The 72,089-nt window shown below is 37.9% G+C and overlaps 1 protein-coding gene across 2 annotated transcripts; it reads left to right on the plus strand.

Moving 5' to 3' along the window:
- The first annotated feature begins 20,736 nt into the window (after nucleotides 1–20,736).
- P2RY1 (purinergic receptor P2Y1) lies at nucleotides 20,737–56,472 on the plus strand. 2 transcript variants are annotated; one of them, XM_032225978.1, is made up of 4 exons: nucleotides 20,737–21,108; nucleotides 24,200–25,280; nucleotides 51,644–51,687; nucleotides 56,384–56,472. In XM_032225978.1, the coding sequence occupies exons 2-4, from the start codon at nucleotides 24,257–24,259 to the stop codon at nucleotides 56,402–56,404; spliced, it is 1,089 nt and encodes a 362-aa protein (XP_032081869.1). In that variant the 5' UTR covers nucleotides 20,737–21,108; nucleotides 24,200–24,256; the 3' UTR covers nucleotides 56,405–56,472. The 2 variants fall into 2 exon arrangements, with proteins under 2 accessions (XP_032081869.1, XP_032081870.1); XM_032225979.1 differs by lacking the exons at nucleotides 51,644–51,687; nucleotides 56,384–56,472 and having other exon boundaries at nucleotides 24,200–30,790.
- Nucleotides 56,473–72,089: the final 15,617 nt, after the last annotated feature.

Consider the following 72,089-nt stretch of genomic DNA (forward strand, 5'->3'; position numbering starts at 1 on the left):
CTGTGCGGATCTGGATAGGGAGGAACAGGCTCAAGCTCAATCCCTCCAAGACTGAGTGGCTGTGGTTTCTGTCATCCCGATTTGTGCATCTTGTTCCATCTTTGATGATAGAGGGAGAAACTTTACATCCCTGGATACGTGGCTTAGTTTAGAAGAACACCTGACGGCCGTGACCAAAGACGGCTTTTACCAGGTTCACCTGCTACATCAGTTGCGCCCCTTTCAGGATCGGGATGCTCTGTGCACAGTCACTCATGCCCTTGTCCTTTCTCACCTGGACTACTGCAACACTCTCTACATGGGTCTGCCCTTGAAGAGCACCCGGAGGCTTCAGCTGGTCCAGAATGCAGCTGTGTGGGTTATCATGGGGATATCTAGATGCTCCCATGTTACACCCCTTTTAGGCGGCCTGCACTGGTTGCCGGTTGTCTTCCGGGTGCAATTCAAGGTACTAATTATGACCTTTAAAGCGCTCCATGGCTTAGGCCCAGAGTACCTGCAAGACCACCTATGGCACCAGTAGCCTCCCACCGTCCAGTGTGATCCCACAGAGTTGGCCTCCTTAGGGTGCTGTCGGCCAGACAGTGTCGGCTAGTGACCCCCAGGGGGAGAGCCTTCTCTGTGGGAGCGCCTTCCCTCTGGAATGAGCTGCCCCCGGAGCTTCGCATAATCCCCAAACTCCGGTCCTTCTGACACCCTCTAAAAAGTTGGCTTTTCCAGCAAGCCGGCCTGGCCTGAATAGAATAAAATATAGGATTAATTTGGTTGTTAATTTTAATTTAATTTTAAAGATTTCATTGTAAATATCAATTGGGTTTTTTTGGATACTTTATTTAATGTCCCTTTTAATTTTTGTAATATGTCTTTTCTTTTATGTTGTATGCCGCCCCGAGTCCTTGGGAGAAGGGCGGCATATAAATCCAATAAACCAAAACCAACCAACCTATAACAATTAGAAAATTGGATCCCAACCCATATAGCTGCTCAAAAGTATATTATGATCAACACTACTGAAAGCTGTTCAGAGAACAGTGAGCAGAAGGATGGATATACCACCAACATCCCCACTCTGCCACATGTTAACAAGTGCAACCAAAGCTACTAAATCATATTCTGAAACCAGAATGAAATAAATCTGGATAATCTGTTTCTTCCAGGATTCTTTTTAGCTGCAGATGGACCACTTTCTCAAAAATCATCAAAAACTGTTGATTCCAAGGACAGTCACTTGAGGAGGCTGTATGCCGCTACCTCTTTCAAGATTGGGAGCATCACCTTTTTGTCTATGAACACAGCATTGCTGCAGGGACCCAAACAAGGGACATCTCCCTGAGCATTTCAAAACTCAAGATAAACCTGTTCAAGAAACAGGTGGCCAAGCTGAGAGATCCATTTATCTCTTATTCAGGAGCCAGATTCATCCCAGATTTATCATCAGACTATCCTTTCATTATTTCAGCTGGCTCTGCACAGTCTGAGTACAAGAGAGAGTAAATCTGAACAACTGTATCCACTAGATAACCTGACTGATCTTCAGGATGATGGCCCAGCAGATATTGTGGGTGGCTCTCCCAAACCAATAAGAAATATTATGAATCATGCCCTTTAGTCATGCAGTGCTGTTGACAGATTCTACTTATCAAGGAACATAGATGGGTGTGGAATGTTGCAAGTACTCTAGACAGGAAGAAAAAGGGGCATTAGAATAAGATAAAGGATAGCAAAGAAGATGCACTGAAGCTAGTACACTATGAAGGCTTATTGAATACTGGAGAAACTGGAATCTTGTCAGTGGCTAAGAGCAGGAAACTTGAAGGAAGAGATTGTGGGGGGTTCTGGGCGCACAAAGATCAACCTTCAGTAACAAGTGATACAAAGCCAGAATTGAGACCACACAACAGCCATCTGTCCATAAAAGCTAAATAAATGGTGAACTACTTAGTTAGCTGCTACAAGAAGATCACACAGAATGCAAACAATGACATGATAAAGTACCAATAATGGTGCACTGGAATAGCTACAAGAAATATCATTTTTTTCCTGCAAGCAAGAACTAGTGAGACCACAAAATAGACAACATAATAGAAACTGAAAAAAATTAAAGTGCTCTGGGACTTTACAATTAGAACAGAGAAGCACCTGCAACATAACATAACTTAACAACTGTTGGAAAAAAATCTGGATAGTGGATATTGCAGCACTCAGACACAGCAGAAAAGAAGACAAATAACTCACTAAATGCAAAGAAAAAGAAGTAGAAAATAAAAGATAGTACCAATTACAAATAGTAATAGGTGCCTTGTAGATTTGTAGAAAGGGGAAAGGGGGTACAAAGACAAAAAGCCTTGGGTACAATTCCAAAACATCTGGATCACCACTTGAATATCATTGGCATTGATAAGATTACCATCATCTGTCAAGCCCAAGAACCAAAAAGAACATGTAATGATACAGCTAAACAGGATTTTCTTTTACAGTTCCACACCTATTGACATAATTTTGCAAAACTAAAGCAGTCTGATATCTACAAACTGATATTCAGAAAGCTATTGGAAAGGGGCTATCTTCACCCTCTTTCTCTCACAGAAATTATTGGGACTGAGTTGTCTCTTACGCCTCTGGAATGCATCCCCTCCCTCCTGGCAATCCAACCTATTACGTCACATCACTATTAAAAAAGGTAGTTTGACTTGGAGGAGTTTAACCACACAGATATCTTTAACACTATCAAAGAAAAACATCTGCCTACCTCTGGTCCCTCGGAAGAATTCAATAAGTGGCTAAAAATGCCAAATCCAATTTAAACATCTGGCTGACTGTGCAACCAACACCAAGAAGGATAAAAATAATGGCAATATATTTTTAAACATCCTAAAAGTGGATGATTGACAGATTTAAGTTTCCTAAGGAATTATCAAACTAGTACACATTTATTAAGGAGATCCTAATCTAGCTAAATGGGACGTGGTGGCCCAGTTGCAAAGACACTGAGCTTGTCAATCAAAAAGGTTGGGTGGTTCAGCGGTTCAAATCCTTAGCACCACGTAACAGAGTGTTACTTGTCCCAGCTTCTGCCAACTGAGTAATTTGAAAGCATGTAAAAATGCAAGTAGAAAAATAGGAATCACCTTTGGCGAGAAGATAATCGGATTCCGTGCACCTTTAACATTTAGTCATGCAAGCCACATGATCACAGAGACGTCTTCAGACAGAGCTGGCTCTTCGGCTTTGAAACGGAGATAAGCTCCCCCCCATAGAGTCAGGAACGAATAGCACATATATGCAAGGGGAACCTTTACCTTTCATCTAGCTAAAATGGAATTAAATATACTAAAAAAGAAGGGTTAATTGTCAGAAAAGATATACAGGATACTTCTTTTCAATGGGAGGAAGAATTCCTTCCAGTTCTAAGACCTTTAGACTTGTTTTGCCTTGAGAAGGAAGAGTTTTTTTAGTGTCTACAAAAATAAATGGACAGCTGACACCCCATTGTAATTCTCCCTTCAGTTGTCAGATGCTAAATCAGGAGAACAGGAGCAGATCTACCTTCCTAGGTAAAAGAGAGCAAGGCATCTCCTATGGTTGCTGCCATTGGAAACTGAGATCTGTTTTGAGCTCATCCTCAGCATAAAGAACTGTCCCCATTAATGTAGCAAAGTCTTGCAGAGATTGCAAAAGTACAACATTTGAACATATTTATGAATGCATCAATTTTGCTTATTATTTATTGAAATATTTATAACCAATTACTTTCTTATGATTGCAGGGTATGAAATTTGTTAGGTAAGGTCCCTGTTGGGAGAGCGAGTGCGTTCAGAGAAGCGTTGTGAGAGTTGTGTTGGAGAACACACAAACCAGCATACAGAGACACTGCAATTTAAATAGGCTTTTACTTTCGTGGAAATAGAGGTGTCAGAGTCCATCAAACAGTCCAAGTCATACACGGATAAGACAGTCAGTCATCAATGTCTTTCAGTTAAGAGATAATCCAAATAACATAATCCAGTATCATATAATCAGTTCAGTACTCAAAGTTTGCTAGCAGTTGCAAAACACTCAGATCAGATCAGCCCAGCATCTAACAAACAGAGAGCTAACAGTCATTCTGGCGCCCTCTTATGGCCGATTGAGGAAACAGCAACCAATCACATTTTACAGTATGATTTAAAGAAACAGGTACAGCATTGCTATATGATTTATATATTGCCAACCTAACTGTTAGATCATATTCCTAACAAAATTAAAAGAATAAAATGAAATATAAATACATTTTTAACAGCTCATTTCAGTTCATTGTGTGATTAGCTTGATTTAGAACAACTTTGTTCATCCAATTCACCAGATACATTTTTTAAAAAAAGTATGAGAGAGAGAGAGAGAGAGAGAGAGAGAGGGAGAGAGAGAGAGAGAGAGAGAGAGAGAGAGAGAGAGAGAGAGAGAGATAGAGAGTGTTTCCCTGTGAATGCTTCTTTTTTCCCCCCTCTCCTTGGTTTTTTTTTGTGCTGCTTCATTTCTTTGATGTGAATTTAATGGTGACATTTAATAAGCTTTTGAAAAGTTTGCTTTATATCTTCAGTTAACTTAAGCAATATAGTGAGAACTGAATATACATTGCTTTAATAAATAATATATTTTAATAAAGAATGAAGTGTATTCCAGTGCTTATTTTTTCTATATTTGTGTTAGATAGAAGCAATTAAAAGTAGATGTGTTTGACCAAATGCATACCTTTAAATTATCCAATAGTCTGCAGCAATATTCATAGCCTTGAAGTTAGTTCAATTGGGTATGGCTGTCTTTGATTTTTCCTTCAACAGCTGCTATGAATCAATCTAATTTCATTAAAAAGAAAATATCAGAATGTTCTTTTTAACACAGTAAGCACTGAATTTAACTAGCAATTTGCAGAAAAGCCCAGTATTGCTATAGTGGAAGCAATGTGTAGCTGTCATTGGCTAAATGTACACAACCATGTGCATCTTATATGTAGGAAATTACATCCATTGGGGAAATAGCTATGAGAATTTAATCTGCTCACCAAGGCTGCTAATCACATGGTCAGCTATGTTTAGAAATGTGCAGCTCTGTCTGTCTCTCTCCTTATACAACATTTATTCAAGAAAGTTTAGTTGCAATTTCTATTCCTGTCACTGGCATATCAGACAAATGTGGTGTCATTAGCCTTGACAATGGGATTGAATGTTTAAAAAATGGCATTCTCTGTCAAATCATTGTCAGAAGTAATATGCAACATACACAGACATGCATAAAAGCATGAGATTTTAGTGTCATGGTAAATAGACATTTCCCCCCCTTTCACCTATGATCATACTTGTCTTTCTTCTCCTATTCTGCTTGCATCCCTTCCATCTTTCTGATATAGCATTTTTTCAAAAAAAAAAATCAAGAATATATACAGTTTTGCATAATGGCTCACAAAAGAAATGAGAAGCTAAGATTTCATTTGGATGAGTTGGTGCCCCTATTTCCTAAATCTGATTTGAGAATGCATTGACTATTGTATCTATTTGATGGTCTTATTTAAAAAAGTGTGGTGTAATTTTAAAAAGATAGGAGAAAGTGTAAAGTCTGTAGTTTAAAAAATATCACTGCATACATTTTGGTGGTGAAATTAAAAACTGCACCTCCTATTTATCAATGAAGCAGGGTTATCCTTATTCTAGGAAGTTGTATTTCATGGGATTGAAAATTTCAGCAATCTGAATCTAAATAAGGTTGATAAAACACAGAATCATCAGCCCCTTCTGATGACATGTAATCTCTTAAATGGAGGAATTAAAGTAAAAGAAGAGAAGTTTACTAAATGCCTTTTTGGGACTGATATAGCATAGAGGTAGGAATTTTCAGGCTTTCAGGTATTGCTGAGTTACAATTTCCAAGTCTTCTCGTGGGATGGATGGATGGCACTTTTAGATATGAAAAAAGTGCCACTTTATTTCTCAGGCAAAGATATCACCTACAACAAATTTGTAACAATTGTATACTTATTTCAATTTAGAAAGGGGGATAGGAAGGATCCCAAAAACCACAACCTTAAAAATAGCTGCCATTTACCAATTTTAGCATACTCTTCAAGAGCTAACAAGAGCAACTTACTAAAGGGTTGTAAAAATAACAGTTCAATCATGAAAGCAGTGGATAATTTAAAGAAGAGGTGATATTTCATGTCTTCTTGCTCTCCTGCTTGTGGATAAATTGGTTGCACCAGCCATTAGTTAAAGAAAAAGGCTTAACCCTAGAAGCATCAACACACGAGAAAAATAGCAGTTTGGATGCTTTCAGTTTTTCTCTATCTTTCCATGCTGGGTGTGCGTCTTTTGTGTATTACTATTCACAAGCATGTGTGCATTTTGCTTATGGGATAAGGTCAGAGCTGGCATTTGGCAGGTTCTGACCAGTTCTGGAGAACTGATAGCGGAAATTTTGAGTAGTTTGGAGAACCAGTAAATATAATCTCTGACTGGGCCCACCCTCTTCTATTCTCTGCCTCCCAAGTCCCAGCTGATCGGGAGGGAATAGGGATTTTGCAGTAACCTTCCTGTGGAGTGGAGACGGAATGGAGATTTTATGGTATCCTTCCCTTGCCATTCCCACCAAGCCATGCCCACCATGCCATGCCCACCATGCCATGCCCACAGAACTCGTAGTAAAAAAAAATTGAATCCCACCACCAGATAAGGTTTCTTTAAGGTGTCTGCTCATGCAAGATATTTCTTTCTTTTTCAGGCTATATCATTTTTGCATGCAATCAGGTTCTCTAATATCATTATTTCACTGCACAAACTCTTGCACAAGAAGGAAAATAGAGTAAAATGTACATATTGCAATATTTTTCCTATGTGGGGTATGGCACAGTCATTTCCTGAGTAAAAGATATCCTCAGCATGCTAAAACGAACTTTTTAGAAAAAATATCATGCTTTCTTTTCTTTCTTTCTTTCTTTCTTTCTTCCTTCCTTCCTTCCTTCCTTCCTTCCTTCCTTTCTTTCTTTCTTTCCTTCTTTCTTTCTTTTTGAGGAGCAGAAAAGCAAACAAAACATTTTGACTCAAATAATGAACTTAGACTTAGTGGATCTGGTCTTTCAATACTTTAAATACAGGGGCTTTAATTTTTTGGTTCCAAACTCTGAACTTCAACTCTGAAACATGTTGAGATAGCCAGCATGGTTTGAGTGTTTCCTTTTGCTTGCAGTTTAACACAAGTAGGATCAGAGAGCCAGGCTTTCAAGTACAAGAATAAAACTGTGGTTTCCAGGCACCGACTTAACTCAAAAACTCTGCTCTGCAAAAGAAATCCAGAATACTTCAGTGATGTATTAATCATCATGCAGACTAAGCACATGCTTAGGGCACCAGGCCCGAAAGGGCACCATGAAGTTGAGAAAGAAAAAGAAAACCAATGAAGATTTGTGCAGTATGTACAAAGGAGAGGGGCATCAAGATTTGTCAGTGCTTAGGGCACCAGTGAGCCTTAATCTGCCACTGCAATACTTAAAGGCAGATGTAGAGAAATTAAAACAAAATAGGTAACCATTGACTGAAAGAATCAGTACTCTGTACAATCTAGACCGAATTCTAAAAATTGTAGCGATGCTCATGGTTCAAAAAACTATATTTGTATTGGAATGTATAGTTCATAATGCTAAAATTACAATTTTGGTTTTCTGAGGAATTGGATTATTTATCCAGAGCCTGCTGTCATCATAAATGTCCTGTGAATTATTGTTATACACGTTTCATGAATATCCACGACTTGCTATATCTTAAAATTCAAACAATAGAAACCACCTTGGTCCCATAATCCTATTACATTTTTGTCAAATAGTGAACATTGCCGAAAATTCATTTCTGGAATTTCTTTGGCTCATAAGTACCATATTTTTCAGAGTATAAGATGCACCAAGATTTTGAAGAAGTAAATTTTTTAAAAAAGTTTTTGCACTCCGCAATCCTTGCAAACCCTCTGCACACCTCAATTTTTGGGAAAAACAAGGCATGCAGAGAGTTTGAGAAGTCTGTAAAGTGCTTCTGCAAACTGGATAGGCCAAAAACAAGCAAAAACGGTCCATTGCTTGTTCGTTTTGCCCTCCCCAGCCTCCAGGAGCACTTTGCAGGCCTCCCAAACCCTCTGCACACCCATTATTGTCAAGGGGGCGGGGTTTTGGGAGGCCAAAAATGCTGTATTCAGTGTATAAGATGCACCCAGATTTTCAACCTCTTTTTGGGGGGAAAAGGTGAGTCTTATACTCCAAAATATGGTATTTACAAACTATGGGTTGTAAAGTCTTTGAGGAAGAGAGTTGAATCAATGAAGGAAGACCAGCCTCTTTTGGAGCCTCTGAAAAATAATTTGCTTAAGAATAATGCCATAAAACATCCAATAAAAATATTCTCGTGACTTAGCAGGGACTCTGTACAGCAGGACTTGGCAGCCTTAAGCTTCAGCACTGTAGCTGTTCTTCACATATAACATATAATTGCTGTAAAGTGAAAAAAATACAGTTTCCTCCACTTTAAGGAGAGAAACAGAAAAACCCTGCTGTAAGCCTTGTCTGAAACGCGTCAATTTTATGAAACAAAGCGTTCCTCAAAACTTCTCCCAAACGAATGTTATGCATTTCTGTGACGTCCCCACCCTGACTTTGTGGCCTTCAGCTCTCAAGAAATGATAAGTGCATCCTTGGCCACAAGGACTTCCCTCCTCCCATCCTCTGATTGTCCCCCTGAAGCTCTGCAAAGCTGGATGCAAAGAATTCATCTGTCCCACGTCTTTAATTTTGGTACCCTGCAGGCTTGTTCTGCATATTAGTATTGGCAGACTTCAGGATTGCAAGAATGTTTGTGCTTACTCAAACCCTGCTGAATTTATTTTGTTTGCTATTAGAATCCTGCTATGCATCACCAAGAGACAGATGCCAGATAGTGGCTCAGGGGCAAACACACGCTTGGAATTAAAGAACAAGGTGCCCTTGAGCAGATGCGAATATTTGATTTTAAGAGGGCACAACTCACATTCTTTTCATACGAAGTTGCACTCTGGGTTTCCTTCCAATCTAATTGAGAGAATGGAATAATTTGGTTATTTGTTATTCCTCTTGTTGAATCACAAGGAATGAACTTGCTGATCAGCTGAAGATCACCTACTGCTCTGCCAGCTGATCAGAAAGCCACCCTTTGCCATTTCTGGTTTCCCTTTTCCTTGATGATCCCCATTCTAAAAGTACAAGCAGAAAGCCTAGAAATCACTGCATCAGAAATGTCTTGGGGAGATATATGCCTTCTGTCTAGGATATGAGATCAGTGATGGCACATTAAGTACAGAAGTTATCCAGGGATGAGCTTTCCTTTGTAAAATACCTCTGTGAAATTGAGATTTCCTTCATAGCAGCAAAGGGGTAAAGGACAGCAAAGCCTCCCTCCTTCCAGAACTGATTTTGAATATTATTAACAAGAGACTCAGTTGGTCAGATGTGACCATAGTTATTCGTTTTGATAACATCAAAATAACAGCAGGCTGAACAACAATAAGAACACTCTACATGGCTGCCATTAAAGAATACCAGAATCTTCAATTGATCCCAGTTGCAAAGGAATCTTGATTGGGACTGGCAGGAGGTTGCCTAATAATCCTTCTAATTGTGAATCCAGGTGGTAAGTGCTGACAGATATAGAACCAAAATTAGGCCACTGAAAGGAAGGAAGATGTTTCATATTTGGACTGCAACACTCTGTACAGAAATAAAGAAATAATTAAAACTCTGATTTGTTCTACTTTCTAGTGGTTACCTGCATATTTGCAGTCCAGAAATGGTAGATCTATTATTATTATTCCTCCTCCTCCTCCTCCTCCTCCTCCTCCTCCTCCTCCTCCTCCTCCTCCTCCTCCTCCTCCTCCTCCTCCTCCTCCTCCTCCTTCTCATCCTGCTTCCCCTTCCCTTTCTCCTTCCTCCTCCTCTTCCTCCTCTCATGTTTGTACTTGGAATGCATATTCAGAATATGACTTTGTTACTCAGAATATGACTTTGTTATCACTGTAACAGATTGTAAAAAATTTGTAATTTTATTGTATGTTATATGTTGATGCTGCATTTACTGTAATTACTTGTTTGATATTGTATTTAATTGGGTGCCAGCTATTGTTTTAAATTTTATTCCCCAGTCCATCACTAAAACCATATAATTATTATCTTTTTAGCACATAAATGTTTGAATTTATTAAATAAACCCTTCAGGGAAAAATTGCCATGACATCTTCTATACTACGGGAGACCTAGAAATTGACTTTGAAATAAGTGGGAGGGACAGGGGAAGCAATCTGCTATGTACTTCCAAACAGTTGCCTTGATGCCCACTTTACTTCCTAACCCATTACACTTTACCTTTTTTTTAAATTCAATTCAAAATTAAATTTGAAGCCAATGTGATGAAAAGCTGTTTGATCTTATCTCATGTCTTTAATTTATTCTGCTATTCCTTACTCTGCTTCTGTACTTTTTATAACACTGATTATTTTGAAAGGGAACAACATGCTGTATATACAGATATTAAAAAGCAAAGTCATAACCAGAAGCCAACATGGGTTTGTCAAAAACAGATCATGCCAGACAAATATAATTGCATTCTTTGACAATGTGACAAAACTAATGAACTAGCAAGATGCTGTCAATATAATTTACTTGGACTTCAGTAAGACTTTGATAAAGTAAACCACAGTCTACTACTTGATAAGATAGAAAAATGTGGGTTATATGACATAACTTCTAGAGGCATTTGTAATTGGCTGACCAACCACGTTCAATGTGCAGTCCTTAATGGAACTACATCTACATGGATGAAGTATGTAGAGGGGTATATAAAGGCTCTGTCTTAGACTCAGTATTATTCAATATCTTCATCTAGATATTTATTTAGACAAAGGGGTAGAAGGAAATTCATTAAATTTGCATATGACACCAAGCTGGCAGGAATAGCCAATATTCCAGAAGATAGGCTTAAGATACTAAAGGATCTTGATAGACTTGAACACTGGGCCCAGGGAAATTCAATAGTCAGAAAAGTAAGGTTCTAGGTTTAGGCAAAAAAAAAAAAAACCAAATGCATAAATATAGAATAGGTGGCACCTGGCTCAATAATAGTAAATCAAAGAAGGATCTTGGAGTCCCAGAAGACAACCACTTAAATATGAGCCAGCAATGTACTGCAGCTGCCAAAAAACTAATGCAGTCCTAGGTTGCATTAACAGAGGGATAGAATCAAGATCATATAAGTCTAAGTACTACTTAATAATGCCTTGGTACTTCTACAATCTTATTGGGATCACTGAAGGACTTCTGGTTCAAAGGATTTAATGATGACATCACTGTTGCCCAGGGGCATCTAATTGGGGGTTCCTTTCACATCTCTGTTAATTTGTCCACCAAAGTGGTTCCCATCTTCTCATGGTCATCCATTTTCAAAACTGCTGGGTTGGCAGGAACTGGAGCATCTGACAGGAGCTTATCCCATCCCACAGCTGCAACCAGGCCTTCAACACAAGCCTGCTAATCATCAACCCAATATCCTAACCTTGTGAGCCACTATGCTCCTATATAATGCATTGGTAGGATCTTACTTGAAATATTGCATGCAATTTTGGTCACCTTGATATAAAAAAATATATTGAGACTCCAGATGGAGTGCAGAAAAGATGCTTAGGGGATTAGAGCATAAAACATATGAAGAACAGTTGCAGGAATCTAGTTTAATGAAAATAAGTAGTAAGCTTGACATGATAGCAGTATTCCAATCTCTAAGGGCTGCCACGAAGAAGAGGAGGTCAGTTTATTCTCCAAAGCACCTGAAGGCAGAACAATAGCAGTAGACTTATATACCGCTTCATAGGCCTTTCAGGCCTCTCTAAGCGGTTTACAGAGAGTCAGCATATTGCCCCCAACAATCTGGGTCCTCATTTTACCCACCTCGGAAGGATGGAAGGCTGAGTCAACCCTGAGCCGGTGAGATTTGAACCGCTGACCTGCTGATCTAGCAGTAGCCTGCAGTGCTGCATTTAACCACTGCGCCACCTTGGCTCTTAAGAACAACAAGCAATGCATGGAAATTAATCTAGGGGAGAAGCAACCTAGAACTAAGGAGAAATTTCCTGACAAAGAGAACAATTAATCAGTGGAATGACTTGCCTCTAGAAGTTTTAGGTGCTCCAGCACTAGAGGTTTTTAAAGAAGAGATTGGACATCTATTTGTCTGGATTGCTATTGGTTTTCCTGCTTGTGCAGGGCATTGGACTAGAAGACCCCCAAGCTCCCTTCCAAGTCTGTTACTCTGTTGTATACAACCTTCCAGCTTCTAACATTATATTTACTTACCGAAATATCCTGAGTTCCACTGGGACAGAGGAAACCATTCTGAGGAACCACATAGCTCACATTCTGTAGCTCATCTTCACATTTACATAGCATGTGCATTTAAATTATGCACCTTCTGGTGCAAATGTTGCCTACTTCTATTGGCTATAATTCCTTGGCGTATTTATCCCTTGCCAAAACTATTCCTACCTGAAACAATCGTTGAGAACTCATATTATCCTTTTGAAGAGCTCCTAGATGTGCTTACATATTTGTTTTGGTCCAGTTTTGGTTGTCAGTTTCTGAACCTTAAAAAACTGTTATTTAAAAAAAGTTTCTGTTAGTATTTTTATGCTTATCTAGCCATCATAAACTATTCCTTGGGATATGTGGTGATTTGGTATGCACAAATGTGTTGTCATTGTTTACCCTAAGATAAAAGAACAAGTTGTGTAATGTAACTGCTTGGGGTTTTTTTTGGAACTGACAGAAAAAAAAACTTAAAAGAAAAAGAAAGCAGAAGCGTTATGTTTATGTAATAAAGACTCAGTAAACTGGGTATGGAGCACTTCTGTATTCTAATAGCCTGCTTTAAACAAATTAAAACCTTCACCAAGACCACCAGATAGATTTGTAACTGGCTGACAAACCGAAGTCAATGAGTTGTCCTTGATGGTGCTACATCTACATAGAGAGAAGTAAGCAGTGGGGCACTGCAAGACTTTGTTTTAGGCCCAGTACTCTTCAATATCTTCGTAAATGACTTAGATGAGGGAATAAAAGGGGAACTCATCAAATTTGCACCTGACATTAAGCTGACAGGAATAGCCAACGCCTTGGAAAACAAGCTCACGGTCCAAAAAGATCTTGATAGAGTTGAACAATGGGCCCAATCCAACAAAATGAAATTTAATATGGAAAAAGGGTTTCACACCTGGGCAGGTAAAAACAAAGGTACAAGTACACATTAGACAAAACCTGCCTCAAAAACAGTAACTGTGAGAGGGATCTTGGAGTCCTAGTGTGTGATCACTTAAACATGAGTCAGCAGTATGTGGCACCAGCCAGAAAAGCTAATACAATCCATGGTTGTATAAAGAGAGGCACAGAATCAAAATCATGTGAAGTATTACTATTGCTTTATAAAACCTTACTAAGGCCACACCTGCAATACTGCATCCAGTTTTGGTCGCCATATTACAAAAAAAAGATGTTGAGACTTTGGAAATGTGCAAGGCCTAGCAACTAAAACATATGAAAAATGGTTGCAGGATTTGGGTTTGGCTAGTCTAGAGAAAAGAAGGACTAGTGGGGGACATGATAGCAGTATTCCAGTATTTGAGAGGCTACCACAAAGAGGGGGTCAATTTGTTTTCCAAAGCACCAGAGGGCCGGACAAGAAAGAATAGACAGGAACTAATCCAGGAGAAAAGCAAATTGGAATTAAAGAGAAACTTCCTACTGGTGATGACAATTAACCAGTGGAACAGTTTGCTTTCAGAAGTTGTGGATGCTTCATCACTGGAGATTAAGAAGAAACTGGACGGTCACTTGTTTGAAATAGTATAGGGCCGTGATGGCAAATCAATGGCATGCGTGCCACACGTGGCACATAGAACTCTCTCTGCAGGCATGCGAGCTATCACCCCAGCTCAGCTCTACCATGCATGCTCATGCGCACGCGTCTCCTACTGGCCAACTAATTTGGGGGTCTCTGCTGCACATGCATGGAGTCCATGCGGAAGACACATGGAGTGGGGATCATGCTCACATGTGCAGGGTCACATACACAAATGCGGGAAGTAGGGAGAGCGTGGGGGATCACGCACACATATGCAGGGGGTTGTGACACATAGGGAGGGGGTCATGTACACATTGCATTATGAGTGCGGGCATGAGGCACGCTGTCACATGCATGCACACGTACCTTTGGCATGCAGTGACAAAAAGGTTAGCCATCACAGGTATAGGGTCTCCTGGTTGAACAGGTGGCTAGACCTCCAAGGTCCCTTCCCGCTCTATTCTGATTGTATATTTTGCCAAGCTTCACTATTTATGCTTGGTTTGACAAAACTTGCAGTTTCATTCAGAATCTTTTGCAAGGGCTGTGGGGATGATGCTGAAGAGGAATATACAAAATAGGTCCAGATGATGAACAAATCTGACAATTTCACACTTTCCATATTTATTTTTCTACTGTGTTCATGGAAAGTTATTCTTCATTAAAAAAAAACCCAACCAAACTAAATAAAACTGCAGTGGCTTCTGATTTAGATGAGTTCACTTCTGTACAATAAAATAAAAGAAAGGTCCTTGGGTATAAGTTCCATGCCTGTAAGGGAAGGTAATTTTAGTCTAGTGGTTAAGACACCAAGAAGGCTGTAATTTCTACCTCAGCCTTAGGCATGAAGGCCCATCTGGGTGACTTTGGACAATTCACATTCTTGTCAGCCCATGTTGCCAGGTTCAAACAACAAGCCAGTTAGTCAATTGCTGTTGTAACCAATGAATCAATACTTGGTTGATCGAAAATAGTGGATCCTGCACTTGTGGGAAAACATTAGAACTAAAATAAAGATTATATGAGTGAAAACCAAAGTCATTTTCATTTTATGTTTGGGATAAATACATTGAATAGATGTGTTGTAAGCTGTAAGATTAAAGATATTTGCCTTTTTCTTGGTTCACAGAATTCCATGACCATTAAACCTACAATGAAAATGATCGACCTACTTAAGTTGTTTTCTCTCCCAAGTTGAATATAGAAGACAACATTCAAGCTTACTCCTTCTCACATTTTTTCCTCACTAGCTAATTTTATTGGAACCCAACCTTGCTGAGAGGATTTAGCTATATAAATTTGACAAATAAACAAGCAAGCAAACAAACAAACAATTTTTGAGCCAGCATAATAATATGATGAAAGCAGATTCAAGTTACCACATTTTATTTTGTTTTACCACTTGCTAACCAAATAGGTTTCACAAGACTGATATAATTTCATCTCCCACCCATGATCGTATCAGCATCATATGGAATTACCAATGGAAATTAAGGCTGGTCTGATTACACAAATCTATCTTTCTGTAGAAAGAGAACTACAGTTTTTGCTACTGTGATTGGGACAGTTGTAGTACCAGGAGTGAGGATCAAATGTTTTCCATTGCACAAAGTAGTAGAATAACAAGCTTTAAATGATGACTGGAATGAGACAGTATTAATATAATGTCAGCAATGGATAAAAATGGGGTTGCTTGTCAATGATGCTATAAGAAAATACTGAGGAATGCTTCTTAGAATAGAAATGACAATCTCTGTATTTATAATTAACAGCTGTACAAACAGATTATAATAAACAAAAGCTGTACAAACTAAATACCTACGTTTTCAACTAGGGATAACAATATTCTCCATTGTAATTTTTTCTAAACAACTAAGGTTAGATTTTATCTTGAATTGGGGAGGGGGGAGGTATTTTAAACAGAAGCTGAGCAGCTGTTCGCTGGAGAATATTGCAACTGTTTTCTGCCTGTATTCCCAACACCGTTCAGAGCCCGGAAGCCTTCTGAAGCCCTTTCAATTCTGCATATGCCAACATTTCCTCTGTGTTTCACATACTGTATGTTTTATCTGCCTAAAAAATAGGCTTCTTTTCACAACCTTATTCTCAAGGTTTTTGTGAGTTTCTTTTTAATGTACTTTGACAATGTATTTTAAACTTGTTATATTTTCACAGGTGGCAGGTGGTCAACTCCCAGTGTTCATCTTTATATGATTTATGTTCACATGCCTCGGAAGCTTTCTTGGTGGTGTACATTTCCAATCTGAAAATAGTCAATGGGAGGATGCCATTTGGGAGATCTGCAAATCATGGAAAGCTAGACACGCTGGTGCAAGATTGATGTAACAAGAAAAACAGGACTTTCACAAAGAGACACTCCTTGACCTCCATGTGGATCACCATACATGAACATGCCAGCCCACCAAACCTCTCTTCTTTGAAATCATTTTTCAAAAACTAGTAAAAAGGATACAAAAGAACTTGACTAGAAGAAGTTCTTCGGGATCTTTAGGATAACCAATTTCATTGTATTTAAGTACAATGACAATAAAGATTATACTTATCGGAGACTTGGACCTTTTTTAACTTCACTTGAACAATCATGGATTTTCTACCCTGTCCCTGGATAATAAACCAAATTGGGCTTTTGAGCGCATGCACTAAAATAAACCCTCCCCTGAAAATAAGCCCTCCCCTAAAATATTTAAACACATGAGTAGCCGGTCCCCACCATTTCGTGGGAGGAGTAAAGGGGGAAACATGCCCCACGTGCCCCACATGCACCTGCCATCCACGTAGAACAGCCCCACGGATACCACTCCCACAAACCTTAGCTACAGCGTCCCTTCTCTTAGTGGCGGCTGTGGTGCTAGAGCTGGCAAGAGTGTGCCAGAAACAGAGACAGAACTTCTAGCCCTCTCTGGATCAGCTCATCCATGGGCTGCAGGTCAAGGTCCTGTACCTCAAAAATAATAAGACATTCCCAAAAATAAGGCCAAGCATTTATTTTGGGGGTCACCATCAGGGAAATATGGTATGTACAAACCACATATGTAATACATATATAACTACTACAGTCTCTTAAATTCTAGTGCAAATGTATTACATGGATAATTTCAGCAATCTTTAAAACATCTATCAGTCATATTATCAGGAGAATGATAATGTTGTTCTTGATGCTGATGATTTGGACATTATAGATAATGATGAGGGCAATTGCGGTTGAAATAAGAATGCTAAAGTCTATCTCATCCTTTCACAGAAGAGAAAGGTTCAAACCAGAGGCTTATTAATCCACAGCTCTTTCACTTATCTACTAGCTTCCCTGGTACCGCATGCTAATAATGTAGCAGATAAACAGTAGCTTTCATTTGCTTACAGGAGAGGCCGTGAGCTCAGTGGCAGAGAATGTGTCTTGCATGCAGAAGTTGTACATTCAGTGCTTGCCCTTTCCAATTAAAAAAATCTCGAGGAACAAAATTTGCAGGGGACAGGAATGGAGTTGCAAAGTATCTTAGAGGCTTCCTGTCAGTCAGAATAAGCAGTGCGAGGGCTACTAGATCTGGGAATAGGAGCAGAAGCCGTTCAGAAATCAAAATGACACAAGGTAGTGGTTAGGGGGTTAAATATTCCTAATCCCATAAATATTTATGAAAATTGTAGTTAGTATAATAAATGTTTAGCCCTTTTGGAAGGGCTAAGCTTCTGAAATGAAATATTTCATGTTCTGCTTTCTTTTTCTTTTAAGTTTTATTTCACTTTTTAAAGCATTCAACGCAGCGGTAATTGAAAGTATGACTGCTGCTACTAGGAAAGATTCAAATCGAAAGCAACGGCTTCAGGAATTAAGCAAACATGAACAGTGGATGAAATAATAAAGTACCTCGTGGATAAAATCTGGATTTATTTTGTGTACACAGGCTTGTTTTTGACACAAACAATTGCATTCTAACAAGTGTCATTATGCAAGGGTAGAATATTTGCTCTCATACACATGCTCTCATGTGTATCATAGAGTTTTGAAAAAAAAAAGGTTCCAGATCAGAGTGCTCACAACTACTGTCCTTCTAGAAATGTTTGCCTGCTATATTAAAATCTATGCTGTTTAAAAGAATCCCTGCCAGGTTGAGCTTGATTTCTGAACTTGTCTATGGCATTTTCCTGGCAAAAATATGGAAAGGAGAGTGGGAAGAGAAGGGATGGGAAGGAAAGGGAAGTGAAGGAGAGGGAAAGGGAATGGGAAAGGGAAAGAGAAGGGATGGGAAGAGAAGGGAAAAGAATGGGATGGGAAGGGAAGGGATGGGACTGGACCGGACAGAAAGGAAAAGGAAGGGGAGGGGGAAAAGGGGGACAGGAGGGGAAAGGAAGGGGAGAGAAACAGGGAAGGAAAGAAGGAAGAGAGGGAGGGAGGGACGGAGGGAGGGAAGAAGGAAGGAAGGAAGGAAATAAATTGTGACATTTTCATGGCTTCATCTATGCAGTTTTTTGGTATAATAAGAACATGAAGAGATGCATGGAAATATTGTAACCAACTGACACACTTTCTACAATTTGTAATGGAAGATGGTTTTTTATGTTTGTTTGTCTTTGTCTAAAAATAAATAAAAATTATTTAAAAAAAATGAACATGTCTTGCAACATTCTTTTTTTCAAGATACCTTTTCAAATTCCCAGAGACCCAGTTTGGTGTAGGCTTTATGGCATCAGGCTATAAACCAGGAGAACATGAGTTTTATGGCAATCTTAAACCCAAAGTCAGCTGGATAGCTTTGGGCCAATTACTCTTTCTCAGCCCTAGGAAGCAAGCAATGGCAAACCACTTTGTCAAGTGCAGAGATTAGTCTAGTCAGTGACCAGGAGTCCAAATCTGATTCAAAGGTATTCATCCCACAAAGAAAACCGAACAAAAACATCCCGAGGTATTTCCCTACCCAAATATTAATCAGGATGACCCTTTTTGAATGAAGCAAGTATGCCTAGGTGCTATACCTGGCTAACATATACAGAAGGATACCAGCTTTTAAGGAATGTCCCCATGTCTAACTTTCAGCATTTAGTTAAAAGGGATACTATGCTTTTTTCTTCATCTGTAGGAAAACATACTGTTTCTTTGGATTATCATCTGATTTAGGTCTTTTTGTGCATATATATAGTATGTATACATATTTATGTGGGGATTCCAGAGAGGGAGATTATATAAATTTAAATACTTTGTATCGTAGCATGTATCATTCCAAAACAAACATTTTTTTATTCATAGGAAGGAAACACCACTTCAGAATATTTTTCTCTCTCTTCAGTGTTTAAGATTTTCAACAGACATTTATTCCCAAAATGCTTTTTCAAGAGGTGACTGGATCTTCTGTTTTTTTTTCCTTTAAGACATTTCACTTCTCATCCCAGAAGCTTCTTCAGCTCCTTTGGGACAGCCATGACCTGGATGACTGAGACTCTCCATAGATAACAGACATTTAGAACCTGTAGTCCAAATTAATGAAGAGCAGCATCTAATTTATCAACCTGTTTTAAGCAATTAATCCACCAATTAAAACATTCCTATGAGCCAATGAACTGATGAAACTCTGCACTGTGAATTTGAATACAAAGACAAGCATAATATGGAAATATTTTCTGAGGAACTCTGTTTGCTCTCTGACCAATTGTTGCTGTACAGTTGCTAATTTATACTGTAATCAAGACTAGTGCAAAAGGACATTTTAAGTTTTCACAGCAAGCCAGACCCAAGCAAAGCTGCTTTCTCAAAGACATCAGAATGTCTTTAGTTAAGATAACTGTGACAGATTCAGACAGTTTTTGTTCCATATAGCATCAACCTTGTGAACTCTCAAGTTTCCCCTTTCCGCTATGTATTAGGGGACTGGAGGCTAAAACATATGAAGAACGGTTGCAGGAACTGAGTATGTCTAGTTTAATAAAAAGAAGGCCTAAGGGAAACATGGTAGCAGTGTTCCAATATCTCAGGGATTGCCACAAAGAAGAGGGAGTCAAGCTATTATCCAAAGCACCTGAGAGTAGGACAAAAAGCAATGGGTGGAAACTAATCAAGAAGAGAAGCAATTTAGAACTGAGGAGAAATTTCCTGACAGTTAGAACAGTTAATCAGTGGAACAGCTTGCCTCCAAAAGTTGTGAATGCCCCAACACTGGAAGTGTTTAAGATGTTGGATAGACATTTGTCTGAAGTGGTGTAGGGTTTCCTGCCTAAGCAGGGGGTGGGACTAGAAGACCTCCAAGATACCTTCCAACTTTGTTGTTCTATTCTGTTCTATTCTTATTCCAAATGGAAAGTGATTATTAGTGTGTGTGTGTGTGTGTGTGTGTGTGTGAGAGAGAGAGAGAGAGAGAGAGAGACAGACAGACAGACAGACAGACAGACAGACAGAGACAGATGTACATGTATAGGTTAATATATACATTCTTTTGAAAGCAAGAAACTGAATTTCATTTTTAATGTGAGTCACTGTGGTCGCAGTTTTTTAAAAAAGGCAATAAAGGTTATCATCTCTTAATGTGTCCATCAATGCACATCTGGATAAAAAGTCAGATGTCCACGAACGTATGAATCCTCTTGATTTGATATTATTTGCTCCTTGGGAGCGACCTGAACTGACTCTCAAATCCCAGATCGTTGAGCCGTAACAATCGCCAATTGGTTTATTTTTGGCAGCCCTTCCACGGCAGGGGGAAAAAAAAGTGGATCTGCCTGTGCCCACGCGGGGGGAAGAGCTTCGGGGGGCGGGAACCAACCTTTAGCTGAAGGCGGCTTCTTCCCTGCCGCTTTCAGCCGCCGCTGCCGCTCCCCGCCTCCTTGCGCTCCCTCTCGCGGCTCGCCTGCACTTCCTCGCCTGCCTGCCTGCCTGCCGGAGCCGCGCGCGTCAGCAGCGCGCTCTTCGCTCGCCTCGCCACTGTGGGAATGTGGCGGCGATTGCCGCGAGGAGCCCGAAGCTCGGGGCTCTGACGGGGCACATGCTTGGCGCCGCCGGCTCCCTGCTGCTTCTCCCGTCTCGCCCGGGAGCCGCGAAGAAGGAACCGCGGCATGAAGGAGAAGGAGGCGACGGAGGGCGCGGGGGCAGCAGCACCACCACCGCCACCAACAGCCGCGCTAAGAGAGCCGGCAAGGCACCGCGTTGCCCGCTCGGATCGAGCGTGTTGAGGCGTTCCAGGAGGTAAGTCCTCTAAACCGCGGGCGAAACTTTCCCTCTCGGAGGCTAAATAAATAAATCTAGGAACGGCGGGAACATCGCTTTCCTAAAGCGCCCCTTTGTAAGGTCTAAAGTCTAAATAAAGTCTTTGCCCAAGCCAAGAGATCTACGGCTTCGTTTTCTCTGCCGCGGCGCCTGTCATTTTTTTTTTGGGGGGGGGGGGGGTGGGGGAGTCGAAGAGTTTGCTCGACAAAGTAACTGAGATGCGAAGAGGCGCCGAGCTCTGTCCGTGGGGGCATCCTCGTGTTCACCCCCCCCTTCCTGGCACGCGTGTTTCAGTCACAAGGGGGTAACACAACAGCCCCCCCCCCTCCTCTCCCGTAATACCGGTTGAAAAAATAGGGCATGGAGCTAAAAGCGATGGTTGAGGGTCTTGGGGTTTTTTCTTTCGCTGACACTCCTGCGCTGAATTCTTAAGTCGGAAGTTAAAAAAAAAATGCCGATTGGAGTTGATGTGCCGAAGTGAGACCTCAGAGGAGCCCAGTCAAGCCGAGATGGAAAAGAAAAGACGGCGGAAGAAAGGCGGAAAGGCGCGTTCTGTACATGTCCCGGAGCTGCTTGACTTGCAATCCGGGGGCTGAGCTTTTACTCTGGAGATTGAACCCATTTTGTTGACTGGAGACTTCCGTGTTGTGTGTGCATTTAGGGCGGAGGGAGGAGCTGCCGTGCAAGGATAAAGGGTGGTGAAGGCTCTGTGTGTGTGTGTGTGTGTGTGTGTGTGTGTGTGTGTGTGTGTGAGAGAGAGAGAGAGAGAGAGAGAGAGAGAGAGAGAGAGAGAGAGAGAGAGAGAGAGAGAGAGATGGGCATAGAAGCAAGAAAAGTTAAGACACCTTAAGGTGTTACTTTTTGTTGCTCTTAAACAGATCTCCTATGTGACCCCATGGAGGTTGATATCACTGCTAACCCCACAAGTCATGACTGAAAATGATGGCCCCCACAGATATCATTATGCCTTGGCATGTTGTATGAACACAGACATTGTGATTTGTTATAGGGCCACTTGATCGTTCAATATATGTATGGATAAAGCTATGGTTTCATAGTTTTTGAGGCGCTGGAGTGCCTATGTCCCGTCCCTGGAGTTCTAAGGATGCACAGCTAAGTTTTCTTCATTTCAGTAGTCTTGCTACAGCTATCTCGTTGTCTGATACTCCGTTCATTTCTATGCAGTTTAACATTTACTGTTGCTCCCTGCAGTTTTCCTGTCCACCTGCTCCAGCTTTTTGGACTGTGTGTAATCCTTCTCATGGAATACCAATAATTATTTTCTTGGGGGGAGGAGGAGGAGGTATCTGGATTATGTCTCCTTTTCTGCCACCATCCATATAATTTTCAGAAACTTTCCCACTATCTTCAGTCATTTATGATCTCTTTAACTCGAATTTAAGAAACCAAGCTACTTTTCTGGGGGTGGGGAAGCCATTCATAATCTGCCTGAATAACCATTTCTTATTCCTCCTTCCCTCTGTCTTCAGTAACCAAAAATTATTGAACTGAAATATTTACTTAGGATAGTTCTAGCTCACATTTAATTTGCAGATTGCGTGGAGGCCACCTGTAGCTGTGATTTCTATCATCCATGGCTCTGAAAAGGAATTAAACCAGATTGTGGCAGCTGTGTTTGTCAACAGCTTCTTATTAGAATGGTTCTAGGCTATTTTCAGGTACAGAATGCCATTTGCAGAGGAAAAAGTAGAACACCGAGAGATTGCTGCTATGTCATATATTAAAGGAGGGTCCTCTGATGTTGTTAAAAAGAAAAATATAATGAAAATATGTTTAGGACGGGTATCTAAACAAATATAGAAATTTATTTGGATATTATTTAAAGACTTTAATCTCTGCACTGTACATTCCATTTATTTTTCTTTGAAAGAGTAGCGATTGAAAACTCTTCTATGATTAATCTGTATAGAGAAAGAATCTCCTAGGTTACTTCATTAAACAATACATATTTAGAATGGGGAAAATGTATGCAGAGAGAGAGAAGTGCCAATAACCATATGGCAATTCTGATCAGTAAATGTCAGGGGAAATGGTTACGTTATTTCAGTAATGCCAAGTTTACACTTTTTAAAAACAGTCTTCCTGACCTGCATCCATTCCACCAGTTTTTGGTCTTTTGTTAAGCACTAGGTTTTGGCAGCTTGCTAGTGATCAGATAGATTTAATGAATGGTGCAAGGGCTGGGGGTGGGGGGTGGTCTTAATAAAGAAGTTAAGTCAAGATCGATTAAGATCTTTTACACTATAGGATCTCTCAGTGGCTGTTTTTTCAGTAAGTTCATTAGTTTCCATCTGCCTTCCTGGTATATGACATCCCAGCGTATAAAATGCAGGGTTTTTCCAGTTTTTTGTCCACTTTTAATACCAGTCAAAAAAATATGGCAGAGGTCTTCTGCCTTTTTCTCCTTAAATAGATTTACTCCCCTCTTAAGAGAAGGCATCAGTGGTGCTAGGCAGAGAGGAAGATTGCTACAAATGGAGATTGAGCAAAATTTTGCAAAATTCCATGGATGAGTCAGGGTGATTGGATGAATAACAGCCTTATCTGGTAATGTCCATAAGATGCTTTAGCAAAAACTGATACTTCACCGAGTTTTACAGTTTGTAAGGACTAGTTCCTTGGGTTACTTTTTGTGGCAAGTGGTAGGGCATATGGGGAAATAGCTCACACGTTCAAGCTATCATATTCTAGAAAGAATACAATATTGGCATTCAAATATGGGCAGTAAATTAAAGCATCTCAACTGGTCTGCAGGAACATATGCCTGCCAAAAAAGCAAATGTAATACTTATGGCCCTGTCAATTAACCAACTTGTAGTGATTTTTATTGTTATTTAGTTATTTAAATTCTAAGTTTGAAGATACTGTGAATGTTTTAATATTTTTCTTTTCTCAAGTGAGCTACCAAAAGTCACCAGATTGTAACAGGATATAAATAAATACACGGCTTCTAGAGCTGCTGAAAATTGAATATGATTTTTCTCCTGCCTGTTTTGCTGCATCGTTTCTTTTATTGACATAGCTTAGATACTTTCTTTCTTTTCTCTAGGGACACTTGCTGATTCTAGATCTTGAAAGCCACTGATGTGAACTCATTGTTGTCACCATGACTGAAGCCCTCATTTCGGCTGTCCTGAATTTGACTGAAACCAATGCACTGGCCAACAATGTGACCAGCAATGCCACTAACAAGTGTTCCTTGACCAAAACCGGTTTTCAGTTCTATTACTTGCCAGCTGTCTATATCGTAGTCTTCATCACTGGATTCCTAGGCAACAGCGTGGCCATCTGGATGTTTGTCTTCCACATGAGGCCATGGAGTGGCATCTCAGTTTACATGTTCAATTTAGCCCTAGCAGACTTCTTGTACGTCCTGACGCTCCCTGCCCTAATATTCTACTACTTCAATCAAACGGACTGGATCTTTGGAGATTTCATGTGCAAGCTGCAGAGATTTATCTTTCATGTCAATCTATATGGAAGCATTTTGTTCCTCACATGTATCAGTGTGCACAGATACACTGGGGTGGTGCATCCTTTGAAATCATTAGGGAGACTGAAAAAAAAGAATGCTGTTTACATCAGCGCCCTGGTCTGGGTTATCGTGGTGGTGGCAATCTCTCCCATCTTCTTTTACTCTGGAACTGAAGTAAGGAAAGTCAAAACCATGGCGTGCTATGACACAACAGTAGACAATTACCTGCGTAGCTACTTTATTTACAGCATGTGCACCACTGTCTTCTTGTTTTGCATCCCGTTCATTCTGATCCTCGGTTGCTATGGATTAATCGTGAAAGCACTGATTTACAAAGATTTAGACAATTCTCCGCTTAGGAGGAAATCAATTTACTTGGTTATTATAGTGTTGGCAGTATTTGCTGTGTCTTATCTTCCTTTCCACGTGATGAAAAACTTGAATCTACGCGCCCGGCTGGATTTTCAGACTCCGGAAATGTGTGCATTTAACAACAGGGTTTATGCTACCTACCAAGTAACTCGAGGGCTAGCGAGTCTCAACAGCTGCGTGGATCCTATTTTATATTTTTTGGCTGGAGACACTTTTCGGAGAAAGCTCTCAAGGGCAACTCGGAAAGCCTCAAGACGGAGTGAGCTCAACGTGCAATCCAAAAGTGAGGATATGACTCTGAGTATTTTATCTGAGTGCAAACAAAATGGAGACACAAGCTTATGAATGGTTCCTTGTCCCTTCCTTTTCCTTCCCTTCCTTCCCCTGCTTTTTTCTTCTTCGCAAACACTCTCTATCCTTTGCCATCCTAACTTTTAATTCTTATAATACTGATTTTGTGCATTAAAAAAGCCCAAATCATAACCAGTGAAGAACATGTGTGCATATGTTTGTGTGTGTGTATGTGTGTTAAACCATCTTTTAGTTGCCTAAAAGACTTTGAGGAAATGAAGTGAAATTGAAATTCTTTTAAAGGAAAAAATGAGAAAAGTGTTTAAAATGTTAATGTAATGGAAACCATGGTGGCATGTACAATTTAAAGAGAGAAGAGATTAGGAGTCTCTCCCTATATACAACCATATCCTTGACTTAAAAAAACCTGAGAAATCAAATAGTTGTGTAAGATCCAAGTCTACTCTTCTATGTCCAAATCTCTTCCTTGTTCATTGCTGTGGTCATAGGAAGTGAAGGATGATCTATGAATGCCAGACCCATTATGGGCTAATACAAAATCCTCAAGAATATTATAGCTCATTACATTCATTTAAAAGAACAAAAGCCCTTCCAGCAGTTGGCCATACTTTACTCAGTTAATCAATAAGAAGCCTGCTCTTACTTCTTTATTTTATTATAGTTGATTTTGGTTTCATAATTAACTCAATGCATATTAGCCAGTTTGAATTTATTACTTTTTATATTGATTTGGGGTACTTTCCCGGTGTACTTGTAAGTTCCCTTATTGTAGCAATTTTGGATGGAGAATTAAATTTCTGTGCACTTTATCATTTTGGATTCTTACTGAGAATCCATTATCATTTATTTTGTGATTTGTTCTAGCCGACCTATCAAAGCAGATAATGTTCCCTCCCAAGTCTGGATCAATGTAGAAAGTAGAACTTTGCAGCACTTTGGATTTGATTCCAAGAAGGTATTTCAAAACAAGTTCCTACGAATGCGCTGACTACTTTTAAGACTTGCAAATTAGAGCTATGGTTGGGTTCTGCACATTCAAACCATCTTTATGGAACTGAACCTGAATCATTGCATAATCCTATCAAATAGTCATCCCCAATCTGGTGTCTTTAGCAGCTACCCCAAGAATGATTACCTAATACATCTGGAAGCCTCCATAATAGCACAGGTTGATGTGAATGTAAATAGTATATACCATAGGATAATAGACTATCATTCACTTACTCATTATTCATTTACCCATGCAGGATTCGGGATTTAGCATATGCTGGAAAATGTGAGTTAATGGTTCTACCTGTATAGAATAAAATATAATTTTTTTGCTTTGGTTGATAATACCAATAATAATAATATTGATATGGCTAGGACTGGGGCAATCCAGTTGAGCTCTTGATATGCCTTTCCTACATGCCTTGATATTTATTTGCTGGTGGAAATGTTCATATGAATATAAATTCTGTTAGCAACACAAAAATTGGATATAACTACTTTTCTGTTGTTTAGCTCATTGTGTTTGTTATTTTCAGAAGACACGTCCTCAAAGCCTTTAAAAATCTCTCACCGTAGCAAATATAACATATCTCCTCCACTTAAGTGATGTGATTCCTATTCGGCAATTTAGATCATTGCCTAATTTTCGAGTTGGTCTCAGTTTTTCACTGGATAAAATAATGAAGCTTATCTAACAGGCTATATTTTTGACAGCATAAAGACAGGGATTTGATTTATTTTTAGGTTTAATTTGTTTGTGTTAAACTAAAGCACTTTGCATGACAACAGCTTTTTTCAGGCAAATTGTTTACTTCTCTAATATATGCTTTAGTTCTCCCCCGTCTCCCAGAACAAGCAAAAACTGACATTGCTTTTGATTACTGGAAAAAAATACGCACATCAGAAAGACCTTGGTGCCCAACTCCACATTTGAGGAATTTAGGAATTCATGCAGTCCGAGGGAGAAATGGTTTATTTATTTGAAATTGGGAAAACCAGTTCAGTTAGGCTGCCTACATGGCTCTGCCTCATCTGATTTAGATCTATAGAGAGGACTTTCAGGCTTTTCCAACCAATGCATGAAAAGTGATAGGGCAACAAGGCAGTATGTCAGCTGAGGAATTCTGGGAGTTGAGTTCCACACATCTTTGTTGCTGAGATCGAAAACACTGGGTTAAATGCTTGAATAGGGCTCTCCCATACCCTCATATGTGTACGTGTTTGAATTAGTTCTTTATCATCCCTTCATTTCCAACTTATGTGGGTTTTAAACTCTTAAGGACATGCTTGAATTTGTTTATGTTCGATTTTTCACCATTAAACAGCATAGATTTTAAAACAGATAGGATGTTAATCTCTGTATGAGCTGTCAACATCTAAGACACACTTTGACAGAACCATTTTAGTGGTAATATCTAATTACTGGAAATCATTATTGTGGGAGTTCCACTGACTATCTTTTTCATTAGTTTCAAGTTGATAGGTGAAGATCTTTGGGTTTACATAGATTTTTTTTATGTAACCTTTATGTCTACATAGTTTTTAACCCATATGATCTCTGCAGTTAGTTTTCATTCTATTATGTTGGCTGCTGCTTTTTAATTTGTTCATATTTTCAGCATGCTTGTTGTTTTCTTACATTTTTGTGATGTGCTCAATTTAGACTTATAAAACTGGGCTACCAGACTTGAACTGCAAAGCTCCGGACATGCATGAAATAACAAGAAATAGACCCATAAAACTATTTATTTGCTACAAACTAGTGGTTGTCCTGATGTTTGCTGTTATAAATACAGCATTTAATCAATTTTCATCCTGTTCAAGGAAACATTTATTCATATCAAGCTGTGATGTATATATCAAATAGGGCAGAATATAATTGTGGAAAAGAAGAATATAAAGGAAAAACCATCTAAATTAGGTCAAGAGCAACATATCATGTTGCATTTACATTTAACAAGCACATACTTAAAATGGGAACTTGAAAAACAGACAATTTTAACCACTTATATTTACATATATTAATATTCTAAAATATATCTGAAAACTTTTGCTCTAGGAACCAATGTTTTAAATTGGTTTATTTAAATTTTTTTGTGTATCAAATGAACAAGCTGTATAATCCTGTAAATGGTTTTAGCAAGTCCTGACAGAAATCCATAATTTACAGGAAGAATATAAAGAATCTATTTTCATCTTGCTTATTCATACTCAGTAGTTTGCATATGAACAAGAATTGCTCTAAAAGTCTCTTGGCAAAGCTTCAAAACATCTCAAAGATAAATGAAATTCTATGGAATCTGCAAAATCTATTTATTTTACATATTAACAGGAGAAAGAAATATGTTGTGTTATGGATTTTGGAATGCTTCTTGTTTTTCCATCAAAAAACTGAACTGGGTATTTATGAGATAAGAGATTTTTCTCCAACGTAGTGCTAAAATAAGTTTCTCCATCATGCCAAGGCAACATGGCTATTGGCTATCTTGTCCAAGGAAGATGGTGGGAAGTGGTGGCCAGTATCCCAGAAACAGCAGTGGGATTCACTTACCTTCCCTACCGGTTCGCAAATATGAGAGGTTGCCCGGTTGCGCTGGCTTTGCTTGCTCGCACCTCATTTGAACATGTGCATTGCTTTCTGTACATGTGTAGTGCTCGCGCATTACATTGGGGTGGGTGGGCGGAGCCTCCTGCAGCTGCCACCACCAGTTCTCCTGAAACAGAGAGAACTGGCTGAATACCACCTCTGACCTGAAAGCATCAGATCGGAAGAAAGTTAATTTCTATATACAGGATGTAATTTTAGGATATAATCCTGTGTTTTATTACTTGAAAGTAAACCCCAATGAAACTTACATCTGAATCAAAATTCCACTTTAAAACAATTTTAAATCTATTCTAAAAGATTGAACTATATAAAATGCAGTTGCTTAAGGCTACAATTCAAACATAGTTGCATATGCAAATCAAACTATTTCTTAACAGGCCAATTCAAATGAATTGAAAAGTCAAGACATTTGGAATAAATAAATGACATTTTTAAATTTCTTTTTGTGATTAATGAATTATATCAAAGCCTTTTTTAAGTATCGGCAGGAAGGGAAATATCTTCCCTGTGGCAGTGAGAACTGTGATATTTTTTAACTGAGACATGCCTTGTTAACACAGCAATTGTATTAAGAACAAAATTATAGAATGGGCTTTTCTAAAACCTTTGAATTTATTTACTCTTTACAAATATATTTTAACTTTCACATATCATATTCCACTTTTTCTTAGTCTGGGTATGTAATAGATGGACATTCAGGAAGTTAAAAGTTTCCCAAGTCTATTGTAACTTGCTAAGTTCTGGCAAAATGTTTGGAATTCTACAGCAAGGTTGTTCAGAATTCCATTCATTTTCATTTGTTCAATGTGGCAATGATGATTCTCTTCTGGAGGTAGATTTCAACCATCTTTTCGATTAGGTCTTCTGTGAGCCAGAAAGATTATTTATATACTGGAAAATCTTTACATCCCAACATCAAAGGAAAAAAAGGAGTTACATTTTGAGTGACAGTGAACCTCTCTTAAAAACTGTCAAAAAATAACAAAAAAGGTACCAAGCAGATTATCTTATTATAATAGGGCATTTCCCAATTTCTTAGTGGTGTTTGTAAGAATCAAGAATCACCACCTAGAGTTCAGCGGTAGCCTGCTGGCATTTTTATCATATAGGGATCTCAGAAAAATATAAATTAAGTATATTTAATAGATTTAAGATTCATTAAGAAAATGACATGATTCATTCCTCCACGAATATTGTATAATTAGAGAGAATGCTTTTTGTTCATGTTTTAAGATCGCTGCTCACCTCTGCCAAATTAAATTGGCTTCTAAAATCTGACCTAATTTCAGAAACAGCTTCTCATTCAATGCAGTTAAAAATAAGAAAAGAAAGAGGATATACCTATTGCCTTAGCTGTTAATTGAATAATCAGGACCTGCTTGATGTTTTATATGCTTCACTGTTATGAAACACTAGAAAATGATTTTTTTTAATAGGGCCAGATCTTGATCCATCTTTAGAAAGAATGTGATTCCAAGACAGTGAAGTATAACATGGTGATGCAAAGTAGGATCTTTACTTCAAACAAATTTGCAGGATTAGCAAATCCCTGGATGGATATAGTACTGAATTATAGAACTAGAACAGACCATCTAGATTCCTGAAAGCAATTATTAATGCTTAGTGCAGAATCCAGATTATGGTATCTGCGACAGATGGCTATTCATTAAAGTTGTACGTGCTTAAAAATGGTTTGGATGAAGTACTTCAGAAATTATATAAGTAGAGTTTTTCTCCATTCATTCAATGAAGAAGTCTAACTGCTGCTACCTCCTATCTAAATTCCTCATCAAAGCTTAAGTGGCTCTTAAAGCAGCTGCAGTTGATTGTGTTATCAAGCTGGACTTCTTCAAACTTTCTTCTTCTTCTTCTTCTTCTTCTTCTTCTTCCTCTTCCTCCTCCTCCTCCTCTTCTTCTTCTTCTTTTCTTCTTTTTCTCCTGCTCCTCTTCTCCTCCTCCTTCCCCCCTCCTCCTCTCCTTCTTCTCCTCCTCTTCCTCCTCCTTCTCCTTCTCCTCCTCCTCCTCCTTCTTCTTCTTTTCTTCTTCTTATATAGAACAGGTCAAGGATTCTCTGTGTCATCATTCTAGTTTTTGTTGCCAGTTTATATTTCCCTTCAAAGCTAAATGTAACAGGTTTCTTCTAGAACAGAACAAAGCTAAGACCCACTGATCTTTGTCCATTTTAATGCTGTCTGCATGGCATTTCCATGTTTGATCCATATCTTATTGATTCTCTAGGGTCATGCTTGCTTAATACATCAACACTCTATATTGATTCTAAAAACATAGATAAGCAGGTGAAGAGAATGGTCTTCACATGACTTATCATTAAATTATACTTTTCAGTAAATATAATAGAGAAAAGGCATCATTTACAACATGTATGCATCTCTGTGTGTAGTCATATTTGGAAACAAAGAGAGATACTGCAGATTTTTGCTTATTTAATAGCTTATGTGGAAATAGAGTGAGCATATGTGGCAATTGAGGATGATGGGTATATACATTACACTCTGTTCTCTTTCTGGCTCCATGCTCAAGATGGTTTCTCCAAATACAAAAACAATAACAAAATACATATTTTGGAGAATACTTCCTTATGAAAGAATCTTGGTTGATGGTATTTATCAACCTATTTTATTGGAGAACTAATGGCTTTACACACATCATTTCTAATTTGTTCACTAGAAGTGAAGGAACAGTTGTTCACTTGCCAATGTTTATTTATTTATTTATTTATTAAATTTTGTATGCCACCTACTCTCAAAAGAGACTCAGGGTGGCTTACAATAAAAGGGAGGGGGGATATTAAAAAAAATAAAACAACAGTTTAATGTTTCCAATGACCTGACTTTGTGTATTTGTTATAGCCATGAATTAAGTTTTAAAAGAAATTAATTTAACCAATTAGTTGCCAAGCATTAAACCAATGGCCATAATCCTGGTTTCCCCTTTGTGGTTCTAATGTATGAGCAATAAGGTTTGTGCAAAATTTCAAAAAGGTACTTTATTTCAATGAATTCTTATGTGAAGTATTCTTCAAATCCTGCTTTAACAAACAATGTAACCCCCCTCCCTTCTAATAAGCTAATAAGTGGTTGATTTCCATTATGTGCTGATAGCCAGAAAAGATTTGTGCATTTGGAGCACATGAATGGAATTTTCTAGCAGCTTTTATAATTAGCTTGTGAAATGCTGGATGATTTTTAAGGCGACTCATTGAAGAGAAATATGTCATCTCACCTGAGTCAACTGGACATGAAATAAATGCAGAATGTAAAATTTAAGTTCACTTTCTTTAATGATCAAACCAGGCAAATGTTATGATTTGGGTTCAGTTCTACTTTCAGTATAAATACTGCAGTATGGAACAAATTTAGATGTTATAGAATGCAGAAAGCACATTTTAGTGTGAAATTATCTATCGATTTGTCAAGCCTCCACCTACACTGTGTTCATTTTTTCCATTTTAGATATCATTGCTATACATTTGAAAAGTTTACTTTTTTGTTCTTTTTTCCATTTTTAAAGGTGCTTATAGGTCAAGGATAGAAACAAAATAGACAATTTTGTATTCTCAAGGATTGCAACTGATATTAGCCCTATCCAGTATAGCAATAGCAATAGCAGTTAGACTTATATACCGCTTCATAGGGCTTTCCGCCCTCTCTAAGCAGTTTACAGAGTCGGCATATTGCCCCCACAATCTGGGTCCTCATTTTACCCACCTCGGAAGGATGGAAGGCTGAGTCAACCCTGAGCCAGTTAGATTAGAACCACTGAACTGCAGATAACAGTCAGCTGAAGTGGCCTGCAGTACTGCACTCTACCCACTGCGCCTCCTAAGCTCAGGCCAGGAATCTTTTGAGAGTTATAATTAAAAACATTTCTTAAAATTTATAGGAACATTTATAAGGCATTGGAGTTCCTGTCCCTTAATGTATACATGTAACATACATGAATCAAGGCATGTTTGGCATTTGCAACCTTCTATTTTCATTAGGATTACCAATTCTTGGTAAAAAAAAAAAATGGGCTTCAAGATCGCAACAGAGTAACAGAAACTATAGCTCTTTTCTGTCATCCAGCAGTCATCCAGATTTTTACAATTCAGAGAGGGTATTTATTTCTATAATGTGTTACAACATCTTTGTTTTAAACTAGCTTTCATGGCATGATAAACATTATTAGATAAACACACACTGCATTTCCCCATCTTTATTAAAATGCTCCATCCTATCCTATGGCTTTTGGCTCTTCTGTTTCTTTAGATCTGAGGGCCATCTAAAATGTATTGAAGTTGTAATGAAACACTGTCTCTTCCCTATGATTTGGCGCTTATCATTATCAGTGATATGATAGGAAATCTCTTTAATCTTATTGTCTTAAGTTGCTTACATGCCATTTATTATAAGAGGAATTTAATTTCAAGCCAAGGATTACGAGATAAAACAATTTCATATTTATGCTTAAATGAGATATCTCTTAATTCCAGAAGAGTACGGAGACAGATTATTATGAATTTTCTCCAGGTTTCGCATGTTGGAGATGGGTTTATTCTTTCCCCATTCAGGTTGATATTTTGTGCTAGATATGTTGCATTTTTGCTGCTCCCTCCACCATCCTTTTTTGGTTCTTTCACATTCCTCTACTATGGTTGGATCCTTCTGATAAATTTTGGAAACAGATGAAAGGAAGTGCTTTTACTTAACAAAAGTAGCTTTTGCCTTATTTGTAACAGCAGGTGAAAAGTTTTTCAGCAAGTAATTTAACTATCCTAACTGAGAGATTATAGAAACAAAAGACCAGAAATGAAATGGGGATCCCAGGGAGAAAAAGGTTATAATAAAAAAAAAAGGAGAGGAACTATTATTATTTCTTTGTAATGATTGGCAACATTGAATTGTGCCGAATTTTAAGGACACAAGTTGAAATCCATAAATGTTCGGGGGGAGATAAATTGTACAGGTAGTCCTTGAGTTACAACAGTTCATTTAGTAACCATTCCAAGCATTGGTGAAATTCAATTTTTTTCCTACCGGTTTTGTGGTCGTGGCCTGCTGGGGGTGGCAAGGGAAGGATATTGCAAAATCTCCATTCCCACCCCACTTTGGAGGCAGCCAGAGGTGGTATTTGCGAGTTTTCTGAATTACTCAAAATTTCCGCTACTGGTTCTCCAGAACCTGAGAGTACCTGCTGAATTTCACCCCTGGTTCCAAGTAACAATGGCACTAAAAAAGTGACTTATGGCCATTTTTCACACTTACAACTGTTACCGCATCCCTGTGGTCACATTGTCATGTGCTTGGCAACTGGTTCATATTTATGACAGTTGAAGTGTCCTGAGGTCATGTGATCAGCTTTTGAGAACTTCTGATAAGCAAAGTCAATGGGGAAGTCAGATTCACTTAACAACCATGTCACAAGAAAAGTCATAAAATGGGGCAAAACTCATTGAACAAATGTTTCACTTAGCAACATAAATTTTGGGCTCAATTGTGGTCTTAGCCGAGAACTACCTGTACACTTTCCCCTCTTTTCCTAGTTCAGATGTTTGTCGGGAAGGACAAAAATGGAGAAATCATAAAAAAATTTCCACTGGTCCAAAAATAATATTTTAACAATTTACAAAATAAATGGCTAATTACAGATTTCATTCATGCCCTATTATTGCTGTAAATGAAGTTTTATAATAAAGCAATTTTCCATCTCTGAATTAAATTTCTCTTTTCAAATATCCTGGAATCTAGGCTTTTTAAAAAAATAAAAACAAAATATTTGTGCCTTGCGAACAAAGGCATGGAAGAGGATTGTAGCAAAATAAATCTCAAACATTCACATATCCTGACAAGCTGCACATTCACTATGCAGATTGGAACCTGGGAATTAAATTGTCTTGGGGTATTTATTTATTTAGCAATAGAGCAAAAATATGTGTCTGCTCAGTGCTTTGGACCATGCCTGTTCAAATACAAAATATTTCATAAGGGCACAATTTAGCAGTCCAAGCAAAGAATGCAAAGACAAGTCACAAGTGTTTCAAATTAATATGAAGGAAAACACAAAGGTGTAATTTATGTGCTAAATGTTTTACAGGTTTGGATTTTATAGTGTGTTTTCAAGTGCAAATGTGAAAATGTTTTATTTTTCTACTTTTCTGTAATATTGTTGAGTAATTCAAGATTTATTAGTGATAACAGTGTCATTTGATTTGCCTAAAGAGACAGTGTTACTTGATATTTAAGCTTCTCAGGTTCTGTTGTGGAATAAAGCTTCTAGTAATTTAAGGAATAAAACAACCAATTAACTGCATATTTCTTGAATAAAAAGATTGTCCATTTTTGTATAAAAAGTCTGTGTTGATTGCATGCGGTTTTGTTAAGGCATGCCAAATACCGTCTTGTAACATTTTGGTGGCAATAGAACTGAACTGCTTCCACAGAGTTTCTAGCATTGTACTGAGCTACTTACAGAATAAACAAAATCCAATAAAGTGATAGAACATTGATTTGTTGGCTACTACATTATTACAGCATTCTGCTAAATGCAGAGATACTCACTTCAGGCTTGAAGAGTATTGGATTGAAATCCTCCATTTCAGACAAGAAATCAATCACAAGGCTGGCTGTCAATTATTCAATTTACTTGATTAATGCAGGTTGCTTTTTATCAGACCCATTTTGTTGTAATATTCAGAAGGAAAAGTAGGATTTTTGTCTTATCAGAAAGCTCATGCTTCTCATTTAAATTGGGTGCTGAGCTTTATCAGGCCTTTCTCTCCTTCTTCCCTTTATGCTCACTATTCCTGCAATAAACTCCCTTTGAAGATTTAGAGATTTACTTTGGGGGGGGGAAATGGGACATATCCTCAAGGGCTTTATAATTGGGAGGAAAATCAGTAAACATTATTTGTGCCAATAAAAAAATAGAACCGCTTTGCTGTAACAGATTATGGTTGAATATTATTTAGCTTAAACTATTACACACATTTAGCTTGAAAATAAATTAATTTGAACTGAATGAGGCTTTTTATTTAAAAAAGTAGACACATGTAGGATTGCACTATTAAAGTGCTAGTGGAACTGGTCCCAACCAAATGCTGAAACTGGCTTCAATCTGATGCTTTCTTTTGTATCAAAATATAATTTTCCACAAGTCATATGCAGTACAAGGCTGAAAAAAAGAATGCAACAAAATAACATGTTTCTTTTTCAATTAAAAAGGGGTTTTATTTCTTCATTTTTTTGTCTTTGGGTTTCAGCCACACTCTGTACTTGAAATCTGAAGTATTATAATTGTAGTTTGACATAGCACTGAGTATTTTGTTATATGAATATGCTTCCAACTGTAATTTCACTGCAAATAAATCCAGGTGGGGGTGTTCAAATAAATTGCACAAAGCATGATAAATGGCCAACATTGTTTTGAGTGAATCTCAAAATTAGGTACCACTAACTCCAGATTTCTTCATAGCATTGAAGAAGATCCATAGCTCAGTGGTTGCTGATATTAGTGTCAGAATTGGAAGTAGTTCAGTCTTTCTAACTTTCAGTACCCACATATTAGCTCATAAGATCCTGTTGTAAATTGGCTCTTGACATTTTGGAAACAAGCATAGCCACCCACCCACCATCTGATCACAGTCTTTGTGGTATACTCAGTAATTAACACATTATTGAATTCAAACTGAATATTTGAGATAAGGAGGAGGAAAGAAGGAAGGGAGAGAGGGAGGGAGGAAGGAAGGGAGGGAGGGAGGGAGGGAGGAAGGAAGGAAGGAAGGAAGGAAGGAAGGAAGGAAGGAAGGAAGGAAGGTCACATAGTATTAAGAGAGAACTAATACATAAACTGCATTCATGGATTCAGCAGCCAATTTTACTCCCTATGGATCAGTTACTTTCTTAATTTGATCACATGAGTTAATTTTATAAAGATAAGACATGGAAAAGAAATATTCATATATAAATAAAACAAGGATACATTATTAGCATTTTGACTTCAATTAAAATGTAGTAAGACTGCATTGTCACACATTAACCTTGCGAGTATCAACATTAGCTGCTAGAGAATTTCTCCTTTCAACAGCCCTGTTCAACTTGTAGATCTCCTGGTGGAAATGTTGATGCTGATGTTTGCCCAACAATTATTTGTTAGATGTCGAAGGGGGCTATTGTGGCTGTGTTAGTTCTATTACTGTATGTTTGTTTACTTTCAGAAGTAAATTGTTGCATTGGGCCTGGTTTAGGATTTAATCTGGATCAGAAGAGCTCTTCTGATAATAATAATGTTTTACGTTAAAATCTGTATCTCCCAAGAAAGTTCACCATGCTCCAATCTGATTTTGAACCTGATTTGTTGGTTCAAATAACAATTTGACTTCAAGGCAGTTCTGAAACTCTAGTTGAACCTGAGCCAGATCAAAAGCAAGATGCAGGAATTGTTGATGGTACTCAGGCATCCGTCCACTTGACTATTATTGCAAATACTCAAAACTGTTTTTTAATGTGTGGATAATTTTTATTTATTCATTTATTAGATTTTTGTACCACCCATCTCATTTCAAGGTGACTCATAATACTAACTTTTGATCCTTTTAGAGGAAATATTTCACTCTGGAAAGCTTAGAGAAATACTTTAAACCCAGTTTGATTCAAAATTTATTCAGTGTAATGTATACTTCTAGAACTGGCTCTTGAAAAATATTGTTTTTTTATTTATTTTTAATTAGCTTTTATCCCACCTTTATTTTTTAATTAATAATTCAAGGTAGCAAACATACATAACATTCATTCCTCCTCCTGTTTTGTCCTTGTGAGGTGGGTTGGGCTGAGAAGTTAGTGACTAGCTCAAGGTCACCCAGCTGGCTTTCATGTCTAAAACAGGATTATAACTAAGTCTCCTAGTTTCAACTTCAACAACTATATGAAACTGGCTCCCCCCCACAAAAAAAGTATTATCATTTTTTTTTATTTCAAAATAAATATAGAAAATAGGTAAGTAAGTAAAGAAAACCACACATTGATTTATAGCAATTTAAGCACATCCCAAGCACTGAAAAAAATTGCTTGCCTACTGAGGCAGTGGGAGCAAGTGACATAATGTTGTGTTAAAAACTCTGTCCCTTATACTTCTATTTATGGGTGATTCAGGTAGAAAAAAGTAGCACTTGAATGACTGTGACATACATTTTATCATTTTGGTCTCATTGTGATTAGGAACAGATGCTTATGGTTGTACTTGTAGCATTATATCACATTACAGGACTAGGCAGGATGGATTTGATTAATCCTTTTAATGGGAGATTGCTGGCAGCCTATAAAACAAATCTATCCATATTATGAAAAGTGAACATATGGCTATTATTTAAATGAGCACCAAAAAGAAAAGAAAAAGTCTATATTCGTGACTAACTAATTTAGACTCTGGTTTTGATGTTCAGAATGAGGGCAGCAAAAACATACCTAGCTTCATTGCTTTGAAAAATAATTATAATATATTCAGAATGTTATCCAACCATTTAGTATCCATAGTTGGAAAATGAGATTTTACAGAACTTAATCTTCACATAATTTCATGTGAAATTACTCCATGGGATATTAAAGTGACATTGATGGACACTTGGCCCAAAAATAGATGTCTTTAACTTGGTGACTGAATCAGAACTAGTCTGTGCAGGAAAGACTGACTCTGCTTTAAGTGCATTTGAATTTTATCTCTACTACAGCCAGAGGCTAAAGTCATAGTCATACATCACCAAGATTTCATAGCTTAAAACAAGGATTATCCTGCATACATCTAACATGCCTATTACGTATAAAACTAAGGTTTATTACCTGAACAAACCTCCACTCCCTTTATATTAGACATTGTGAATTGGATATAATTCAATTAATCAAAGAAGTCATTTATTTATTTTTCCAACATTTACATGCTGCTTACTCTTTTCCTTATGAACCATGCCATCATTTTGAATATCTGAATCAATTAAAATATAGGAATTGAGTCAATTCAGTTCACAATTCTGACTTTTTTGGGGGGTGGTGGGGAGAAACCATCTTTGATACAAATAGCAGGACTATTTTTATTTTAGGAAATCTGTCGACAAAACAAATAATTGCTCAGACCTAGTGAGTATCACTTTGCAAAATAGTGGTATCTGGCATATCCAACTATTTGGCTTAATTTTTCTTTAGGTCTGGGATTTTGAAAATATACAAAACCCAGAGTAAGTGGGAGAGTACCGTACTAGAAGTAGTAGATGTCCAACATCTAATCAGATGCCCACCAGGAATGATGGATTTATATTTCCAAATTCATAGCCAGCAAGCTCAGTAAACATACTGGTTGGAGATTTTAAGAGTTACAGTCTCCATTTCTTATGGCTATAGTGGGTACTATGTATTGTGTGGGATTCAAAAGACAAGAACCAGACCAGCATAGTTGTAACTGCTTTTATTGCCTCAAAATGGAACTGGGGAACTGCAGACAAAGGCCTGTGATTTATACTCTAGACCCACAGGGCCTTAACCAATCATAGACCTAGAAAAAGCCCGCCAAAATATAAATGTTCCATATTGGGGTGGAACATTTATAGTTGGGGTCATTTAAAGATTAGTTTCACTGAAGCACAGTTAATACAACTATATACATTCAATACATAACACCATGAATGATGTTCATTTAAACAACGTAATAAATGCCTACACTCAGTTATATTATTCTGTTTAGTTTAGCTCCTCAGATTTCAGATGGAAATATTTTCCAACCTACTTGGTTTCTTTTGCATGCAAATCCCTAAGCTACAACTGACTCCCAAATGATTCTAACCCATTTGGGCTTATCAGGTAAAGACCCACCTAATTTAAATATATCAAAATGACTTAGGAATTAAATAAATGTGACTGCTGAATTGAACGTTCTATACAATTGTAATTATGTATTTTTATTGTTATTCATTTAATACATGAAAAAATACCTGCTAAATTGGATAGATTTATGGATTACACAAAAACATTAGAGTTGGGGGGGGGCAGGTGGGGAAGCAGGAAATTCTTGGTCGAAACAACAAAGTAATATTATGACTATTGTTATTACAATGTTGCTCAGGGGAAGATAACAATTATTATCTTATGTACCAGTGTTTTTGTTTTTTTATATTTGACTTGAAAATATTGAGTCAGAAGTTACTGAGAAAGAAATTAATCATTTAAAAAAAATAATACAATTCTTCCAGGGCTTACATATGTTCAACTGTTTATTTACCTCCTTTATCTTGCCGGGAATTGCAGGGACTATAAAGCTCAATGAAAACAGGAATATTGGCTATGCTATTGAATGACACTTGAATCATTCAGTAGCATAGCCAGCATTCCTGTTTCCTTAGCTTTTTATGGTGTCTGTAATTTCTTGAAGAGATAAAGGAGGTAAATAGTCTAAACATATGTAAACCCTGGAAGAGTTGTATTATTTAAAAAATGATTCAAATGTCAACTTCTTTATTTATTTATTTATTTTATTTATTGTAATTTGTCAAACAGAAACAAAAACAGGAATAATATAAAAATACAATGACAGGCATGCTAGTGTGCTAATGCACGCCCCCCCATCTCTAGGGACCTCTTAAGTATGAAGTGAGGTCCACGAAAATCAATTTGTGACTAAAACTGAAAATTTGTAGCTGAGACAACTGAATCAGGTAGAGCATTCCAGACTTTGACAATTCTATTACTCGAGTATTGTTGGAGATTTAGGACACCATTTTGAATAAAGCTTCCTGACTTCTTTCAAGGAGGCCGATATGAGTTTGAAAGTTATCATAGACTTTTCAAGCTATTGATTGACTTCCTTTTGAAATGTTGATGCCAACATTTTTATGAAAACTCTGGTGTAAATTCAATGTTACTTTGGATTGTCGCTCCTTCACTGTCAGATTGTATAAAAGGTCAACAATCTCTAAGTAACATTACGTTCTTAATTCATACTATTAGGCATACCGTCAGAAAAAATGAAATTGGTAAAGGTGGATTCTACATGGAATGCAGGAAATTTAAGCAAGCTTTGGTTAAATATGGGTTTTCTTATTTCACAAATTAGATTAGGAATCCTTTGGCATGATTTATTACAGATGGGATTATTTTGTTATCCATTTAATTGGCACAGGGAATTTTAATCTCCTATAATATATGATTTGGTATTGGAATTATTGGCTTGCCTTAACAGGTAACCGAAGTCTTTATCCAAAGATAAAAATTTCAGAATGCTAATTATTTTTATACATTGATAAATGATTATGTTATATAGATTGCACTATCCATGGGATTTGTAAAAGCTAGGCGTTTGCTTGGAGTTTCAACTCATTTAAATATCTTCCTTCAATTCTCAGTGTACATATATCAGATCAGTGGCTAATGGCAGAATCAGTTTATGAAGAAATGTAAAATGTTATAAAATACTGCTTTAAGATTGATATGCACTTAGATTATTTTAAACAAATTAACAAGGGTTTGAGAAACTTTATGGGGAAAATAAAATCCAATAAAAAAAAATCAAATGACAACTTTCATATTATGAAGTTTTGGATTTTCCCTGTTTTTATTTTACCAGTAAGCATATGTGAGGACTTAGCTATCTAATGACATCCAAATGATTTTTAAAAAATTATGGACACAACTAGAAAGTTCCCAAGTCCTATTTCTCTGATCTCAAATCAAGAACTTGGTTTATTTTTTAATCAAAATTCCAGTTATATTTCCAGTATTAAAAGCTGTAAGACATATCCAGAGATTTTGGGGTGGAGGTATCATTTTGATTCTCATGCCAAATGTGCATTTTGGGATAATCCTAATTGGAAAATTGTAACTTTGTTTCCTTTAGAGTTCATGGGCTAATATTTTAGATTAGGCTATTGTTAATGTTTAATTCATTTTTGGTATCGTAAACAGATTTGTATAGAATAAAAATTGTAGAATGAAAATATAACTAATAGATTAATGACATTTATTTTTGAATATCCTGTGGCAGATGAAAACGGTAAAACCAAATTCTTTTCAGAGATTGTGATAGCAATTGTATTCTTAAAGTCCTGTGCTTTTCTCAGGCTTCCTTTATTAATAACTTCTGGTAGTAAGTTTCCCCTGCGGTTATGCAGATCTACACAAAAAGCTTCTAAGTTGTACATAAAGCCAAAATCTTCATGGAACTGAACATAATTTATTTGCCACGAAGATTCTGAATTAGTCACCATTTGTTCTACTGGATGACTCAGGGTTCTTTTTTCCCCTCATGTTCCCAGTGTTGTCTACCGCTCTGGGGGAAGGTGTTGGTCTGAATCTGTTTAGCTTTTTGTGATTTGTTGAGGATAGCTGATACTGTCACTAGGTTTTTCTTTCTAAGCTGAAAAAATCCAAATATTGTCAACCTCCTCACCAGAGTATGGATCCAGGGCTCCTGATCATTTTATTCGCCTTTCTTTGTACTCTCTCAAATTTTACCATGCCAATCTTGAGCCATAATGGTCAGTACGAGAGCACAATATGCTAAGGGGTTTTCTGCATAATTCATTTTTATTTTCCACCATTATCTTTTTTTTTTAATTGAACAAAAACACAAAAAAGAATCATCCTTAATTACATCTTGTAGAAAGTGTGTCGATTGGTTACAGATACCTTTCGTGCATCTCTTCCACAGTCATTACTTATAGTTCATATTAGATTATATACTTTAAGTCAAAAATCTTTGTATATCTTACTATCAATGTACCACAATTCTCATTTGACTACAATTATTTGAACATGCTTTTACCTCAAATCATTCATACTTAAAGACACAACCACATAATGTCATTCATTAGCTATTTCAAAAAATCATCCAATAACATTACACCTTTATAGCATCTTTTAAGTAAAAGTCAATTAATAAAGTTTCTAAGCCTTTCCCCCCTTTTTTCCGAACTCATTGATTAACATTTATATTTACTATATGTATATATTGTTAAACAATGACCATTAACATTTCCTTGTTATTATTAAAATTGGCTAACAATCATTTATTATTTATGTCCCATCTCATCTCCTCAGACTCCTGCAAAAGAAAAAACCTTACGCCTTTATAACAATATCTAAATAAAAATTTGTTAATACAATTTTATAGGTCTTTTTCCCAAGTCACAATTTGCAATTTATATCCAAATTTCTTTTGCTAGGTTACCATCCATGTATATATCATTAGGCTGTACCCATTATCATTTCCTAAAACAATCCAAGAGTTAAAGAATTCCTACTTATTAATCACCAAAATCAACTGATTTTAAATTATCAACTTTCATTATCAGCCTATATCTTTCCAGTAACAAAAAATCTTATCTCTCTTGCAATTTTGATGTAAGTCTTCTTTTTATCTCCTTTATAAGGTTTTTATAGAATTCTCTCCACACTTTGAACTCACTGTTTAGGATTTATATCCAAGTTACTTTTGCCAATACCATAGCATGTATATATTGTTAAACAATGTCCATTAACATTTCCTTGTTGTTATTATAATTGGCTAAAAATCACTTACTATTTATGCCCCATCTCCTATCATCACCCCAAAAATCATTATCAACCTATATCTTTCCAGTAACAAAAAATCTTATCTCTCTTGCTAATTGTGGTGTCATCCTTATTTTTATCTCCTTTATAAGGTTTTTATAGACTTCTCTCTGCACTTTGTTGCTTGAAGGGTCTCTCAGATAATTTCGTTGCCCACCAATTGCTACTAAAATTAGCTTGTCTTTGGTTGTCAATCTTGCTTCTGAAAAAATTTCTCTTCTTATGTCAATCATCATTAGTATTTTTTTTATTCTGTGTCCTGGAGCTCCAATTCTCTTCTTTTCATTTCACCCACATTTGCTCCATTGAATAATTCATCTACTGTTTTATATTTATCTTCTATATCTTCATTCTCCCTTTTAATTTTTGGGGCTCCAACCCCATCATCTTTTGCTGTGAGGAAGACTAGTCTTTCAACTTCTTCTTAATTCTCCCATATCCTTCCAATAGATTTTGAATTCCGGCCAAGATATTTTGGAATTTTAAGGTTTTCTCATCTAAGTATTGATCCATATTTCCAAAACAGAAGAAATAAAGAAAAAGAAAAAGAAACTAATAGCAACTGCCACTCTAGCCTTCCAGCTTCTCTTACTTTTTATTTTAAATTGACTTGAACCAAGTTTCTTTTATGTTCTTCAAAGGGGAAGGGTTCTGTTTTCCCCCCCTTTCTTTCTTTCCCTGCCAAAATAATTCTCAGAGGCACCTGTGAAAACAATTCGTGCCCTTGGTCCTTTATCAGTTTTTGTAAACAAGTTGCAAACCCTTCAGCTACAAAGTTAGTGAAGTCAAATAAGGAAAGAAAAGAGATACGCTGTTTCAAAAATCCCAGCCTCTGACTTCCGAATGGCAGTTAATTTTCACCTTCTATAGGGAGCAAAGTTCTTTAGATTTCTTTTAGAGTGGTTTAATAACAAGCAGTAGGAAGAATTGTTAAAATAAAAAGGAAGGTTTTAATCCAGAAGTCAAAAAATAAAGCAACAAGGAGCAGAAGGAAAAAAAAATCAATCCGTTCACTTTAAGAGGAGAGATGAAAAATATTATGAGCACTTCAATCCACAAAAAATAGTTACAAAGAAAAAAACCTTTCCACAGCGATCTAATTAGGATTATTTTCGCCACTCAGTTCTTTTGTTTAAGGATATAATTTGGTTTTAAAGAAACATTTCTTTGGACAGTCTTTAGCAAAGTAGAAAAAATATCTCACCAGATGGACTCACTTTCTCTTTTCATTTCTTTCCTTCTGGAGCGTCCCCGTTTCATCAGCCTAGGGGCTGCCTGTTTACCGCCGGCTTGAAGCACTTCCCTTGGGTCTATCAGGGATTTTGCGATATCCCTGAGACCAGCAAGGCTTTGTCTTCCTGATCACCATTCTACAGGATGGTTTAGGTCTCAATGGACCCTCCAGAGGCAAAAGTGTCAACAGCAGTCTCAGAGTATCAAAACCGCACGGTGTAATATCATGATGTGGCTCCTCCTTCTCAATTTTCCACCATTATCTTGATGACATCAAGTTTGTCTTTTTTACCCCACCTGTGTATCAAGTGAATATTTTCATAAACTTTTCCCGGCAACCACAAATCTTTTTTCTGATCAGTCACAGGGGACTGATTTAATTCCATTAAATCTTTGGAGAATCCTAGTATTTTCATCTTTCTCTTGTAAAAACAATTTCTTTTTTATGCTATCTTTCTTGCTCCTCATCCAGTTTAGTCCTAAATAAAGGTAGCCCTACTACCAAATTTGTCAGTCTGAGGAAAATGGAAATAAATTATCAAATAATTCCATCCATATAATTTTCAAAACTTTCAAAGATTAAAAGTGTTTGAGCCAGAACAACTGTATTTATTCTTCTACAGCTTGATACACCCATCTACAAGTCCACAAGTAGGACAAGCTTGGCAAGCTACTTCCAACATGTCATTATTTGAATTATTTATTGAGGCAATGATGTAAATACATGGTTTGTTTCATTGGCAAGAATACTATTATACAGCTTCTACTTGACACAACATGTGTACGTTGATAAATTTATTTTTAGTAATACTTAACATTAATTTAACTTGAACAAATATCATGATTACCACCTAGCAATTTCTTGGATTAATTTGGAGCAATTATTTAATTAAATAAGCAAAAATTGGCATAACATTTGAATTTTTCAGTTCTCTTATTTAGAAGCAATGTGAGGGATATGCCATGTTTTTATTATAATATCACTGATTTCACCCTTGAGTCCCTTAAGAATTTTCAGATGAATACCATCTGGACCTGGTGATTTGTTTGTTTTCAACTCCTCAGCAAGATCTAGATCTCTTTCTCACTATTAAATTCCCTGCCTGAAAATGTCAGCTCAAGAATAATTATTAGTCTTCCACATTTTGCATTAAAAGCAAATAAAGAAAACATTCAGATTTTTGCTATTTCCATAGTTAGCTTCAATGTTTCTTGCCTTTAACACTCAGCAATCCAGTTATTTGCCCTTTCCATGGTTCTAAAGTACTGGGATCTTATTTTGCTTGACGCCCCCCCCCCCTCCTTAAGTGCTTGGTCTTATTTTCGGGGAGGTCTTATTATTTTTGAGGTGCAGGAGGCGGCGAGCCATGCTCGTGGTCACCTGATGGCTGCTGCTGTGTCGCAACATTTTCAGTAGGGACATGCAGTCAGGGGAGGCAGGGGAGGTGGGGCCTCACCAGTGTCATGAGGAAAAGAAAAGAATATTTAAAATAATTAAAAAGGCTAAGGTAGTTGCTGCCAGACTCCAGAGTCACAGTGACTCTGGAGTCTGCTTAGTGCTAACTGCAGGGGGAGGCGAGAGAACTATGGGCCTCCTTTGCATAAGGAATTTTTCACCTTTTAACCCTTGCTCAGAGTTAAGCAAAGGTTAAAAGGTGAAAAATTCCTTATGCAAAGGAGGCATGTGTTCTCCCACCTCCTGATCTGGGAGCAGCAAATCGTGCCTAACCTAAGTAAGTTGCTTTTTTATTTAACTTTTTACATTTTCATCATAGCGGGCGGACAAGAGGAGAGTTGAAATCCACAGCTGGAAAAGGTATGTGGATCGGACGGAGGGAGGGGGGGATTCAAAATTATTGCAATTTAATTTGTAATTTTTTATTGTGAGGAATTTCTGTGTGTGTATGTGAGAGAGAGTGTGTGTGCGTGCGTGTGTTTCTTTCTTCACAGCAGTGGGGTCAGAGGAGGCAGGGGCGAAGCAGCAGAGCATGGCAGCGGCAGGATGTTCTCGCTGCTGTGTCCAACAGGCCAGGCATCTTGCGTTTATGTCTGCCATAAACACGAGATGCCTGGCCTGTTGGACATAGCGGTGGCAAGCTGGCACTTGCTTTCTTTTGCCAGGCCCCTTGCACCCGTGTACAGCCCGCTGGAGCTCGCAGCACTGGGGAAGGAATGGGCTGGGTGGGCTGGCTGGCTGGGGAGGGGGGAATCATGGCCGCTCAGGCCCAGGCGGCAGGGCTTTAAAGACCTGCCACCGCATCCGCCATAGAGTGGGACGTGGCGGCAGGGCTTTAAAGTCCTGCTGCCGGGGCCTTGCTGCCACTTTAAAGCCCTGCCGCCGCATCCTGCTTTATGGGAGACGCGGTGGCAGGGCTTTAATGTGGCGGCAGGGCCCCAGTGGCAGGACTTTAAAGCCCTGCTGACGCGTCTGCCATAGAGCGGGACCCACTCTAGTTCCTCGTAGGATCCCTGCTGTGGAGCTTGTCGGGTGTGAGTCCTTACTGGTGAAGTTGGACCTTGAGGGTCAAGTGGGCTTGTTGTTAATGTACCTGCCTCCCAACAGCGTTACAACAGCTCTCCCCTCACTCCTTGAGTCAGTAGCCGAGCTGGCAGTTGAGTTCCCCAGGCTTATGGTGCTGGGGGATTTCAATTTGCCTTCGCTCGGTGAGCACTCTGATGGAGCGCAGGAGTTCATGGCTTCCATGACAGCCATGGGCTTGACCCAAGTAATTCGGGGCTCGACTCACTCAGAGGGTCACATGCTCGACCTCGTATTTCTCTCGGAGCAGTAGAGTTGTGATCTTGGTTTGAGGGGTATTGAGATCTTGCCCCTGTCATGATCAGACCACTTCCTGCTGAGGCTTGACTTTCGGAGACCAATCCCCCACTGTAGGGAGAAGGAACCAATTAGGTGGTTCCACCCCAGGCATCTTATGGACTCTCTGGGCTTTCAGACAGTGCTTGGTGTTATACCTGATACTCTCGTCCACAGTCTGGTCGGGGCCTTGGTCGCTGCTTGGAACTCAGCGGCGTCGGAGGCTCTCAACCAGATTGCGCCTTTACGGCCTTTCCGAGGTAGCAGATCCAGGAGGGCTCCTTGGTTTACTGAGGAACTCCAGGAGATGAAACGCCAAAAGAGATGCCTAAAGCGCCGCTGGAGGGCCAGTAAGTCAGAGTCAGACCGAGCACTGTTGAAAACCTGGGTCAGAGCCTACCTCCTGGCAATTCGGACAACAAAAAACGCATATTTTGCCGCTCTGATTGCTTCCGCTGAGTCGTGCCCAACCGCCTTGTTCAGAATAACCCGCTCCCACTTGAAAGGGAGGGATGCCGGCAACCCTTTACGAGGTAGAGCTGAGGAATTTGTCCAATTTCTCGCAGACAAAGTTGCTCGTCTTCGGACAGATCTGGACTCCAATTGCTCAGAGCCAGCCGAGGTACCGGGGGAGGGTCTTGAGCGGAATTTATGGATTGATTTTCAACTTGTAACACCTGAGGAAGTGGACAAGGCCATGGGAGCAGTGAGTGCCTCCATTTGCATGCTGGACCCGTGCCCCTCCTGGCTGGTCGCGAACAGCAGGGAGGTGACACGGGGCTGGATCCAGATGATAGTTACCACCTCTCTTCGGGAGGCGACCTTCCTGCCCCTCCTAAAGGCGGCGGTGGTGAGACCCCTCCTGAAGAAGCAGTCTTTGGATCCAGCCATTCTAAGTAATTACCGTCCAGTCTCCAACCTCCCCTTCGTTGGGAAGGTTGTTGAGGTGGAGAGCCAGGGACGGGGGTCATGCCTCCATCCTAGTGCTCCTTGACCTCTCAGCGGCCTTCGATACCATCAACCATGGTATCCTTCTGTGGCGGTTGCAGGAGGTGGGAGTGGGAGGCACCATTCTTTGGTGGTTCTTCTACCTCTCGGACAGGTCTCAGTCGGTGTTGGTTGGAGGGCAGAGGTCAACCCCTAGTCCCCTTAAGTATGGGGTGCCACAGGGTTCAGTCCTGTCCCCCCTCCTGTTTAACATCCACATGAAGCCACTGGGTGAGATCATTCGGCGGCACGGGATAAAATACCACAAATATGCGGATGATACACAGTTGTATCTGTCCGCCCCGTGCCAACTCAGTGAAGTGGTCGACGTGATGTGTCAGTGCCTGGAGGCTGTTAGGGTCTGGATGGGTGTGAACAAGCTTGCACTCAATCCCGACAAGACTGAGTGGCTGCTGTTTTTTCCTCCCAATAATTGGCCTTGTATTCCAACTCTCAGGCTGGAGGGTGAAATTATACGCCCTCAGACAGGGTTCGCAATTTGGGAGTCCTCTTGGATCCACAGCTGATTTTAGAACACCATTTGTCAGCTGTGACCAGGGGGACATTTGCCCAGGTTCGCCTGTTGCACCAATTGTGTCCCTACCTGAACTGGGAGGCACTCAGAACAGTCACTCATGCCCTTGTGACCTCAAGACTGGACTACTGTAATGCGCTTTACATGGAGCAGCCCTTGAAGAGCATTCGGAGACTTCAGCTTGTCCAGAATGCAGCCGCATGAGCGATTGTGGGTGCATCTTGGTACACCCATGTTACACCTATCCTCCGTGAGCTGCACTGGCTGCCTATTGTACTCTGGACGCGCTTCAAGGTGCTAGTGGTTACTTTTAAAGCCCTACATGATATCTGACCTGGGTACTTGAGAGACCGCCTTCTGCCAATTACCTCCCTACGACCAATTAGATCCCACAGATTAGGCCTCCTCCGGATTCCATCAGCTAGCCAATGTCGTCTGTCGACTCCCCGGGGGAGGGCCTTCTCTGTGGCTGCTCCGGCCTCTGGAACGATCTCCTCGTGGAGATTCGGACCCTCACCACCCTTCAGGCTTTCCGCAAAGCCGTTAAGACCTGGCTGTTCCGGCAGGCCTGGGGCTGATGAGTTCCCAGCTCCACTCGAATTGTTGCGGCTGTTGATGAGTTTTTTAATCTGTTTTTTCTATTTTGTTTTGTCTTGTTTGTTTCTTTGTATTGCCCCCTTCCCTCTTTGGTTTGTTAGCCGCCCTGAGTCCCCTCGGGAATAGGGCGGCATACAAGTTTAATAAACTGATAACTGAACTGATAAATCCGTGCCGCCACGTCCTGCTCTATGGCGGTCACAGTGGCCGAGCTTTAAAGTGGCGGCAGGGCCCCGGCGGCAGGGCTTTAAAGTCCCGGCACCGCATCCGCTGTAGAGCGGGATGTGTCCCGCTCTATGGCGGACGTGGCGGCAGGGCTTTAAAGTGGTGGCAGGGCCCCGGCGGCAGGGCTTTAAAGTACCGGCACCGTATCCGCCATAGAGCGGGATGTGTCCCGCTCTATGGTGGATGTGGCGGCGGGGCTTTGGCAGGGCTTTCGCACTTGCCTCACCAGCCATGAAGCTCACCTCACGTCACTGATTTTCAGGGTAGGTTTATTTTTGGGGAGGAATTATTTAAGTGCTTGCCCTCAAAAGCCCAAATGGACTTATTATCTGGAGAGGTCTTATTTTCAGGGAAACAGGATATTTTTTTGAAATCCATTTTATTCTTCAATATTATTGATCTTAATATTAATTGTGCTTTACTAAAACCCTTCTTTAAATCAAATATGAGCAAATACTATAACTATATACTATATAATTGAATGTGTGATTTGGAATGGTGGAGATTAAGTACTGTATGGGAAAACATAGGAACTATTTTTTACCATTATTGAAAAAAATATTATTTCCTGTTATCTATAAAACATTGTGACCTTTATCCTCCTTCTTTGGGACAGAATGTCCTTTTCTGAAGAAAGCCTTCTGTTCTCTAAGAGGGTTTTTCATTTTGCTAATTAATTCTGTTACTAGTATCTTGGATTTGGTAGGAACTCTCTTGACTACCAGCATATATTCTAACCAAGCTGCTACTGTACAACAATGCTTTTGAGTAATATACATCATTATAAGTTGCTCAGCAGTGGTTGTGCAATTAGTTGTTGACAGACAGCCAACTTCTGATGATGGTTCATAGCAAATGAATCCATGAACTTTTTCCTACTCAACAAGGGATCTCCTAACACAGAATTCAGTTGTTCTTGTAGGCCATAGTTCTTCAGTTTTTGCATTTACATAATATTTATATAAAAGGACAAATTAAACATGCAACATTCGGACAGGACAATATATTTTTACGGCAAACATTTTTTTTCTAGTGAAAGAAAAGTATGCAATTTTGTGTTGTTTCCTGCGTATGACCAGAATGGTACTTGAATTTATAGCCTTAATAATAACACATGACCAGGTCCAGTAGCCAAGTATTCATTTCTTTATCAATGTATGTATTATCAGAGTGCAAACCTTTTGCTTATATACACAGAAGTACAGCCAGAAAATTCAAGTGATCTCATTGTGTATTTAATATAGTACCATGCTGAATAATTTACAAGTTTCTCACATTTATTTCTAATATAATGGATTTCTAATATAGTGGATAAAGTAGACTCTCTCATTCTGTTTAACTAAAAGACCAAGCCTGCAATCCTTTGCCAAAATAAGGAATCATTACCAGAGAATCTACAGTGAGCTCTGAAAAGCAAGGATTGTTGTGTTAATGGCTTCCTTGCTCTTTTCATTTTCTTCTTTTCAGTCCTGTTTGTGAATAAATAGTGTAAAGCTTCTTCAAACTTTCTTGTAAAGCATTACTGGCAGATTCTGCAACAACTACTTCCCTTAATAGATTTAGGAAATCATTTAGCTCTTTCAGTAATTTCCTCTTAGTTAAGGACTTAATCAAAATGGGACCTTGCACATTTAAATAACAAGCAGTATCTTTTAACATCTTTTATTTTTTAATAATAGGATTTTTGCACAATATTCTCACTGCCAAGACTAAAGCAAAACAGAAACAAGCCCACACTCTTTGCTTTCCTTTACAGAGACAAGTCATCAGAGGCTCTTCGCTGTTTTTTCATACAGCAAGGTAGGAACACCTTTGTGTGCTGTCCTTTTTAAAGTTAAAGTAGGAAATATGGGGATTTTGCTGTCAATAGGCTCCATGGCTTATAAAAAATTTGGTTAGTGACAAGCTATCAATGTCTGAGACAGAGAGAAGAGAAATATCTGCCTCTCTCTTATTATTTACAAGAATACCCATATGCTTTTTTAAAAAGATGGATATCCACAGCTGCTGTTGCTGGTCTCCTGGCTGACATTGTTCTGCTTAAGGATTTCACTCCCCAAACACACTGATAACTTCTTCTAGAAGCATCTGTTACAGGGGTGTCAAACTTGCATTGTCACAGTGTCATTATGGAAGTATCGAGACTTTTCCCCGTCTGCTAAACCAGGCATGGGCGTGGCCAGCACGTGATGCATCTGGCCCACGTTTGATAGCCCTGATCTGTTAGAACACTAGCACCCCAGATTTCTTCATTTATGGGAATAAGTGAAGACAAAGAAATACCAGACATAGAAATGCAAGGGAGACTAGAGATTTATTTTTATCTTCATGCCTGCAACAGAATTAAAGTGACCAACCAATAGGCCTGTCCCGCAGTCTCTAAGAGAAGATTTATCTGAATGAATGAGCAGCTGAAGTTATTTTTTACATTTGAGCAAATATTTTCATTGTGAGTGTGCCTGTTCTGCCTCAAGGCTTTCTTTCATACAGCAGGGGTAGAATGCTGTGCTTCTCTAAGTACTGAAGTGGAATCAATTTCACCTGACTAGCAGACTTATCTCAAAGAAACCATCTTCTTGGTTAAAGTGGATATATACTGCTCATGTATGGAAATTTTTATGGGCACTCCAGCAACATATCATGATCACCTGATTCTGTTGGCTGAAAATGGAGTCACTCTGCTTTTAAGCTTTGCTTCACTCTCCCCGTGGAGATTCGGACCCTCACCACCCTTCTGGCTTTCCGCAAAGCTGTGAAGACCTGGCTATTCCGGCAGGCCTGGGGCTGATGAGTTCCCAGCCCCACTTGAATTGCTGTGACTGTTGTGCTGTTTTTAATCTGTTTCGTGTATCTTGTTTCTGTCTTGTTTTTTTTTTGTATTTCTCCCCTCCCCACTTGTTTGTTAGCTGCCCTGAGTCCCTTGGGAATAGGGCGGCATACAAGTATAATAAGCATATAATAAACATCCACTCAAAGCTGGCTAAAATTAAAACACTTCTGAAACTCCAAGCTGTCCTAATGTTTATTTGCAGTAGTGGAACAAGCTCTAGCTAAAGGTATAGACCAGGGGTGTCAAACTGGCGGCCCATGGGCTGCATGTGTCACACACAGGCCATGCCCACCCCAGTTCTGTGAAGGGGGAAAATGTCACAACATGACACTGCAATTTGACCCTCATGCATGAGTGAAATCCAGCAGGTTCTGACAGGTTCTGAAGGAACAGTAGAGAAAATTTTGAGTAGTTCGAATTACCAGCAAATGCCACCTCTGGGAATGGAGATTTTGCAGTTTCCTTCCTCTGCCGCAGCCACTAAGCCATGCCTACCAAGCCATGCCATGCCCACAGAACCCGCAGTAAAAAAAAATGAATTTCACCACTGCACTCGTGGTATAGACAATTGGATGGGTTTTAAAATACGGATTAAGAAAGTACTCCCATATTCATTTTTTTAAAAAAATTCAGGCTTTTTTAAAAATAATGACTAGTCTACTTATGAAGAAATCTATCCATGTCAGTAAATTCTATGGCTGAACAAGTCTGATAACAAAAAATGCTTCCGAGCTCACGCAAGCTAGGTCTACAGCTCTCTGCTAGTCATTAAAGAACTGACTTCTACTCAAGGCAGAAATAAATGCTATTTCTGTAGGAAATTGCTCATTATAGTCAGTACTCTTAAAGCAAGGACATCATTTTTTCAGGCTTCTAGATTCAGGCTTCAGGCTGATAGATTGAAAAACATTGATTACTTTAATGAACAGCAGATATTTTCATGCTTCTGTGGATCGGGAAGCATTTGAAGCATTTGTGAAACAACCACAATCCTAGTCAAAATGTGTCATTTAAATTAGACAAATTTCTTACTGATGAATACCAGTGAAAACCTGCTGGATCAAACTAATGTCTTTGGCTACAATTTTAATCTCCCACAGGGACTTAGTCAAAGTCTTATGGGCAATCCTTCCAGTGGGATATAAGGCCAATTCTTAAACTTTTGTTCCCCCTTCCAAGCCCTTGGGATGTGTTAGGATTGAAGGTAAAACAAGATAAGATCCTAATCCCATAAGAAACTAAATGAAGTGTTGCCAAAAGCAATAAAAGGAGACTGCCTGTTCAGTCAACATTACCTTAGAAGTGATTTAGTGGTGATGTGAGCTGCTTTGTAACCATCCTGCACTCTAAAAGAAATCCTTTGCTTGCCTTTCAGAGGTCAGAGATGACAAACCCAGATTCAAAAGGATAATAGCTGGAAATTAGAGTTATATAATAACATTGGAGGAATATTTCACTCTCTGGGAAGTTTCACCAGGCCCGCTCTTCATTCTAAACTAGTGTTCATGGCACTCAGAAATGCTGAGATTATGACATACTTTTCAGTAAATGTTGAAAACAAAATTGCATTATTTTCTGTTGTTTATGTAACCAGTAGGAGCTATTTATAATGTGTTTGTCCTTAAGTGAGAGCCCACATTCTTATTACTACGTGGCAGCAAAAAGAGGGGGGAAATGAATGCTGGAGGAAAAAAGCATATCTAGAGTCTGTAAACTGATGGATACCTTCCAAAGCACTGCAAAATTCCTATTTGAGAACTACAATTTTTAAATTTAAAGACCTTGTTTAACACAGAGTGCATTAAAAGTTGTCTTTCATTGTTATTATTACACAGAGAATGGATTTGCACCGTACTCTCTTAGCCAAATTATTTTAAAAACCCAGCAGCTGCATTTATACACCATTCTGAACTTGTTTAGTTTTAATATTGGTTAGAGTTTTGATTTGGGTTAAGCTTGTCTCTTAGTTTATATTGCAATTTGTTGCACAAACCTGGAAAAATAGGTTATGTCAACTACTAGGTTGAATATTTTGGTCCACCCAGCTATAATGTCTGTATAAAACACAGTCCACAGATATTTTTAGGAAATAAATAAACACAATAGCACTCAGAGATATCACAAGGGAGAACCAGATAATAAAGTTTACCACAATGGTAGGCAAAATGTTTCTTGTTGAGATATAATTTCCTTGCAGGAAATCTGAGGAATGAATGCCGTCTAATGGTACGTGGAGCTGAAACACGATGTAAATGTGGCTATCGCAGAGGTGGTATTCAGCAGGTTCTGACCAGTTCTGAACTGGCCCCATCCCTATCTATTCTCTGCTTTCCGAGTCCCAGCTGATTTGGATGAAATGAAGATTTTACAGTATCCTTCCCCTGACACGCCCACCAAGCCATGCCCATCAAGCCATGCCCACAGAACCGGTAGTATCAAAAAGTGAATGCCACCACTGGGCTATTTCCAGGAATGCCAGGAAGGCTCAGTCTCTCTCTGAATGTCCTTTCTTGGGAATTTTCTTTTTTCTTTTGATGACACCTTGTCTACTTTTCTCTTTTTCTAGCCAGCTGTTAGAAAAGGGACATATGGATTTGTCAAGTGTAAATATCTTGCTTGTAAGGGAAGCTGAAGGCAACTTTAATTTGAGGGCCACATTGGCACAAAAGTGACAGGTTGATCATTTCTTCCCAGGAATCTGGTAACAGGAAAGACCTTTAGAATGGACTTCTCTTGCTTCAGAAGATGCTACATCAGGGATATAGAGGAAGGGATCTATATATGTTTATTATTTTCACTCATATTGTGCCGTTTTCAACACTGGAACAGATGTTATTTAGTTTTAGTCAGATGAATGGGAACAGATGGACTTTTATGCTATTTTCAGAATTTTAAAAATTTTGAGAGTTGATTTGGGCCTATTGTGATATTTGGGGAACAAAAATATGGCAAAAGAAAGTAAGGCTCAGAACCTCATATGGAGTCCTGAGTTTAGAAAAGAAATAATTTGCATCCTTGACTAAAGCTCTTCATATATATATTTAATTATTTTACATGCAAAGGGCAAAAGAAGGAACAAGAAAATCTCTAAATCACATATCCTAACAATTGTTTCAGATATTTTCATATATGAAAATATATGTATGTTATGTCATTCAATTAAATTATTAATGTTTGTCAGTTTGCTTATCACTATCAAAAATATGACAATATACTGTGTGTGTGTACGTGTATGTATATGTATATGTGTGTGTGTGTGTATATATATACTTGGGCATACCAGGGGTTGTGACTTTAAGTATATATATATATATATATATATATATATATATATATATAATATATATATATATATATATATATATATATATATATATATATATATATATATATATATACACACATACATACATACATACATACATACATACACACATACACACATACACACACATACACACACATACATACATACATACATACATTATTATATGAGCCCAAATTTCAGAACAGTTTAACATTTTATGAGTAAAATGTTAGTTCAGATTTAGAAATGACTCTTTAACTATTAATCTGACTGTGTTTTCTTGTTATGTCAGTTCAAATAAGATTGATTCTTTTTTTTTAACCAGATCCAAACTGAAAGACATATTTTTCCTTTTATAGGCTACCGGATCAGACGAATGAAATGAAAACATTCACAAACTGCCAATAATGTGAATCTGTAATTATATTTTTTCACTTTTATTTGAAAACTACTGGATTAAAAGTACACATCATATTAAATACATCGTGCCTAATTTAAAAATGCAAAAAAGCATGGGGTATATGTGAACTGGTCATTAGAAGTTAAAAACAAACAAACAAACAAACAAAAAGAGGCAAATTTTAACCTTTTCCTTTTGCATCTCAAATAGGACATGGAAAAGGAAAATAGGACACTACTGAACAGAAGCTAACAATTGTTTGTTTTAGTGCTTCAAGAATTGTGAATAGGGATGGCCATTAAATTATTTCCCCAACCCATTTTGAGAAGTGGAATGCTACCTCAAAATTAATTTTAGATAGAGCTTTTATTTATACATCATTCATTCTTTGGCTATTTTTACTTTTAAATTTCGTTTACCAAAAATATTTCTTGGCTTCTATGCAGCAGTTTGAGAATATAGGAAATGGATATAAGGAATGTTTTGGAGAATAATTTGAGTCTAAGCTGTTATACCTCCTCATGCAGCATAAAAAGCCTTAAATATGCTGAAAATCTAAAATCCAGCATGCTTCATCACCCATCATTGGCATCTCCCCTTTCTAACCTGTGACTAGATACTGTGTATCTACACATCACTCTATTTCTTTTCCTGCAAAGTGCAGGAAAAGAATAAAAAATAACAAACAGGGGAAAAAAATCCATACTACCCTATCAGAACTTTCTGTTTATCTTCATCTATTTCAATTCAATCCAATCATCATTCACTGTTTCCATATGAAATATACTTATTACTTATTACAATGTACTTATTTTATACTGGTCATTCCTTCAGTAGCATACCTCTAACATAACTAGCACTCCATGTATACAAGTAGTACTCAACTTACAAGAGTTCATTTAGTTCAAAGTTACAATGGCACTGAAAAAAGTGACTTATGATTACTTTTCACACTTATGATTATTGCAGCACCCCCATGGAAGAAGAGCCGAGGTGGCGCAGTGGTTAAATGCAGCACTGCAGGCTATTTCAGCTGACTGCTAGTTCAGCAGTTCGGTGGTTCAAATCTCACCGGCTCAGGGTTGACTCAGCCTTCCATCCTTCTGAGGTGGGTAAAATGAGGACCCGGATTGTTGTTGGGGGCAATATGCTGACTCTGTAAACCGCTTAGAGAGGGCTGAAAGCCCTATGAAGCGGTATATAAGTCTAACTGCTATTGCTATTGCTATGGGCTTGTGATTAAAATTCAGACACTTGGCAACTGATTCATTGTGATGGTTGTAGTGTCCCAGGTTCATGTGATTATCTTTTGGGACCTTCTAGCAAGCAAAGTCAATGGGGAGGCCAGATTCACTTAACAACTGTGTTACTAACTTAGCAACTTCAGTGATTTACTTAACAACTGTGGCAGGAAAGGCCATAAAATGGCAAAACGCACTTAACAGAAATATTGGGCTCAATTTTGGTTGTATGTCGTGGATGACTGTATTTATCTATAAATACATTGAATAATCATAGGAAATCAGACATGCTTACCTGATCAATGCTGAATCATTTATTCTTATTGCTGAATATCACCAAATCCTGATTCATATACATATGAAACACATTAGAAAACAGACAGCCTTCTGGAAAGAATTTTTTGCTCAAAGCTGCTATAAGGCTGATAAGGTGCATTAAAAATAGTATTGGAAGAAAGGAGAAGAAGCAGTAAGAAGCACAAACTGTGCAAGAATAGAAGCAAGTTGCATTGTGCAATTCTCAGAGAAAGAAGCACGTTAGAGGTAACTACCTGTAGTAAAGGGCAAGTTTTTTTTTTCTCCCTGTTACCATTATGGTTTGGCCACTATTTTTTTGTCCTCAATAAAGTATGCAGGAAGATGATGTCTGTAACTAAGTTGATAAAAATGCTTGCTTTCTTGCAATTTTTAAATTCTTATGTGAGAAAATACAAGGTTTTGAAATAAGAAGTTGGGGTGAAGAAGGAAAAAAAAGATGAACTGAACTACTTGGTTAATTGAAATTTTCACATAATATTTTTAATATGGAAAAAGAAAGAGTAAACTAGGTTACCAGCTTCTTGGTCTGGACTTAGAAGGCCTCTTCAAGTGGCAAATTTTTCTTCACATCTTATCAATGATTTTTCCTTTTATACCTTTTAGTTAGTAGTTGAGAGACAAAATGTTTCTTGAAAGTTGGTATACAGCATGTGTCTTAGGTCATTATATCCACTGCATGTACCAATATGATTTTGGGTGTATTATAAACAATTACAACACGACTTCCTGGGAGGAGCTTGCTGGTGGAGGCAGCAAAAAATCAGCTGCCTCCGAATTCCTGGCTACGTACCTGTTTAGAGGATCTTCCATCTGACGTCTTATCAGGTTTTCTTATCCTTCAGGCAAGAAGGAAAGAAGAAACTGTTTTGCTGGCAAATGCTCTTTGATTTTTGCAGCTTTTGTGCTTGAAAGGAAAGGGGGGCTAGCCCAAGGCAGAACGGCTGTCCGTGCTGGGAACTTCAAACTGCCTTGTGCAGGGACAAAGTAAGTCTCCCCCACTCTGCTCAAAGTTTTGTTGATTTAATCTTATCACGAGCTGAATCCGTTTACTGCGTGGACAATAATTGTTTATCAACATTTTAGCTTCTTTTCTTTTTCTCCTCCGAAAAATTATTTACTTAGAGGCTTTTAAAATGGCGCCGAGCAGGCTGGTTTCTCCGGTAATAACGAACACTTTTGCTAATCCTCACAAGAATTCAAAACAAAAGAGATTGCTTATCATATGTTTTGGTTTCACAATAGAAGAATTTTACTCCTTCATTAACTTTGCTTATTTGGAAGTTAAATGGTGATGAATCTGCTGAACGGTTTTGATACAATGTTTACTCACTGAAAGTTTTGCCAAGCCTTAAACTTCAAAATAAAAGCCTCTTTACTTAAAGCTGCATATTCAGGCAATAGAGTTCTACTAACTGCAGGCAGATAAATTTTGAAATGGCCTCAAACCAAATATTAACTTGAAGTCGTCACCCTCTACTTCCAGGGGCACATCTTCAGTGCCTGGCACAAAGCTGCAGCCTCCGCTTCCTACGCCCCCTGCTGGGGATGTGTTAACGAAAGAATTTTTCCTGAGTAATCTAAGCGAGGCTCTTAATGCACAGACAATTAAATGGAAGATAAGTTTAGAGATAATAGAGAGGAGAGAAAAGAGGAAATAAAAGAAATGAAAGAAGAAAATTAAAAGTGAAATAAAAGGACTTAAACAGGAGCTGTATGAGAAATTTGACGCTAAGGTTGATAAAATTAGAGACGACATGCTGAGTCTTGTAACTGTATTAACAGAACATATTTCTGGAATGGAAGATACTCTAGAGGTTCTTAATGATGCCAATGCTAACTTGACATTGAAAACAGAGGTGGTGGAACAAAAAGTGGAAAATGCTGAAAAAGAATTATTATGATACAGTACCGACAAATGGAGTTCGCATTAAGAGTAAGGGGGCTGCGTGAGGAGAAACAGGAGAACCTGAAACAGATCCTATCGGAAGCTTTTGATCGCCTGATGGGAAGACCAGGGACCAACCAAGACTGGCAAATTGACAAAGGTTACCGCGTTAACTCCTGGCTGGCAAAGCAGAAGCAGCTTCCTCGAGACATCGTTATATATTTTACTACAAGAGAGCTTAGAAATATGGTACTGCAAGCGTCTTATAACACTAAGCTTCAAATTGGCGGTCAAGACCTGGCTGTTTTGAAAGAGATACCACCTCAAATGTTAAGAGCCAGGAGAGACTACGCTTTTTGGTCGAAGAACTCAGAAATTGTCAGATACAGTATAGATGGGATGCGTCATTTGGCATCATATTTACATTTGATAAGCAAAGGTACCGCCTCAACTCTGTATGGAAAGCCCGAGATTTTTATTATAATATATTGAAGGCCGGACACCCTGCACCATCTGGACCCAGAGAAAGACCACAAGAAGGACAGGATAGACAGCAAACTACACAACCACCAGACAAGATGGAGCATCTCTCTTCTCTAGAAGTGCAAGGTGCTATGGAACTAAGACCTAGCCGCATGACTACTAGACGTATGGAGAAACAAGCTAAAAAGCAACAGCATCAACAATCATCGGCCATCGATCAAGGAACTACAATAACAAATCTGGAAGCAGTGGGAGGAGCTAGACCTAAGGTTAAACAGGCCGTGCAGGAAGCTCTAAAAATGCTTCAACCAACCAAAGATGACAACTAAGATTTTAACATGGAATGTCAACGGACTGAATTCTCCACAGAAGAGGAAGAAAATATTTCATTATCTCAAACAGTTTAAGAACGATGTAATTTGTTTGCAAGAAACTCATATCAAGTCAACTGATCAAAAATATTTGATCAACTCAAAACTTGGTCAACATTTTGCAGCTTCTGCTATGGAAAAGAGAATGGTATAGTTGTATACTTAAGAAAAGATATGAAAGCTGAATTAATAGAAGCAGATCCCTTCGGAAGATATATTGCTTTAGACTTAATCTTAGAAGGGAAAAAGACATTACTTTTGGGAATTTATGCTCCCAATCAACAGCAAGATAGATTCTATAGAAATCTCATGCTAAATTAGTACAGTGGGACTATAGTTCCTGTATACTATTGGGTGACTGGAATGGAGTGATAGATACTAAGAGAGATAAGAAGATTTCCCGCCTAAATACCAAGATGCGAGCAAAGTTACCCAAATCTTTCTTTGACATTATGGATGATTTTGAATTGAGAGATATTTGGCGAGAAAGAAATGCAGAGGAATATGACTTCACTTTCTTCTCGGACAGGCATCAATCCCTTTCAAGGATTGATTTTATCCTAACCACTAATGATTTGCTTTCTAGGGTCAAGAAAACAAAGATTGCAGCTAGGGTCCTTTCGGACCACAACCCAGTTTGGATGGAGTTGGGAAGGGTAGTGCAGGCAAGAAGGTCTTGGAGATTGAATGAAAAACTTATTTAGATATGAAAAGTATATTAATGATTGTAAAAATTACTATCTGAATATTTTGTTTTGAATATGAATAAGGGTACATCTATGGAATTTGTATGGGACGCAAGCAAAGCGTATATGAGATGAGTTTTGATGAATATAAATAAAACACATAGAAATAAGCAAGGGTTAAAACGAACAGAACTGGAAGAGGAAATTAAGAGAAAAGAGCTGGAGTTAACAATGAACCCAGAAAATAGAAAGGTTAAGGAAGCTATTAACATATTAAAATCTCAATTTGACATGTTGATCTCTGACCAGGTAGCTACTAATTTATTATATGCAAAACACAATACTTTTTGTAATGCAAACAAACCTGGCAGATGGTTAGCTTATCAGATTAGGAAAAAAAGGAAAACTCGAATATATCTAAACTGATTTACAGAGGGAAGGAGGTGTTTCAACAGGAAGAGATTCAAAAGGCTTTCTGGGAATTTTTTACAGAACTGTATAAAGGGGATAAAATTATGGTTTAGACATAGATAAATATTTAGACAAAGAGAAAATACCTTCAGTTAGAGAAGAACACAGGCAAAAATTGAATCAACCAATAACCTTGGGGAAATCCTGCAGTAATTAAGCAATAAAGTCAGGGAAAGCACCAGGTACAGATGGCTTGACAGCGGTTTACTATAAAAACTTACAGTTAGAAATGGTAGAACCTCTTAGAGAATTATTTAATATGATTCAAACGGAAGGTAAAGTCCCTCCATCTTGGAAGACAGCGTTATATCTTTGATACCCAAAGAAGATCAAGATACTACTCAACCCAAAAATTATAGACCTATTTCATTACTGAATGTAGATTATAAAATTTTTACTAAAATATTAGCAAATAGGTTAATGTTGGTCATTCAACAATTGATACATATGGACCAACAGTTTTATACAAGGGAGACAGATGAAAAGTAATGTTAGATTAATTATTAATGCATTAGAATATTTGGGAAAGAACAACCAGATCCCTGCTGCGTTTATATTTTTGGATGCTGAGAAGGCCTTTGATCGAGTTAACTGGCAATTTCTGCTGAAGATACTGCAAAAAATGCAGATAGGAGATAATTTTTTACAGTCAATTAAAGCAATATACCAACAGCAAACAGCACAAATTATAGTCAATGGAAATCTAACAGACTCTTTTCAAATTGGAAAAGGTACAAGACAGGGCTGTCCTTTGTCCCCATTATTGTTTATTATAACTTTGGAAGTATTGTTGAATAAAATACGGGGCTTGGATGGTTTAAAAGGGATCAAGATTAGGCAGCAAGAATATAGAGTCCGCGCTTTTGCGGATGATTTGGTCATAATATTGGAACAACCGCAGGAATCCAGTATGTTTTAATGAATATGATTAATCAATATGGTCAAGTGTCGGGTTTAAAATAAACTTAGGAAAAACCAAAATATTAGCTATAAATATGAATATTAAACAAAAGGAAGAATTAGGAGTGATGCTAGGATGTGAGGTAGTTAAAAAAAGTCAAATATCTTGGAGTTAACATTTTAACTTCAAATGGGAAATTATATAAGCATAATTATGAACCACTTTGGCATAGCATACAGACAGAGATGAAAAAATGGGAGAAATTGCACTTATCTTTGCTGGGTAGGATAGCGGCAGTGAAAATGAACATTTTACCAAAATTTTTATTTCTTTTCCAAATGTTACCTATACTTAAAAAAGATGCGAACCTTTTAGAATGGCAGAAGGGTATCAACAAATTTGTGTGGGCAGGAAAGAAGCCGAGGGTAAAGATGAAATAATGCAAGATGTACGTGAGAGAGGAGGATTGAAACTACCTATTTAAAACTATATTATGATGCAGTGGCATTATCTGTAATTAGTGATTGGACTCATTTAAACCAATGATAGAATATTGAATATTGAGGGACACGATCTGGTATTTGGTTGGCATGCTTACCTGTTATTCAACAAAAAATTGGATAAGAATTTTAAAAGTCATATTTTAAGAAATGCTTTATTGCAGGTTTGGAAGAAATACCAATATAAATTAAATGACAAGATACCCATGTGGGCAATTCCTAGACACGCAATTGAAAATATGAATACAGCACAAAAACAGGACAGAATTACTTACAGACAGCTTCTTACCTCGGAAAGGGGGGTATTACAATTAAAATCTTTAGAGGTATTAAAAGAGGAGAAGGTAGTTCAAACATGGTTTCAGTATGGGCAATTACAGGCTAGGTGGAAAATAGATCAAAAAATTGGTTTTATCCAAGTTGAGGATAATCTGTTTAAACAAATAAGAGATCAAAGCTTAATGCATATAAAGAGGATATATAATGTATTAATACAGATGGATTCGGAAACAGAATTAGTTAAAGATTGTATGATAAAATGGGCTCAAAATATTGAGGAACCAATAATGTTGGATACATGGGAAAGAATCTGGGTAAGAAATGTGAAATTTACACAAGCTCAAATCTGAGAGAAAATTTTTACAAGATGTTCTATAGATGGCATTTAGATCCTAAAAAGTTGGCTTCTATGTATCCGAATGTACAGCCTAAATGTTGGAGGTGTGGTTTCTCTCGATGCTACATATTATCATATATGGTGGACCTGCCAAAAGGTTAAGGCATTTGGATAAAAATATGGTGGGTCATGCAAAATGTTTTTAAAAGAAGGATAAAGTTTATTCCTCAGTTATTTTTACTAGGTATATGTACTGACTTTACAGTGGTAGAGACCAATTTGATTCTGCACCTGATAACTGCAGCAAGACTGTTGGTGGCGCAATATTGGAAGAAGGAAGACTTGCCTACAATCCAAGAATGGACATTGAAAGTAACAAACTTAGCCGAGATGGGCTAAAATATCGGCATATCTCAAAGATCATTCAAATGAGATATATAAACGAGACTGGAAAAAATGGATTGACTATATACAAAATAAATACGGGACTAAGAAATTCCAGTTAGCCTATGCTTAAGATCAGAAATGATTTAAACTGTTAAAAGTCAGTTCAGTAAGAAGAAGCTAAGGTCAATCTAGAATGTCATTAATTTCTTTATTTCTTTTTCTCAATAGATTTTAGACTGTGTTAGTTAAAAATCCATACCATGTACGGGTTCTGGGAAGTCGGGGGGGGGAAGGAGGAGGGGGGGTGGGGGGGATGGAGGGAGGGAGGGGCACACACAACAAAAAAATTGTACTTCAATGTCTTAATGATTGACAAATGATAACATATTTGTGTTTTTTTTAAAGAAAAATAAAAAAGTTCTGTTTTAAAAAAAATAATAAAAAAAACTTTTTGCCATTGTTTCAGTGGGCGTGGCTTGGTGAGGGGGGTCATGTGACTGAGTGTGCGTGAGTGTTGTCAACTTGGCCACGCCCACTCAGTCACATGCCCCCATCTAGCCATGCCCACTGAACCTGTAGCAATTTTTTTTTGAAACCCACTCCTGATTTGTACCCATTTCATGTGTTCTTATTCATGTTTATTCTTATTCCTATTATCTTGTACATGAGTAAATACATAAATACAATAAAATAAATAAACTTCAAAAAAAAAAAAAAAATAAACAATTACAACACATTGCTTATCTTGACATACTCGCCAAAAAGAACAGATGGGAAGCTTCCTCCTCTACCATCACCAATGCCACTTTCTTTTATATACTTGCACAGCTGAGAGAATAATTTTTATTCTACTCAATTTATTTTAACATAGGCTGATATAAGGAACTCAGCTTGAATTTCAGGTGTGGAAACATTCATAAAATATCTGGATTGACTTTTTTAGCAGTATTATTAAGGTAAGGGGACAGAAATGTATGCAAAGAAGATGAATAGGTGCCTATGATGGGAAAATGACATATGACTATCAGGACTTATTACTATAGATCTTCAATGGCAATAAATCAGCTAATTGATACAAGGTCTTTTTGGTGCAATGTAACCTTTGTGATACAAATAGAGTTCTACTATTTTCTAATTTATGACATCATTCTCTCCATTAGGGAAGCAGTTCTTTAATTAGTTCTTCATTTAAGAGTCATTTAGGCAAGATGGGCAGTGCAGGAATATGATGAATGGATGATTAAATACATGAAAAGAGAAAAGAAAAGAGAAAGGAAAGGAAAAGATAAAAAAGAGAGAGATTAAGAAAGAAAGCTAGAAAGCTAGAAAGCAAGAAAGAAAGCTAGAAAGAAAGAAAGCTAGAAAGAAAGAAAGCTAGAAAGGAAGAAATGAAGGCAGGCAGGCAGGAAGAAAGGAAGAAAGGAAGGAAGGAAGGAAGGAAGGAAGGAAGAAAGAAAGAAAGAAAGAAAGAAAGAAAGAAAGAAAGAAAGAAAGATACAGAGGAGGAAGAAACTATGGACTTCAAAGCCCAACCAGCTATTTTAGAGAGTTACAGTATATGGAGCTTTGGAATTTATTCAGTTAAGGAAATTGAGAAACTGAGGCTTGTGAAATTTTAATGGTGTGTGTGGGTTTTCCTTTCTTTTTAGTCCCAATTAAAGGTGCAGATGTGGAATCATTAAACACAAGTGGCTGATGTATTCATCAATCTAGGATAATCTAGAATATCAAGGATGGGTTAGGCTCTGGGAAGCAGGACTGTTGGCTTCTCATGCAGGAGGATGAGTTATAGAGGTGGTAGGGTGAAAAAGTGGATTAGTAGACAATACACTTTTGGTTCTGTTAGAGAAGAGGGTTAGAAACCTGATTGTGGTATTTATTTTAGGTTTTTTTTTTAAATCCCATCTTTGTTATCTTATAAACAACTCAAGGCAGCAAACATATCTAATATTCCTTCTTCCTCCTATTTTCCCCACAGCACCAACTCTGTGAGATGAGCTGGGCTGAGACAGACTGATTGGTCCACAGTCACTCAGCTGGTTTTCATGTCTACAGTGGGACTAGAACTCACAGTCTCCTGGTTTCTAACCTGTGGCCTCTAGACAAAGCTGGCTCTACTTTTGTTTCTTCCTTTTGAATTAGTTGATGGTGTAATTGCTCTAAAACTTCCAAATCCTGTTGAGGAGTTCTGACATGCATCATTCCTCTTGGATGAAAAACTCCTGAAAACACTGATGGGGATCCACTGCTAGAATTTGAGTCAAAACCAATTCCCTCAAAGCCCAATTAAGATGCGAATCGCAAAACCATCTATAGTGCTTCATCCACCCACTTCTCTCTACAATAATTCTTACTGTCAGCAAAACTAGTGACATAAGAGTCTGGATATCTGCATCTCATTCATTCTTTGCTTTGCAACTTGACCTAGGAATGAAAATAAAATTGTATATTGCATTAGCATTTAAAATTAAGAAGTAAGAAAGAAGAAAAGAAGGGAGAAAAATAACTGGAAAACATGCAGCGTTGACATGGTAAATGGCTACTTAAATGAAGATGCATCTTCACTGAGCATGTTGGGCTGAGCATAATGTGGTACAGGGTTTTTCTCTCTCTCAGTACAGCACAGTGTGTACTGAAAATTCCTCCAAATTTGTAACAAGTGAATGAAAGAAAGCTGTTCTCACACACACAATGAGCTTCACACTGATTCAAAAGAAGCTTGACCCTGAGACCAGCCCTGAAATGCTCCCAGCCCTGTCTTCCAAACTCAGCCAAGAAACCAACTACTGCCAAATACTCTGACGATAATCACTCCTTTGTTTGGGTTCTACTTGGCCAGATCACTAACCTTCTCCAACATGCAAATCTATATGCCAGCTTTTACATCCATCGCTCAACACAAAGATGGGTACTATTGTCTTCCTTAATACATTGCTTCCGGTGCTTCAAAGGAGTAATGAAAAAGCATCTTCTTAACTGCCTTCCTTAAGATTAGCAGTGAAGGGCCCAACATGACTCTAGGGCAGGAGCTCCATAAGGCTGGTGTGACAGTTACAAGTGCTTTTTTTTCCCCCACCAGAGCTTCAAACTCAACCATATGTGATTTGGAAGGTCTTCTACATATTATCTGAGCTTGCATACAAAGGATGGTAGATGCCACTTGTAATAGACAGTCTCCTAGATAATGCAAGTAATAAGTAATATAAAATAAGATTTACAGGTACAAATCCTATTTGTTTAATGGATCTTACTGTGGTCAACAGCATCTAGCATAGACAACTGTGCAAGGGAACACAACTTCAATTGCTTGCTAATAGAAAACCTCTGAGTAGGACACTAAAGATTATGTCGCTGATCAATATGAATGACTGCAACTAAACTGCGACATTTTTCAAATAGATGAGTGGTCTATTAGCACTTCAGTGACAGGAAGTTGTTCTGAAATAAAAAAAGAGCAATTCCATATAAGAATGTGTTGGATGCCAGCCAAATACACACAGAGACAAGACAGCCATTCATGCATATTCTTAAGATCATTGGATCCTCAGCACAATCATAGTTTTGCCATTCTCAATCTTATTTGTAACTCCCAGCATTTCCAGCAGTAGGAGACCTACATACAATATCCCATTTTACAGAGGACACTCCTCCATATCTGAAGGACAGTTTATCCATGTCCCATTTTAAAGAAGGCTAGATATCACTAATTATCACGTCAGCAGATTGAATAGGTAGCACAGAAGTTATTTTGGTAGTTTTCCTTACTGTGGTGTTGTGTATGTACATGAACAGATATATTAAGAGTTCTACTCTATTATAATAAAAGCACTTCTCATGATATAGTTTTGTAGTTACATCTAGCTTTCTTTCTGCCCATATTCGAATGTACATAAATCTGCCACTTCTTTTGTCTTCTTACCTTGACAGTGTACAAGTAGTAACATATATTGTATTCTCTCTGTGTGCTTTTGAGTCAGTTTGACTCTAACGAATATATGGACAAGCGTGTGTGGTTTTCTTGGCAAGATTTTCAGAAGTGGTTTTCCCTTTCCTCCTCAGGGGTGAGAAAGAGTGACTGGCCCAAGATCATCCAGGTAGTTGTCTGATTAAGGTGGAATTAGATCTTATTATTTTCCGGTTTCTAGCCAGGTTCCTTAAATGTAATAACACCAAGATGGCCCTCATATTTTTCTTTAATTAGACTTAAATTGTAACTGCTTTAAGACCATTTGTAGCCTAAAAGCTGAGTACAGGTATTTTAAAGTATATGCAATCAATCCAACAAATAACTCATTCTGTTCTATTAATGATATTCTCAGAAAATATTTGCAGCAGGTATTTCATGTGGTTTTTTTTTTTAGGCTGATTCAAACTTCTTGTACCAAAGCGTAATGCCTACAAAGCTTTCCTTGGAAAGACTTATTCCACACATATGTATGTTTTAAAATAAGTAAAAGTCATCTAGTACATGAAACATGATGGTTAATGGAGAAAGTATCAGGGGATGCTTGGTATTCTCTGAGCTTGGTAGATTTCCTGCACATCATTCATTACCAGATTGGGTAATATTGTCAGTTCTCTTAAAAGATCTGCAATAAGGAAACATCTGCAAGAAAACCACTGAGTTCAGAGAACACCAAGAACCCAACAATTCAAACATGGGTTGCATATATTCTTTATTTATTATGACTGTTGCCTTCATGCCTTCTACCATACCTTTCCCTTTTTAAAACTACTGTTTTTAACTAATAAACCGTCACAGGGTTGTTGGGTTTTTTTTTTTTTTAAGAATTCCTTTCGCCCAAGTGAGGAAGAGAAAGACAGATAGCCATACTATTCTAACTTTTAAACTCCAATATAGGATAGAGTTTATTTTGCTATTCCTCATCTTGACATATAATCTCCAATTACCTCTCTTTATATCCTTTCCAGCATCGCTTTAGTTCCAGTATCAGCAATCACATTACTTAGAGCAACATAGTACAAAACAGCTTAGTACATACTAAATCAAATCAATAGGTTTCTTGTCAATATAAAGAGGTGTGTGGAATGGAGGAACTGATGCTAAAAAACAGCTTTGTCAAACTCTTGGGGCAGTTATAGAGAGGTTCAACAGTATGTTGATAATATATAAAATATTCCCAAGAAGTAAGAAGAAGTAAGTCAACCATATTTGAGATGTGCTGCATTTGATTATCAGTTGAAATGAAAATTAGAAGTAAATTACTTCTGACTGTTTTTAAGTAATAAAAATGAAGAAAAACTAACAACAATGCAAACGAAAAGAGGATGTGCCTTCAATCCCTGTTAGGCATAAAGCTATGTTCAACTGAATTTTGGGAAAACTTCTTCCTTGCCTGGAAAGTAACCTTCTTGATTATCCAAGAAAGAGTAAACACTGTTAGAATTCATTGAATTAAATCAATGTGGCCATGATAGACTTCATAAAAATCTTTACACAAATTTCTAAACTTTCTGACTAAAACACCCAGTCCTTGATATTTTAAAAATATGAGTTGTTTTTAAATTGTTGGTGCTCAGAGTAAATCAGATCAATACAAATTTGCTCTTTCATCGAGATGTCCATAGCATTTACAGAGTAAAAACTATAAAGTTTAATGTACATGTAAAGGTCAGTACTAATCATCTTTGAATTCTGGTGTCTTATATGGACTGATTTTAAAGTAATTATTGCTTTAATAAAACAAAAAAGAAAAGAAAAACAAAACTTACCAAGTACAAAAAGAGAGGGAGACACAAATGATAATTAAATGCAGTTTATACACACAATTTATAGTTAAAAAATTCCAATTTTGAAATGGAACAATGGCTCATAAAGTCATAATTTTGTTATACATTTATTAATGGTCAGAATGAGGAGATAAAGAAAACAAACTTCAATCATTAGTACAGGATGTAAATAGTTTTAATGGGAATAATTGCAATAAAAGAATAGGAATAATATTAATTTCGTACAACTGATAGATATGATTCAAAGACAATAAACTTTTAAAGATAGTAGCCAATTATACCTCAACTTGCCATGAATTTACAACCTCTTTAAAAAATTTGCAGTGTCGCCTTAGGATAGGAAGAAATAAACTGCTCTTAAGCCATTTTCTATGCCACACAATAACGTGATAAAAGATCAACCAAAGCATAGCCATCACTGATGCTTAACTATCAATACAGATACTGTAGGTTTACTTACTCCTTCTTATATGGAAGGTCCACTGTTTGACTAGAATGCTATGAATTAAATCATTGTAGCTGAGGTAAGCTTCAAACTATGGCTTATTCTCAAAGCTCTTGCCACAATATGATTGTCTTCATGTTGTTAATTGAAGGAATTTGTCTGTGGTATTTATTTTCCAACATGTACTTTGTTTTTGAAGATTGGCATGAAGAGGTTGCCTAAAATGGAACCTAGAAATTAAGAAACCACCTGGGAAGAATGCAATCTTTTAAAACCACCTCTGTGCCATATAAATTGAGCAGTCTGCAGACACAAAAGCATTCTAATGAATAAATGATATGGTTCATGAATAATATTGACTTTTTAAAAACTTCTTGAAATATTACTTAGCATTTGGGGCAGAATAACAGTTCAGTTTCCACAGACAAAATTCTGAATCTGCAATTCTATGCCAGTTGTTTGGGAGTTAAATCATTCAGCCATACCTTTGTAAATGCACATTAAGAATGTTCTTAATGAAGGCTAGATAACAGAAGTTAAAACTCAAAGCTCTGGGAATGTTTCTGCATCTATATATTTTTCCCTAAATTATACTCTTCAAGAGCATAATTCAAGAGGCACATATATGGGTCAGTCATGTTATAAATAAGAAAAGTCATGAATGGACATGTTTTGCAGTGCATCTAGCTGAAAATAATCCCTTGTGGAGTGTACTGCTTTCATTTTGTTGTGGTTTTATTGCTGTTTTTAAACAAAAGGGATCTGCATGCCATTAAAAAGTAATATGGTTCCCTGTGAGAGACAATATTTTATTTTATGATTAGATATTATAAATTCAACTGAACAGATCAACTTGCTACATAAGTGGTGCTGTTCATATTTCATTTTTTTCTGTAGGTTCTAAATCCCTTCATTTTTAGATTAGTAGATGAGTCCAAATGTTTATTTTGTAGGACTGAAGAGGTGACTAGTCTGTTCACATTGTCTACTCCATGAATGAGAGTATGTATCTTTAGTGTGTCTCTTCATTTTAAGTTGAAAGGCTTTAAACACAGTAGTTTTTCCTAATAAATTTGGTTCTGTCTTTCTATACTTTTAAAGCTCAATCATGTAGTTGTTGAGGTGCAGTGACCAGTAAAATATTCAATCAACATTGTATAGTGTATAGTAGGGCTAGTAAACCAATGGTGTGATTAAAAAAGGTTAATTACTGGTTCTGTGGGTGTTGCTTGTTGGGCATGGCATGGCTCAGCGGGCACGGCTTGGTGGGCATGACAAGGGAATGATTCTGTAAAATCCTCGTTCCTTCTCCACTCCAGGGGAAAGTTACTGCAAAATCCTCATTTCCTCCCAATCAGCTGGGACTCGAGAGGCAGAAAATAAATGGGGGCGGGGCCAGTCAGAGATGGTATTTACCGGTTCTCTGAACTACTCAAAATTTCCACTATCGGTCCTCTAGAACTGGTCAGAACCTGCTGAATACAACCTATGTAGTAAACATACTAGAAAGAAGGTGTTTTTTTCAAGAGGCAACTGGACTTTCTGGTTTTACTTTGAAGATGTATTGTTTCTCATCCAAGCAGCTTCTTCAGCTGTGATTGGATGGTGGT

The sequence above is a fragment of the Thamnophis elegans genome, chromosome 10, assembly GCF_009769535.1.
Source record: "Thamnophis elegans isolate rThaEle1 chromosome 10, rThaEle1.pri, whole genome shotgun sequence".
Lineage (NCBI taxonomy): Eukaryota > Metazoa > Chordata > Lepidosauria > Squamata > Colubridae > Thamnophis > Thamnophis elegans.

What these genes read in the sequence shown, in the direction of transcription:
- P2RY1 (XM_032225978.1), top strand. Translation starts at nt 24,257, where the DNA reads ATGACTGAAGCCCTCATTTCGGCTGTCCTGAATTTGACTGAAACCAAT. An exon ending in GCTCAACGTGCAATCCAAAA is followed by an intron (nt 25,281 to 51,643) that starts GTGAGGATATGA and finishes TTTCCTTTACAG; the next exon opens with AGACAAGTCATCAGAGGCTC. An exon ending in CTGTTTTTTCATACAGCAAG is followed by an intron (nt 51,688 to 56,383) that starts GTAGGAACACCT and finishes TTCCTTTTATAG; the next exon opens with GCTACCGGATCAGACGAATG.